The sequence below is a fragment of the Rana temporaria genome, chromosome 5, assembly GCF_905171775.1.
Source record: "Rana temporaria chromosome 5, aRanTem1.1, whole genome shotgun sequence".
Classification (NCBI taxonomy): Eukaryota; Metazoa; Chordata; class Amphibia; order Anura; family Ranidae; genus Rana; species Rana temporaria.
In genome coordinates this window covers 206,764,884-206,836,972 of record NC_053493.1, presented here as the reverse complement: position 1 = coordinate 206,836,972, position 72,089 = coordinate 206,764,884, and the positions used below count along the sequence as shown (strand labels likewise).

General features: G+C 42.9%; 1 protein-coding gene across 2 annotated transcripts; it reads left to right on the top strand.

Annotated features, from left to right (window-relative positions):
* Positions 1–16,021: 16,021 nt before the first annotated feature.
* On the top strand, positions 16,022–69,870 carry SLC39A6 (solute carrier family 39 member 6). Of its 2 annotated transcripts, none has more exons than XM_040353511.1 (9): positions 16,022–16,608; positions 28,230–28,425; positions 30,173–30,342; positions 49,335–49,523; positions 52,423–52,516; positions 59,255–59,629; positions 63,970–64,050; positions 67,950–68,140; positions 69,645–69,870. In XM_040353511.1, the coding sequence occupies exons 1-9, from the start codon at positions 16,120–16,122 to the stop codon at positions 69,795–69,797; spliced, it is 1,938 nt and encodes a 645-aa protein (XP_040209445.1). In that variant the 5' UTR covers positions 16,022–16,119; the 3' UTR covers positions 69,798–69,870. The 2 variants fall into 2 exon arrangements, with proteins under 2 accessions (XP_040209445.1, XP_040209444.1); XM_040353510.1 differs by having other exon boundaries at positions 52,417–52,516.
* Positions 69,871–72,089: the final 2,219 nt, after the last annotated feature.

Below are 72,089 nucleotides of genomic sequence, written 5' to 3'. Positions count from 1 at the left end.
TATAGGATCTCCAGTGTTATCCTGCTATACATGAGAGGGCTTATTCTCTGTAATATGGTGTTTATCACTTCCAGGATTTAAAATAACACACAAAAGGTAAGCAGATATTACGTCCTGGGTATTTAACATAATAAAATATACTCCAAGGCCCAGATTCTCAACCGAGGTACGACGGCGTATCTCCAGATACGCCTTTGTATCTCTGCGTTGAGCCGTCGTATCTATGCGACTGATTCTTAGAATCAGTTACGCATAGATATCCATTAGATCCGACAGGCGTAAGTCTCTTACGCCGTCGGATCTTAAGTGCATTTTTTTTTTTGACTGCTAGGTGGCGCTTCCGTCGAAATCCGTGTTGAGTATGCAAATTAGCTAGATACGCGAATTCCCGAACGTACGCGTGGCCGACGCAGTAAAGTTACAACGTTTACGTTAGGCTTTTCCCCGCGTAAAGTTGTCCCTGCTATATGAGGCGCAGCCAATGTTAAATATGGCCGTCGTTCCCGAGTCAAAATTTTAAAAAGTTACGTTGTTTGCGTAAGTCGTCCGTGAATGGGGCTGGACGTCATTTACGTTCAGGTCGAAACCAATGACGTCCTTGCGACGTCATTTGGAGCAATGCACACTGGGATATTTTACGGACGGCGCATGCGGGGGCGTAACGTAAATGAGATACGTTACGCCCGCACAATTTTGCGCGGCTGTACGAGAATCTGCCCCCAACAGTCCAACACTAATTTTTACCCTTCTCAACAGAATTATTTCTACCCCCTGGTGGAATTTATATATACAAAAAGTTTATCCCCAGGACATCTCTGTATACATACATGCAAATGACACCAGGTAACCCCATTTGGACTTAAATTTATATAGATACCTTTGGTCCAGTCTCATACATACATATATGTGTTACGTATTATGTATCTAATAAGCATTTGCGCCAATACGCATGGCTTATTAAGAAAATAAAGCTGTGTAGTGTAATTCCGTAAAAATTTGCTTTTATTTAAAACGAATATTGTACTTACAGAAGTAGATAAAAACATGCAGCGTAGAAAAACAAAGTGCCGGCCGTCAACTAGTGGAGCCCTTCCTCCTTAGCGTGGTGACGTCACTGCACGTCGTTCCAGACGCGTTTCGTCATTACTCAGACGTTTTCAATGGGATCCCATTGAAAACGTCAGACCACAAATTCCTCTCCATAAAACTTGAAATTTCTGAGGATCCATTGACAGATTAGGTGTATAACAACGCAACCTAGATCTTTTGTTGGCCCAAAATATAAATGAATGGCCCAGGATCCAAATCATTCTTCTATTACCTATAAGAGAAATTCAAGAGAAAGATCAGGTCTAACATAAATGTTAAATCGCTGCAAATCCCATCTTCCTATTCTTTTAATTATTACTGCATCAAGGCCCATTGTTCAGCTTCGGTTGCTGCACCAATCCTAAATGCGTGGGATGTGAAATTAAATGCTTGTAGCCTTAACTTCATCATGCATTTTTTGAGAACCATGTTAAATTGATAAGGGGTGACCCATCCAAATGAACCAAAAATTGGCCTTCACCGGATGGTCTAATTGCGAGGTACTCATTGACCGTTCTTAAAGGACAAATTTCAACTGCTCCACAACTATAAAGAGTAATCCATACACCCTTTCCTGATTTGTCTGTTTTGGAATGTGCAATGAATATATTAAGTCCTGCCCTGTGAACCAATATGTGATTGGTCAATAGGCCAGACACCAATTTTTTTGCTTCTGGGTAACAATTCCGATATTTTCATGGCGCCAAAAAATGCTAATACAAAAGCAATTTTAAATAATATCGACTCAAATCCAGAGAAGCATACCATTTTTGTAACTCTACAAATTTCCTTAAGCAATGAGACAGAGATGGACCTTCTAGTATCTGGGAGAGACTTCTTCTTTTTGTAACCTATCATGGCTTGTTTTATAGAAAGATGTACACTGAGGAAAACCTTGTAATTTAAAGAAAAATGACACTCCAGCCAGTATCTTAGCGATCTGGCTATAGGATAGCTCTGCCTGCATCAGTGTACATAAAAATATTTGAATGTTTGTTTCTGAAGGATAATCAAACTGCATCTCAAATTCCCTGGTGAATGTATTCCACCTCTTCCATGCAGACATGTATTTGGCCCATGTACTACTGTAAGCCACAAAATTCTTGATTGACTGCATCAGAATACCTAGATCAGGTTCCAAAGAAGCTGCCGGAATTGTTGTATCTGCAATCGAGATAATGCATTCGCAATTTGATTATCCTTACCTGGAACGTGTCTTGCTTTTACCCAGGTATTAAAAACGTAAACATAAAAATACCAGATGCCTAAGTAATTTAACTACCAGAAGGAATTTTGTTGATAGGCAATTTTACTGCATATATTACTCCTTTATTATCGGAATTAATTAAAATTCTTTTATTGGCAAATTTATCACCCCATATTTCCAATGCTACAACCAGCCGGAATAGCTTAAGTAGAACAGAACTATGCTCTTGGTGGCTTTTATTTGAATCCATCTTTCTGGCCATACACTACAGCACCAGTGATTACCCCATACTGCAGCAAAACCAAACGATCCTGCCACATCCGATATAATTATGATTCCATCTCTGATGGAAAAATTAATGGCCGTTATACAAGTCAATTTTTTTTATCCATACCAAGAGGTCCTCCTTAAGATCTGATGTTAATCTAATGTGTGAAAACATGGATTTAAGCCCTGACATAGCTATGTATAACCTTCTAGAGAATATCCTGCAAATCGGCATAACTCTTGTTGCAAATGCTAGCTTCCCTAATAAAGATTGAAGCTCTTTCAATAAAATCTTTTTTCTTCTTAACATCCAAGAAATGGTAGTTTTAATATCCTCAATTTAATTTAATGGCAGCTGCAATTCTAATAATTCTGTGTTTATTTTTATGCCTAGGAATTCAATGGATGTGGAGGGCAACACAGTTTTTTTAAAAAAAATTTGTTTAATTTACTAAACAATTCCAGCATAAATAGACAAATTGGGGATTGAGCAGGGCCAATAAATAGGAAATCATTCAAGTAGTGTAATGTACCCTTATGACCAGATTCAAATGATTCAAATGCAATCACCCATTGAATGGAAGATGCAAATTTCTCGAAATACGCACTTGAAATTGAACATCTCATTGGGAGGCACATGTCGTAGTAAAATTAGTCTTCGAAAACCATGCCAAGTGAATCGTAAGAGGCTGGGGTAATCAAAAGCGATCTAAATTATGCTTTAATATCCGCTTTCGCGAGCAGCGCAGACTTCCCAAATTTCCTGATATGGCAAACGGCTTCTTCAAATGTACAGTATGAGAAGGATGATAGCTCTTCATTTATCTCATCATTTAATGATGCACCTATCGGGAAGGATAAATGATGTATTAGGCAGAATTCGTTTTTTTGGGGACAATTCCTAATGGAGATACTAAATGGAGGGAAATTGGAGGGAAATTGAATGGTCCCGCTATTCTACCCTCTTTGATTTTTTTTTATCCAACTTTTCTTTAACAATGTGTGAAAATTGTAATACTGATTTTAAATTATTAACCAATTTGCATCCTATGCCTTTAAAAACTGGCAACGGAAAACCTCTGGAGAAACCTTCAGTTAGAAACTTGGCTGTCTCCTGGTCTGGATAAATTTCCAACCATTGCTGAATGTTTTGCAGGTTCACCGGTGTGCAAGCTTTTTGAATGATTATCTCTTTGCCCGTGTGTGTTGGTATTCTTTCTAAAAAATTTGAGCAATGGGTGGGGGCCGGAGAAGTTCGAGCACTCGTGCTTGTACTTGCATGATCTTGCATGATCCCCCCCATTTACACGGATTTTCAATAATTGCAAAGCAGTAACACATGGTAAAATCTCCTTTAGACAGGGACTGAAGAATTATTAATATTCATCTCAGCTGGGAAAGTATTAATGCTATTGGTGTTAATTGCTGAAATAGAAGTACTATTAGCATTAGAAACATTTCCACACCTATTCCCAGCTTCATTAACCCATACGCTATAGAAATTAACATTGTCATTAATCCTATCATTAAATCGGTTAACCACTTCAGCCCTGGACCATTTCGCTGGCAAAAGACCAGAGCATTTTTTTGCGATTCGGCACTGCGTCACTTTAACTGACAATTGCGCGGTCGTGCGACGTGGCTCCCAAACAAAATTTTTTTTACCTTTTGCTATAATAAATATCCCCCAAAAATATATAAAAAAAATATTTTTTTGCTCAGTTTAGGCCGATTCATATTTTTCTACATATTTAAAAAAATATATTTAAAAAAAATGATTACTGTGAAAATGACACTGGCAGTGAAGGGGGTTAACCACTAGGTGGCGCTGAAGGGGTTAAGTATGCCCTAGGGAGTGATTGTCACTGTTAGGGGGCAGGGCTACATGTGACACATCACTGATTGCTGTTCCCGATCACAGGCAACAGACAATCAGTGACAGTGTCACTAGGCAGAACGGGGAGATGTATGTTCACACTTGCCTCTCCCCATTCTGCAGCTCTGTGACCCGATCGCGGTCACGGAGCTCACTGCAGGGGCGAAATTTCAAAGCAACGACGTATATCTACAGGAGCCGTCGGGAACCGGTTAATAGAAATCATTATATTATTTAAAACCTGTGTCAACTCACCCTGACCACTAGATGCCGCTGCTGCTGCTCTCTTAAGCCTCCAGTGGTCACAGAAGGCATCACTTGTTCTTGTGTATGAGGTAATCTTGAATGACTGTCGCTCTGTGTGGAAACTGCTGTCGCCTCAGCCATCACAGTGGATGCTGATACCTGAGCCTGCCTTCCTCTGTTCCTGGGAGGCGATGGCGATAGTGTTCTCCTCTTCCTCTTCTCTCTAAGGCCGGTTCTTCTGGTCCCCGCACTAGAAGCCGCTTCTGGCGGCGCCATGTCTGGTTCCCTTAGGTCTGAGGGGGGGGGGGACGCTGTGGTGGGCAGCGCTGATTTTGCTGCCTGAGACACGGGCTGCGAGTGACAGGTCTGCCTCTTCTATGAATTAAGCCAGGTACCTCTACCGCTGCCGGTCCTTCTTCTACAGGCACCTGCTCCCGCCACACTTCTTCTTCTTCCCCCAACTCCAGGCATCTTCTCAGCCATTCTTCACCTCCTCTGTCCCCTGCTCGCTCCAGCACCTGGCGCATTAGGGTGATTCACAAGGACTCCTTGGAGACATGACACTGATATCCTAGGAACCCTTGCAAATCGCCTAGTGATATAATCGACTAGGCGGGGACCGGCAGACGTAAAGGTGAAAAAAAAGAAGGTATTTCAAAGCAGAAAAAAAAATGCCATTGGGAAAAGGATGAGCTAAGGGACTGCAATCATGGCCTGATTTGCCTGCATTGCATATAGAGGAGTACAGAGACCTAGGGATGACAATGCTATAGGTCTAAAATAAGTTTGGCGGAATCCTAGCTTGGCACACTTGAATTAAGAGTAGGTATTCCTCATCCTATGGCGACAACACTTTTCCTGCATAGATACAATACAGTGAGTGAATGATGTCACTCTAGGCCTGGAAGTGTGTTAATGACAGGTTGAAGGAAAAATAAGAAGAAAATAACCCAAGTAGCTAGATTCAGATAGACTGGCTTAATTTTGAGGCGGAGTATCGTATCGCATATACGCTACGCCGCCGTAAGTCAGAGATGCAAGTGCTGTATTTACAAAGCACTTGCCTCCTAAGTTACGGCGGCGTATCGTAAATGGGCCGGCCTAAGCGTGCCTAATTCAAATGAGGAACAGGGGGACGTGTTTTATGTAAATGACTCGTGACCCGACGTGATTGACGTTTTTAACGAACGTGAACGTAAATTATGTCCAGCCCCATTCACGGACGATTTACGCAAACGACGTAAAATGTTCAAAATGCGACGCGGGAACGACGGCCATACTTAACATTGGCTAGGCCAGCTATTTGTTCGACTAACTTTACTCCGGAAAAAGCCTTACGTAAACGACGTAAACGACGTAAAGAAATGCGCATATTATAAATGCATATTATATACGCCGAACTCAACGGAAGCGCCACCTAGCGGCCAGCGTAAATATGCACCCTAAGATACGACGGCGTAGGAGACTTACGCCGCTTGTATCTTAGTCTAATTTAAGTGTATCTGGTTTCCAGAATACGCTTAAATTTACGACGGCGTAGATTCAGAGTTACGACGGCGTATCTACTGATACGCTGGCGTAAACGTCTCTGAATCCAGCTAAAATTGTGTAACCAGCTCGTCTTATGCCACGTACACACATTTTTCATGACGAGAAAAATGCCATTTTTTAAATTGGTTGTGAAAAACAGTCGTGTGTATGCTCCAAAGCATTTTTCTCGACGAGAAAAATGGCAGAATTTTTTTTAGAACCTGCTTTTTTCTTGTAGTTTTTCACGTCGATCTTTTTCACGTTGTGAAGGCGGTCGTGTGTACGTGGCATTAGGCCTATTGGAGAGGGCGCTTTATGTGAACTTGAGGATACATACGGTACTTCACAAAGTATACGTGAAAGTAATGAACCTCATGAAAAAGCTGCTCAGTTACAATCGCAATGGATACAGACCAACCCTGCCACCAGCAGGACACGCTGAAAATGACGAGTTCATGACATTCATCGTATACAGTTAGCTCCAGAAATATCAATCTTTAACAATCAAAATGTCTAAAAAATCTATAGTCATCAATTTTTTTTAATGAAAATTTTGATGAGTATACATTTTTGGGAGATCTTGTTTTTTATGTGAGGTGTTATGCTTTCTAGTAAAGGGTCAGTTTATGATGTTCTGTAGTTGTATGCACTTGGTTCACTACAATGAATCATACATATATGGGTACTATACCTTTAGAGTTTTGATACATGGGTAGTCAATGTGTGTATATAGCCCCACCACTTTTCACCATAGTGCAACGACCCCAGAAGAGGAGGTTTGGGCTGCTCTGTGCAAAACCATTACTCAGAGCAGGTAAGTATGACATGTTTATTATTATATGTAGCATTACCCCCATTGGAGCTGCTGGATTTTTGGGCGGCGTGTTACCTCGTGGCTCCTCCAAATTCTCTATGGGTGAGTGATGCGTATGTGCATAAACAGAAGTAAAGGAATGTCCACGACAGGTGCTCTTTTGCTGTGCTCTTTATTACCCAGCCGGGAAAAAACAATAAAACTTGTGGTGAGGAAAGTAAAGTTGAAAGGAGGAAGGATAGCAGATTCAGGCGTAATGATAGGAAACAGTCCTGCTCCCAAACGTAACACTTCTCTGCGCCACTCCCGCCGGAGTGGGTTCCGTGTACCCGGACAGGCCTCTCTCACTGACCTGGCAGCCGGAGTAACCCACGGAAAATTATAGGAATAAGTCTCTGCCACAGACCCTCCTTGGTGAACTTGAACTTGGGAGAAAGTCTCTGCCACAGACCCCTCTCAAAGAGCCTCAGAAGATACCTCTGCCACAGGTCCCCTCTGGGTAGAATTCTTGGAGATATGCCTCCTTGGTTGAGTTACTTCTGGATCTCCTTCAACTTGTCGCCCAGGTACTGACTGGCAGGTGATCAGTCCCGCAGTGTCCGGCTACCTGTGATCCCCGGTGGTTTCATCCAAGCCCCAGTGCGACTCCGGGAACTTCGGCTCAAACCACCGATCATCCCCATCATCAGACAAAGAGTCCAAGTCCGTTGTGTCACACTCTTTTGCAGGCAGGCATACACGCCCTCTGGCAAGGGTATCAGCAGCGTTTTCCTTGCTCACAGGCAGGCCTCGACCACAGCCGTGGGAGGCTTGAGTGGGGCCCATCCTAGCAATAGTGAGACCACATTAGCTGGTGTTTTCTCCAGCATGACATCCGCTCCCACACTGGGCACACACACTTGGTCATCATCACCATCGCTTACCTCTGGCGATACGGTTGGGGTTACAGCCGATAGCAGGGTCAGCGTGGATGATACGGTCACCACCTCCGGATCAGCGACTACTGGAGTTGGGGAGGGTTCCGGCCATGGGGCCTCTTCCTCCGCAGTCACAGTCTCGGTGATCCAATCCACCTTATGCTCCCGGGGAGATTCATTCGGTGGTTCTACTTGGAACAGGTAGCTTCGGCACCTCTTACATCTAGCAAATGGCAGAAGACGGACGGACAGCTCCGAACAGCGGGGGCAGGACAGTCCGAGGGCCTCCACACTACCACTGGAATATAGGACAAACTTCCCCTGGGTCCGCATCCGGATCAGGGGGACTCCAGCAGCAGCAGACATAGCGTTGACTCCCGGCACAGACATCGGGAATCGCAGCTTCATAAATGGCGTTGACGGCACAGACATGGCTACACGACCCCCTCTAATGGGCGGGCAAGCACTCTGTCCTTTTGCGCCAAACTCACTCTGCATCTCACGCAGAGGTGGGTAACTCCTCCCACCTGAGTTCTTTTCTTCACACGTGGCAGGCGCACATGGCTTCGCCGAACGTGCGCCCAACTCTAATGGCGACATTAACTCCGTCCTCACCAGGCACATTTTAACACACAACAATTCCTTTAATCAATCGTAGATTAGCTTCTGTATTCGGATATTCTGAGGTAACAGCCATTCCCGGACGAGCCCCCACGTGTAGAATTACCCCCATTGGAGCTGCTGGATTTTTGGGCGGCGTGTTACCTTGTGTCTCCTCCTCCGAAATCTCTAGGGGTGAGTGATACGTATGTGCATAAACAGAGGTAAAGGAATGTCCATGACAGGTGCTCTTTTGCTGTGCTCTTTATTACCCAGCCGGGTAAAAACAATAAAACTTGTGGTGAGGAAAGTAAAGTTGAAAGGAGGAAGGATAGCAGATTCAGGCGTAATGATAGGAAACAATCCTGCTCCCAAACGTAACACTTCTCTGCGCCACTCCCGCCGGAGTGGGTTCAGTGTACCCGGACAGGCCTCTCTCACTGACCTGGCAGCCGGAGTATCACTCGGACAATTATAGGAATAAGTCTCTGCCACAGACCCTTCTTGGTGAACTTGAACTTGGGAGAAAGTCTCTGCCACACACCCCTCTCAAAGAGCCTCAGAAGATACTGAGGCTTATTCCTATAATTGTCCGAGTGATACTCAGGTCCCCTCTGGGTAGAATTCTTGGAGATATTGGTTGAGTCTTTGCCATGTACTGAAGTAAAGTGCCATGCAGTGACTGAAGAGACAGATCGTGTTGCCTGGCTGAATACTCACGGCCAGTGAGCGATAAGCAATAAATACCAGAAGAACCCTGGTGATCCCGGTAGCTTGCTCCACCATCTATTGCCCCTGCATTCAGGGCCATCTTAATAGCATCATGGGCCCTTGGGCAAAGTAATGCCCTGGGGCAACTACTAGCTTGCCCCAATTTACACACCTACTTTCAAGAAATAGTTGATAGAATTAAACATATATTCATTGGTACTTTCAATAAAATCGATTTTACAAAAGAAAAACATTCCACAAATTAAAGACTAGTCAACAAAAAGAGCACAGTACAGGGGAGAATGCAGAAGGGCACAGTACATGGGGGAGGGGGATAAGGGTCAGGAGGGCACAATACTGGGATCGGGAGGGCACATTATAGGTTCTAGGATGCTTCCCAGGACACGACAGTTTAGTAAAAAGCGTGATTGTCCCGGGACAGTTGGCAAGCATGATGTAATGCAATATTGTTGTGGGGGCCCCATGTACCTGGCCAGGAGTGCCCTTGCATTAAGATGGTCCTGCCTGCATTCACCCTCCTAAGGTTCTTATGGTCTAATCTTTTGCATAGTTAACCATTTGCTGCCAATTTATGTACCTGGTACGTCATTGGACTTCTTCAAGTGGTTGTACCGGGGTGATGCCTGCAGCGGCTCTCTTGTAAAAGCAATCGGAGTGGCTAACTAATTGCTTGATTGCTATTGCAAGCAGCGGAGGGGAACGTTCTCCCCACCAGGAGACCCTGAGCTATCAGCCGGCACATATGCCAGCTAGTCAGACACCCAAACAAAGTCAGGATCAGCTTTGATCGGGTCTCCAACATGGTAACTGGGAACCGGTGACATGACATCACTTCTGGTTTACTCGGATGTCAACGACACAATTTTTTCAAAATCAAAAGTATTCTAAAAAACACATATCTTGGTGTTTTGAATGCTTTTAAGGGCAGAGGAGAGATTTGAGGTCTTATAGACCCCAGATTCCTCCATGAAGAGGAAATGTCACATGCCTATTGCTGTCAGGATGTTTACATTTCTTTTGCGTCAGCAATAAAAGTGATTAAAAAAAGCAACAGTGTAAAGATAAAAAAAAAGTGAAAAATAAAAAAATAAAAATGAAAAGAACCCCTAGAATCCCTTTCTAGCACACAATGCGAAAGCACGCTCCGGTTCTACACGCATGCAAATAGCGATAGTCCCACATATGTGAGTTATCACCATGAACTCTAGATCATGAGCAGTAATTCTAGCACTAAACCTCCTCTGTAAATCTAAAGTGGTAATGCAGGTGCTGCATTTATTCCCCTGCTGATTTTGACCACATTTTCTGGTTTTGCCAGCGGATCCAGCGCTATTCGATGGAAGTCACTAACTGTATTGCGGATGTCCTAGTTGTACCTATTCCTGTGACTGCATCAGTGAGTCTACTTGGTCTAGTGGAGGTGGTGGTGCCTTCTATGGTCCACAGAATGTTACTTAATATCCTGCTTTTCTATGCCCGTAAGGCCGTTCTTTTGAATTGGAAAAAAACGGTGTGTAGTTGGAAGGGACTGGTGAACTCCATGATCCCATTTTATTTTAGTTGGTAGTATAGTTGGCTCTTGTTATCTTAGGACATGGTTATACTAAGTAATGGCCTTGCAAGGCCTAATTGTTTTGGCGGCAGTGGCGAAGAATGGCATCAGTAAGGCATGTCATTAGCTCCCACTGCTACCAATCAAATCCAGTGACAACAGAGTGGGGGGTGGGGCTGAATCCCGCTATCTGTGTCAATGGTCTCGGGAGTGAGCCCACACGAGTTCCCCCATGGAATGCGGCTCTCTGTGGGGGAAATGGACAGAGGGGAGGGGTCAGGAGCACCAGCGGGGCCAGGAGCACCGTTCAAGTGGATGAACAAACGCAAACCCAGGCCATCACTGCAGACCCGTTTTCGGTCCCAACTTCCTCCACTGGAATGATGCCACCTCCTGGGTCCAAAATTGGCCAAAATCACAGTTTTTCCCAAAACTACCCAAAATTGCCCAAAATCACACTTTTTGCACAAAATTACCCAAAATTGCCCAAAATCACACTTTTTGCCAAAAATTGCCCAAAATCGCTCAAAATCACACTTTTTGGACAAAATTACCCCAAAATTTCCAAAATCGCACTTTGCTATACCGCTCTGCGATCCACAGCTCTCCTTTTCATCTGTCATGATCTGGCTGCCGGGGGGGGGGGGCACAATGACTCTGCAATCGGGGGGGGCACAACTACTCTGCAATCGGGGGGGGCACAATAACTCTGCAATCGGGGGGCACAATGACTCTGCAATCGGGGGGGGGGGCACAATGACTCTGCAATCGGGGGGCCTCAATGACTCTGCAATCGTGGGGGCACAATGACTCTGCAATCGGGGGGGGGGCACAATGACTCCACACCTGTAATAGACAGAATACAGGTCCAATGCTGGGATGTGTTGTCTAGTACAGGCGTGGGGTCAGGAGGAAGCGGGGCTGTGTGAGCGAGCAGAGCGGATAAAATGTAAGTTCTAACACCGGGCTATACCGCTCTGTGATCCACAGCTCTCCTCTTCATCTGTCATGATCTGTCCGCCGGGGGGGCACAACGACTCTGCAATCAGGGGGGGCACAACGACACTGCAATCAGGGGGAACAATGACTCTGCAATCGGGGGGGCACAACGACTCTGCAATCGGGGGACACAACGACTCTGCAATTGGGGGGGGCACAACGACTCTGCAATCGGGGGGGCATAACAACTCTGAAATCGGGGGGGGCACAATGACTCTGCAATCGGGAGGGGGCACAATGACTCTGCAATTAAGGGGGGGCACAATGACTGCAATCGGGGGGCACAATGACTCTGCAATCGGGGGGCACAATGACTCCGCAATCGGGGGCACAATGACTCCGCAATCGGTGGGGGGGGCACAATGACTCCGCAATCGGGGGCACAGTGACTCTGCAATCGTGGGGGCACAATGACTCTGCAATCGTGGGGGCACAATGACTCTGCAATCGTGGGGGAACAATGACTCTGCAATCGGGGGGCACAATGACTCTGCAATTGGGGGGCACAATGACTGCACAAACGGGGGCACAATGACTCCGCAATGTGGGGCACAGTGAGGCTGCAATGTTAATATTTATTTCTGTAACTTAATTCTGCATAAAACATTTAAGTGTCATTTCATGAGATAATTTATGAGGGTGTGATTAGCGGCAGAATTAGGGGCGGAGAAGGGTAGAGGTTGGGTTGGGCAACTGGTGGCGAGTAACCCTTGAGGCCTGGCTAGTGGCTCAAGACTTGAAATTTTGAGCCCTGCCTTAATGTATTGAAAAATCTTGCTGCAGCTTCCCCCAGACCCCTCCCCCCTTTCCTTACCTGAACCCGATTGTTCCAGTGTCAAGGATGAGCCCAGCAGCTCCAGCAACTGTCTCGGGTTCCACTTGGATAGATTGATAGCAGCAGCAGCCATTTGCTCCCGCTGCTGTCAATCAAATACAGCGGGGTAGGGCTGAGTCCCCCTGTCTGTGTCAATGGACGCAGCAGCGGGACGCGGGAATATGTCCGCACGGGTGCATAGCTCCCAACTGTCCCTGAATTCGAGGGACTGTCCCTGATTTGGAGAAATGTCCCTCTGTCCCTCATTCCTCCTCATTTTGGACTGATCCATATAGTTGTATATAAAATGCACTTTTTATCTTTCAAAAAGTGTTTCCCAGTGTTAAACCTTTCATCCAATTTCTAAATTGCTGCATTTGTACATTTTAAAAGCCAATATAAAGGAATATTGGTGGTAAAAAAAAGCCCTTGTGGATTTAATTAACCTTTTTTTGGTTAATTCTCCTTTAAGGGGGTGCAACAGGGGGGGCGTGTCCTATGCCTACATATGTTTGATAGTAGGTGTCCCTCATTCCCATCTCAAAATGTTGGGAGGTATGCAGGTGGCCCCACAGAGAGACGTTTTCCATGGGGGCCTGAAAAGGAGGAGCAAGGAGCGTCAGTGGGGTACACCAGAAAAGGAGGATCAGGGACGCTCTGTGCAAAACCATTACACAGAGCAGGTAGGTAAAAAATGTTTGTCGGGTATTAATCATCCTGGCTGATTGTTAGAAGAGCCACTGATTCCTCTCTAACTGAATTGCTGCAATTTTCTCTTCTGTCACTAGGTGGCGCTTGCTGTTGGAATTAGATTGATAAGGGTGTAGCAAGGTCAGACTATGGATGGATGGGGTGTCTCAGCCAATTGTCAGGGGTTTCTTGGTCCCTTGGCCTGCTGGGAGAGCCTATTTATAAGGTGATTGGGTTCTGTGCCACCTGGATGGCATGTGTTATGTCGCCCCAGGCTGCTAAGCTGGAAGCCTGAGGCCTATCCCAGGGACACCTGGCTGCTAGGCTGCCTGAGGCCTATCCAGGAGCAAGAGAAAAGCAGTGTAGGGTTGGGACTGCAGGATTGGAGTCCAACCAAGTTGTGAAGGTTCAGCCGGATAGGGAACCAGTTGTGGTCAGAGGTGAAGCTCTCGTCACTAAGGTACCATCCACCTTGTTACTAGAGACTACAGTGAGTAAGCTGGAGCCAGTACCAGAGCAGTCTTCTCACCAGCTGAGGATGGTAAAGAAGGGGGAAAGCAAGTGCCAAGCCAGGTGCCAAGCCAGGGACCCAGCAGGACAGCAGGGGTGACGCTTGAGGAGCAGTGAGTATCAAGCCAGGGACCCAGCAGGATAATGGGGGTGACGCTAAAGGCACATCGAGTATCAAGCCAGGGACCCAGCAGGATAATGGGGTTGACGCTAAAGTAGGGTGACCAGACATCCCCAGTTTCAGGGGACAGTCCCCTGATTGAGGACACTGTCCCCGGACCAAGTCTGTCCCTGGTTTTATCCCCAGATTGGATTTAATAGGGGGCAGGGGCAATTTCAGAGACAATCAGTGCAGAATTAAAATAAAAAAAATTAGAATTACACCCCCCCGCTCCACCGTGCCTACTAGCATAGGGGGGTTGTATTTTTCCCATTACCTGTGCCCAGAGCTTTTTTTCTTAGAAAATAGGTGCAGGAACTCAACCACGATCCTGTTCAGATTTCAAAAACAGTAGACGGGTCTTAAAGGGGCATTAAATACCAGGATTGCATTACATAGAGAATTCAGGGGGTTACACACAGAGTGCAGAGCTGTCACTTGTAAACACAGAAACCGGACTTCTGTGTTTACAAGTGATTGTGGTGAGCAGGCACCAAAGGGTCTGAGCCAGAGGTGGTGGAACTCAGTTCCCCCTGAAAAAAAGCCCTGCCTGTGCCCCTTTCTGATGATCATGTGTTGGTCGGAGCGGAGGGAATATTTCTTCAGTTTCGGGCGCATGCCCATTCAGCTCCGCTCACATGTTCTTCTGCCTTGGCTCAAATTCTGGCCAGCCGCCTGCCTATCTCCTTGCCTTCCCTGGCGGAGTGATCTTCCTCCGCTCCCCATCCAGTAGTAGCCGGGGCCCAGAGAGTAAGACTTGAGAGGCTGTGAGGTGGGTGGCGACGGGCAGAGAGTTGCTGATTGTTGCCATTACTAGTAAAGAAAAAATATGTCCCCGGATTTCATTTAAAAAATCTGGTCACCTTACGCTAAAGGCGCATCGAGTATCAAGCTAGGGACCCAGCAGGATAATGGGGGTGACGCTAAAGGCGCATCGAGTAGAAAGCTAGGGACCCAGCTTCTGCTAATGTTGTGTTATGGTTAGCATTGCTTCTGAGCATGCGTGTTTGTACTTTGGATTTTTGTGTACACATGATCGGATAATCTGACATCACACATTTGTTGTCGGAAAATTTTAAAGCATGCTATCCAACATTTGTTGACGGAAAAAACGACAATTGTCCGATGGAGCATACAAACGGTCAGATTTTGCGACAACAGCCTGTCCTTACAATTTCTGTCGGGATAATCCGATCGTGTGTACAAGCCTTATGGATACAGCTTTAGATCGCGTTGACTGAATATAAAAGCCACTCATCAGCCCCGAGGGTGCAGGAAAAGTAGAGGAGCACATCATCACATGGATTTAAAAAAGCGGAGTTCCACCCAAAAGTGGAACTTCCGCTTAATCCACTCCTCACCCCCTTACATGCCACATTTGGCATGTAATTTTTTTGGGGGGGAGTGGGGGCTTCAGGAGGAGTGGCACTTCCTGTCCCACTTCCTCCTTCCGCCGAGGGGCTGCTAAGGTGAATAGTCATATCGCCTTTTGGCAGCCCCTCCCTGTAAGCGATCGCCTGGGACGCGTGACAGGTCCCAGGTGATCGCCTGTCCAATCGGATGGCGCAGCGCCGCTCGCACATGTGCAGTGGGTGCTGAAAGCTGTCACGGCCGGGCGCCCACACTTGGAATGAAGACGCCGGCTGGAGAGGGGGGGAAGAGGAGCGGAGCCCCAGCCGGCGCGTCGCTGAAACGTGGAGCAGGTGAGTGTATGTTTATAAAAAGCCTGCAGCTACACTTTTTGCAGCTGCTGACTTTTAATAAACATTAAAAATGACTGGAACAGCCCTTTAATGCAAGACGTGTCTTTGGATGACAGCTGCAGGCAGGAATGATGAGAAGCGTCCGCTATATCCGCAGATGATGGTGATCACCTATCTAAATAAAACGTATGATGCTCCCTCTACGTCTCCAGATCCCTCAACCAAAGCCTTCTGTCCAATCAGAACTCAGAGCGCCACGCCCACGTGGGCGGCACTGTACGGCAGGGCCGCGACAAGATTCGAGTCCCCGCCCCTATCCGGTGACAGAGCGTTGCCGGTGTGATGTCACAAAGTGTGTGGGCGTGTCCGGTGCCTCCAGAAGTGCGGATGAGAAGGGTCGCACGAGGGAGAGGATGCGGCCGCTTCTTATTGTGTGTATGGCCGCTGTGATGTGCCGGCCGGGTACCGGGACCGAAGCCGCCATTACCGTGACGTTACCTCCGCAGGGCGGGGTGACGGCGGTGAGCCCCTCAAGCCCGGTGTCTCCCGGGGTGGACTCGGTGCTGGCGCTCAGGGCACAGCGTCATAACCTGCTTCTTCTGTTCCAGAGATATGGAGAGAATAACCAGAGCCTCACCGTGTCCGGCTTCGTGCAACTACTCCGCAGTCTGGGGGAGGAGAGGAAGAAGAGCATCGCTATTCACAATCACCACCACCACCATCATCATCATCACCATCAGGATCCGCACCATCATCATCATAACCACCATCATCGTCACCACCATCACCCTCATCATCCTCCTAGCAGCCCCAGTCCATGTGAGCAGAGGAGGGAGAAGAGACATGTCACCTCTGGGGAGAGCCCAGCACAAACAAACCTCACCCTGGGAGCTGAAGTGGAGGTGATCACCCTGCTACTCTACTACCCTACTACTACAGGACATGTCTTGTTTATTTACATTGGTCTGTGAGTAGGAATATCTCATCTGATCTTCCACATCTTACACTGACTACCAACCACAGGTGATCACACTAGACACTGCTGCCATTCATAGCCTTTTTTTCAATGAAGGGCTTCTCCTATTGGACAAGGTGGAGATTATGACATCATCAGCCTCTCCTCTGCCATGTCAAATCAGAGGACACCTTGTGTTCATTGAAAAAATAAATACAAGCCTTCCATCGGGGTCCATTCACATGTCTCCAAAATCACACAATTTCCGGTGTGACTTTGCAGCGACTTTTGGTGCCATTTTTGATCTGATCTTACATTCTGTTGATCAAAGTCGCACCGCAGTAGTGCAGGCATCTTTTCATGCTGTGACTTTAAAGGAGAAGTATACCCAAAGCTGGTTTGGCTGTACTTCTCCTGTGAATCACAGAAGTGCAATTCGTTTTGCACTCCTAGGACCCGTTTTCAGTAGACTGCTCTCTGACATCACAGAAGTCGGTCCAGGCTCCACGTCGTCACGACAATGGAAGTTGGGATCCGCCAGATCCCTGGACCGACACCCGGCTCAGCCTCTCGGTGAGCCTGTGAGAGACTGAACCGGCCACTCCCGCCCCGTCCACAGCTTAGCAACGAGGGGGCAGAGCGGAGAACTGCTGAGTGACAATCTACAGCTCTCTTCTTAGAAGGGTTGCCACCTCATCCCATGGGTCTTCAAATAATGGCCCTCCAGTTGTTCAGGAACTACAATTCCCATCATGCATAGTCATGTCAGTGTGTTACAATGCCTCATGGGATGTGTACTTCTACAACAGCTGGAGGGCCGTAGTTTGAGGATCCCTGCTTTAAACCCTTTAAATGTGCATGAATTCTACAGGTTCTGAGTCTAATTTAATGCAGATAAAGCACCAAGTGAGTTTAAATACCATCTTATCAGCCACAAACCCTGTGTCATTAACCACTTAAGACCCGGACCTTTAGGCAGCTAAAGGACCCAGCCAGGTTTTGCGATTCAGCACTGCGTCGCTTTAACAGACAATTGCGCGGTCGTGCGACGTGGCTCCCAAACAAAATTGGCAACTTTTTTTTCCCCCCACAAATGGAGCTTTCTTTTGGTGGTATTTGATCATCTCTGCGGTTTTTATTTTTTGCGCTATAAACAAAAATAGAGCGACAATTTAGAAAAAAATTCAATATTTTTTACTTTTTTCTATAATAAATATCCCCCAAAAATATATAATTTTTTTTTTCCTCCGTTTAGGCCGATACGTATTCTACCTATTGCGATTTTTTTTTTATTTATTTTTTTTTTACCAAAAATAAGCATTTATCGGTTGGTTTGCGCAAAATTTATAGCCTTTACAAAATAGGGGATAGTTTTATTGCATTTTTTTTTTTTTTTTACTACTAATGGCGGCGATCAGTGATTTTTTTTCGTGACTGCGACATTATGGCGGACACTTCGGACAATTTTGACACATTTTTGGGACCATTGTCATTTTCACAGAAAAAAATGCATTGTTTACTGTGAAAATGACAGTTGCAGTTTGGGAGTTAACCACAGGGGGCGCTGAAGGGGTTATGTATGACCTAATATGTGTTTCTAATTGTAGGGGGGTGTGGCTGTAGGTGTGACGTCTTTGATTGTGTCCCCCTATAAAAGGGATCACACGATCGATGAAGCCGCCACAGTGAAGAACGGGGAAGCTGTGTTTACATACAGCTCTCCCCGTTCTTCAGCTCCGGGAACCAATCGCGGGACTCCAGCCGCGATCGGGTCCCGCGATCCCGGTCACGGAGATTCAGACCGCTTCAGACTGCGCCCGCGACCCACGGCTGGGTACTAGCACAGGACGTACCTGTACGTACATGTGCCCAGCCGTGTCATTCTGCCGACGTAAATGTGCAGGAGGCGGTTCTTAAGTGGTTAATATGTGTTTGGTTTTAAAGGGATGCGATAGCAACCCTACTGCTCAGGGAGCTGTCAGAAACGAGTGATCAGCGATGTTCGATCACTCGGTTCTCAGTGCAGAGGCGCTGGGGGAAGGATGCAGCATCGGACTGATGCTGCATCCACCTAGGTATTAATCTAAAAAAAAAAGCCCAAGCCCAGACTTCTCTTTTTAAGTTGTACTGATTTGAATGCGTGCCATTGAAAAGAATGAGGTGGGATTTGTCGCACGACTTTCATGTCTAAAGCCACATGACAAATCGCACAAGTGTGAATGGAGCCTGAATGGCGGCAGTGCTTGGTAAGAGATCACCTCTGCACAGTAGGGCAGCTGCTCTCTACAGGAGCAGGAAGATGGTGATAACTGCAATAACTGTCAGTTTCCTCAGTGGCCACCCTCGGGTATGAAATGGCATACTTGCGTTTGTCTAGCTGGACCAATGTAATTGTGAAGTACAGATCATAACTGGAGTTCAGATTTAATTGACAGTCACAAGATTAGTAGAAAAGTAGGAAAAATTACCTTTTTTTTGCCATCTGTCTTATTGGGGAGATTTCCCTCACTTCCTGTCCCGTAGCCAAAGCAGGAAGTGGGAGGCAATCCGTCCAAGTGAGGGAATCATTGGTTGTCATCAGAACTAGTATCCCCTTTAGAAGATTTCCCCTCCTATTCTTGTTCTGATGACAACAACATTTTGGGGTTTCCTTTCACCACATCTCAATCACTTGCTTTATACTGCCACCCATGTGAATGAGCTTGTACAGTTACATTAACAGGACAAGCTTTCAGTGTGTACCCTGCAGTACAGCTTGTCTTGTGCTCCTTTGTTTTAAGGTCTGAGCAGTACTACTTAGATCTTAAAATAAGGGGGTGCACCTCTAAAACTTTTCCCGGAAATTCTGAAAATTGTTTGTTAGAACTTTCTTTCCAGCAGGTCTGATTCAAATTTTAGGGTTTTTAGATAAAAATTGGTTAAAGTGGATGTAAACCCTCATATACCCAGTGAAGTGAACAGCCTCAGATGATACATGGAGATGAAACAAATCTCCCTACATAAGTTTTACATGTGTGTATATATGCTGTCCTCAAATAGATAGAGATATCTATCTCTCTTTAGAAAGTGCACATCATGTTATAGATTTTCTCTTCTTGTTCAGCACGGAGTGTGAAGTCTGGGCATACAGCCAAGACAGCTAATTGGAGGAAAGGCACACAACCCCCCCCCCCCCCCCACTCCACATTGGCAAAGGAACGAAGGAATGTGCTGTGAGAAGGCAAGCTTCTTCTAATCCATTTATAGGAGCCTCCCACAACACAAATTTCAGGCTGCTTTTATCTCCTGTATCAGAGAACTTGTCAGGCTGATAACAGAGCAGGAGAAAGCCACAGGACCTAGAGCTCTGGAGAGAGATAAGAAAACACCCCAGATATCTGCTCAAATTTCATGAATCGGGTTTACATCCACTTTGACTTGAGAGTGCAAAATCTGGTGCAGCTGTGCATAGAAACAAAATCCTCTTCCAGTTTTTATTGCCAAAGCTTAATGAACAAGCTGAAGGTAGAAACAAAAGGTAGAAGCTCAGTGGCTACCATGCACAGCTGCACCAGATGTTGCACTCTCCAGTTTTTGTAAATCAACCCCTGTGTGTATTTCAATGAAAGCAACATTCAGCCCTGGTTCACACTGATGCGGGAAAAATGCAAGATTCGCTGCGTTTCCCCCACATCGCACTGCTTGGCAATTGCACTGCGTCTACGCGTTCTTATGTGGGTGTCAACATTGGATTAATGACACCCCAAAGCAAAACGCAGTACGGTTGCTAGAATTTAGCTGCTGGGGGGGGGGGGGGGGAACTGCACCATTGGTGTGGCTGTGATGCAATTTTGAGCCATGGTTTATGGTTCAAATCACACCATGTAGAAATCGCAAATGATGTGCACAGGAATGTGGTGTGATTCCTGTGCAAATTACATGCGTTGTTTTCCATGCACCAGTGTAAACCTAGGCTCAGTTAGTTTTGTCCATTTTTGAGAAAAATTTCCATCCTGCTGTTTGCATGTACGGTAATCACTCGTGTAGTCTGTGTCCAGGGCCGATCATCACAGGTGAGCGGCTGCGATTAGCTGCGGGAGCTGTTATCCTCCCATTGCTTTTGATGAGGAAGTTGTCCACAGCTAATCGCCAGGAACGCCCTCTGGGTCTCGCATGTAATTGATAATGACCCTATTCACAGGTGTGACCGGGACCTTACCCTAACCTTTTTTGTTCTGGTGAAAACCGTAACATTTTGAATTTTTCATCACTTGCTGTCTCAGTGATAGTTGGAATCAGGACAACTGGGATGTAAATCTAAACAAAAATGGCTATACATACACTTTAACCGCTTAAGGACCGCCTCATGCCGATATACGTCGGCAGAGTGGCATGGCTGGGCATAAGCACGTACAGGTACGTTGCCCTTTAAGAGCCCAGCCGTGGCTCGTGCAATCGGGTCACAGAGCTGAAGAACGGGGAGCGGTAAGTGTAAACAAACCTCTCCGGGTGCTTCCTAGTGAGCCTGTCGCTGATCGTCTGTTCCCTGTCATAGGGAATGACGATCAGTGACGTCGCGCCCCTCTACAGTAAGAAACGCACATTAGGTCACACTTAACCCCTTTAGCGCCCCCTACAGGTTAACCCCTTCACTGCCAGTGCCATTTGTCATTTTCATAGTAACCAGTGCATTTTTATAGCACTTATCGCTGTAAAAATTACAATGGTCCCAAAAATGTGTCAAGTGTTCGCCATAATGTCGCAGTCACGATAAAAATCGCTGATCGCCGCCATTACTAGTAAATTATTAATAAAAATGCCATAAAACTATACCCTATTTTGTAGACGCTATAACTTTTGCACAAACTGATAAACGCTTATTGCGTGTTTTTTTTTTTTTTTTTACCAAAAATATGTAGAATAGTACGTATCGGCCTAAACTGAGGAAAAAAATATTTTTTTTTATATATTTTTTTGGGGATATTTATTATAGTAAAAAATTATTTTTTTTTTTTTCAAAATTGACGCTCTATTTTTGTTTATAGCGCAAAAAATAAAAACCGCAGAGGTGATCAAATACCACCAAAAGAAAGCTCTATTTGTGGGAAAAAAAGGACGCCAATTTTGTTTGGGAGCCACGTCGTACGACCACACATTTGGGAGTTAAAGCGACACAGTGCCGAATCGCAAAAAGGGGCCTGATCCTTTAGCTGCAAAATGGGCCTGGCATCTTGTTTTTTTTTTTGGGGTTTGTCCTCATAATTGAGGTATGTAAGTGGCTGGTCTATTGCAGCTTTTTTTCAACCAGGGTGCCTTGAGATTTGTTCAGGGGTGTCTCGGCAAAATGCCTAAATAATTTATACAAGGCAGCGGGTGGATGAAGCCTGCCTTTTTAATTGCACAAAGCTACAGTTTATCATTGTGCACCATTACAACCTTCTAGCTGCTGACCTACTAAACGATCAATGACCTCATCCGTTAAGGAGGAGGTCAGTCGCCTATATAGCTTACTTATTTGACCTTCCCCTGCCTCTCTCCTTCAGTTTAGGGGTCACATTAGCTGAATGATGGAGAATAACTGGGGAAGAGATACATTGGAATACTAGTCGGTACCAACTCGCATCCGTAACGTTGGGTGTTCTGTGTGTGGATGTTGCTGCATTATGTAATTATATTAGAATCGTTTTTACATTTTAGGATGGGGTGCCTCAAGACGATTTTTATTAATGGCATCCACTTGGAAGTTTAATGTTATATAACAGAGGGCACTATAATAGGAAATGACTGATTTTGAGAGCAAAAGGGGGGAGGATCATGGTGTGGACAGAGCTGACAGGCAAGGAGGGGAGGGGGAGGAGGATGCAGGGCTGTGGATGACAGAGGCACATAAACTGACCATGGTGTCGGGTCTTGGTAGCCATCATTAACCGGTTTACATAGTGAAGGGCAGAAACTGGCAGGATCAGACAGTTTTTTTATGATAGAGGTTGCCAAATTACGCAACGCAAGCGCTCTCAGTCAAATCCTGTGAGGAGGGAATGGGGGGACAGGGCCGTGTCGCACTGTGTGTCTATGGGCCCACACAGCCTGCCTCAGAAGCAGGGCTGTGGAGTCGGTAGATAAATGTTCCGACTCCTCAGTTTTATGTACTTCCGACTCCGACTCCTCTGTATTAATATGCGAATGTATTTTATACATTCCTTGAGGGAAAGAAACGCAACCTGCCACAGGACTACTGGCTGGGAAGCCAACAGTCTACTGTATTGCACAGTTTAAGCAAAAAACAAACACAATGAAAACAATCAAGTGGCTGGATAGTAGCAGCAGGCATAAACATCAGGAACAGGATCTTTACCAGTTCAAAAATACAAACCACATTATTTGGTTGTTTTAGAACAAAAACAAAGCTTATCTATAATGAACCAAAAACAAAATCTGTAAAACCTAGAAATGGTTTATAATAATCTTGAAATGTAGTTCTAGGCTTAGCAAATGCAAATCAATTCAATGTAGAGTTCTAAGGAAGAGAATTGCCTCTTTCATAGAGGCTCTTAAGTCAGACTTTATTATTTTTAGGGCTGAAAATAATCTTTCGACACTGACTTGGGTGGGTGGCATTGCAGTAACTATTCTGGCCACATCACTAACGATCTCTGGATAAACAAGGATGGCTTCTTCAACAGTAAGTTTTGATGAGCGATCATACTTCAACTTCTTTTAGTGCTTTATAAAACTCCTGTTGGAATTTTTTTATTTGGACACTTACTGGTTCTCTAACATGCGTTCCCTGTAAAAGCAGAACACAACACTATGGAAAGTATAAGTATTGCAGCTCCTAATTGTGCGTTGCGTGCCATATAGTGAAGCACATGAAAAGCATGCTTCTTCACGGTCACTTAACGTGTTCGTTTTGCGGTTACGTGAGGCACTGCATGCATTGGTCTTTATTCTTACAGTAGAGAAGTCATTAATTATAACTTTTTGTGAATCGGGACATTTAAACGTGCTTTTTTTTTTTTTTTTTATTCCAATCTAAATTTAGTAGGAGTCGGAGTCGGTGCATTGTTTGCCGACTCCGACTCCAGGTACCCAAAATTTCCCCCGACTCCGACTCCGACTCCGACTCCACAGCCCTGCTCAGAAGTGCTCCTCACGTGTGCCACTATAGCTTCCTATGGTGACACATGAAGAAGAGGTGGATCAGAGAACGCTGGCAGTGGACCCCAGAAGAGGAGAATCGGGGACGCTCTGCTTACTGTACAGTACAGGTAAGTATAGCATCTTTATTATTTTAGATAAAAAAAAAAAAAAGTGAGCCTTTACAACTACACTAGGCTTCATGTACACGGGACGTTTTTACAACCTCTCCTGAACGATTTAACTTGACAGATAGTAACCCACGTTTATAACATAATTTTTGCCGTGTTTGCATTTTAGAAGCGTTAAAAAAACAAGACATTTTTTTTTTCAATACCCAAAAATGAAAAACGTCCGTAAACAAAACGTGGCTAAACACGAGTTACCGTACATGTCCTGATAAGATAACAGAGGAGAGTTCAGGGGCAGTTGAAAAAAAACACCCAACTGCTCCTAAATGTTCGTTTACCAGTAGCAGTGTACATGACTCTTAACCACTTCCATACAGGGCATTTTCACCCCCTTCCTGCCCAGACCAATTTTTTAGTTTTCAGCGCTGTCACACTTTGAATTACAATTGTACGGTCGTGCGACGTGGCTCCTAAACAAAATTGACGCCCTTTTTTTTCCCACAAATAGAGCTTTCTTTTGGTGGTATTTGATCACCTCGGCGGTTTTTGTTTTTTGCGCTATAAACAAGAAGAGCGACAATTTTGAAAAAAACACTATCTTTTTTACTTTTTGATTTAATAAATATCATAATTTTTTTTTAAAGAAAACAATTTTTTTCCTCAGTTTAGACCGATACGTATTCTTCTACATATTTTTGGTAAAAAAAATCATAATAAGCGTATTTGATCGGTTTGCGCAAAAGTTCTAGCATCTACAAAATAGAGAATATAATTATGGCATTCCCCTAGCCGCCCGGGAATGCAAGGACGTCATATGACGTCCACTCTGGGGGAGGGTTCCCGCCGGCGTCATTTTTACAATGACTCGGTAGGGAAAGTGTTAAAGAGGAACTTCACTGCCCTACAAGCTTAGTTTGCCTCTGCCGCTTATGATTGGCTGTCTGCTTGGATAGCTTCCAGGCGGGATAGCTTGGGCAAGTTCGGACTCATGTCCAAACATGCCTGTGTTAATCCCTGCCCAGGAGACTGCAGGAGAAGGAACATATCATTGTCACCTTGACAAGAATGGTGGTTGGGGGGTGGCTGGCCCAGATAAAAACAAGGAAAGTGGTTTATATTGCAAAGAAGGGGAGGAGTAAAGAAAGTTACTTAGTAGAGTGAAAGCCCGCTTTAAATTGTTACAATACTGAAGCAATGGTTGAAACCTCTGTTGGTTACTTTTAGGGCTGATAAGGCAGTACAGCCAACCCTCCTGCACTGGGTCTTGGCACCTGCTGAGCAAGAGGGCTTATTGCAGACACCAATCCTCTTCTGCCAACTTCTCCTCTTCTTCCTCTGGCTGCACTGCAGAGGATTGGTTCAAGCACATGTGTGGCTTCCATCTGTACTTCTCCTTTCTCTCATGCTGACAGCTTCTGCAGGCACACAGATCAATGTTTTAAAATAGAAAGTGGCGGAAGGGGCATGTAAATGTAATTTTCTGGCCTCTTCCTTTTCCAGTCAGGTAGGCTGTATAGGGCCCTGTGATTTCTAACAGAAGCCCTGGGTACTTTTACAGCTTGTCATACACTATGCAATCTGATTGTACCACACACTTGAACGTTTCAATTTTTACTAAATCAGACAGGCCCCTTTACTACATAGCTGATGAGAAATTTAAAGATTATACAATCGCCTTATATAGTGTATTGTCTTCTTTAGTGCCGGTTCACACAGGGGTAACCCGACTTACAGCACGACTTGGAGCAACCTACAACGCGACTTAAAGTTGCCTCCAGGACAGGCGACTTTGGCTGTGGCCAATCACAGAATAATTGGCTCTGTGGGAGGGGTTTGCCTGAGTAAACTATTTTCTTTTCCTGTAAAGTTGCTTCAGTTAAAGCGGAGGTTCACCCTAAAAATCATCTATATACCATTAGATCCAGCATACTGCTGACATCTACAGTATGCTGGTATTTTTTTTTTTTCCGCTGTAGTTACCGTCTTAGTTCTTTTCATCCGGCTCCGAGTTCTCACTTCCGCAGGGAGTAGGCGTTCCTATAAAGAGGGATAGATGATTGACGTGCGGGTAAGGTACGTCACGCGTTCCGAAAATAGACGAACTGGGACTCTGCATTATACGGCGCCTGCGCAGTCAGCTTTACGTGGCAGGCGCAGGCGCCGTATAATGCAGAGTCCCAGATCGTCTATTTTCGGAACACGTGACGTGCCTTACCCGCACGTCCGTCATCTACGCATCTTAATAGGAATGCCTACTCCCCGGGGCAGTGAGAACCCGGAAGCCGGGTGAAAAGAACTATAAGAAGGTATGTAGCGCAGAAAAAAAAAAAAAATACCAGCATACTGTAGATGTCAGCAGTATGCTGGATGTAACGGTATATTATTGTTTTAGGGTGAACCTCCACTTTAAGACACTGATCCGACTTTGGAGGCAACTTCCATTGAAATCAATGGGTACAAGTCGGATCCCAAGTCGCGATAGTGTGATTAAAGTCTTGTTTTTTGTTATTTTTTTTTTTTTATACTTGCCTGCTCTGTGTAGTTTTGCACAGTGCAGCCCAGATCCTCCCTTTTTCAGGTCCCTCGCCAGCGCTCCTGGCCCATCCCTCCTGCTGTCACAGCAAGCAACTTGCTATAGGGGCATCAGAGCCAAACCGCTACTATGTGTGTCCATTCAGACATGGAGCTGTGACTTGGCCCCGCCCCCTCTCTCCTCATTGGCTCACTGCAACATCGTTGGGTCAAGATGGGGCTCAGGTAAGTATTAGGGGGGCTGCTGCACACAGGTTTTTTATCTTCATGCATAAGGCTGGGTTCACACTACTTTCATCCTACTTTGCTCTGTGTTCAATGTTTCCCTATGAGAGCGTCTTGTAGCGTCCTACACAAGTCGGTCCGACTTTGAAAATGCTCCCTGTACTACTTTTGGTCCTACATTGATCCTACTTCAGGCCCATTGAATATCATTGAAGTCGGACCAAAGTAGTATCCTGTTCAAGAAAGTAGGATGGATGTAGGACCAATGTAGGATAAATGTAGGACCAATGTAGCAGAGCAAAGTAGGATGAAAGTAGTGTAGTAGTGTGAACCCAGCCTTAGGATAAAATGAACCTTCTGCTTTTAGAACCACTTTAAGGATTTATTTCCTGTTGGGATTTCGCTACAAGGACACACATGTGAAATCTACTTGCTCCCTGGAGTACATTGGAATTGTACTAAAATCTCCTCCTGGGACACCTAGTGCATGCCTGCAGTTGTATTGAGGCATAGATGCTTCTCTAAAATGATCATTGCACGTGCTTTCAGAGTGAATTCTGATTTTGCTGACTACATAAACCTCTCACATCATTTTGGAGGTTTTCTGCTCGGTCAGCTACATTCCCTAGTCACCATGGGGACTTGGCTTCTTGAATTAGTCTGCCTTTGATGTGTGTTCTGTGAACTTTTTTTTTTTTTCTTATTTACTTTTTTGTCGCCTTTTTAAAGCAGAGTATATATGTATGTATGTATGTATGTATGTATGTATGCATAAAGATAATTTTTCTTCACCTTTCAATCTATATGAATTAGAAATATTTGGGCCAGATTCACAAAAGAGATACGACGGCATATCTCCTGATACGCCGTTGTATCTCTGTTTCTAATTATGCGACTGATTCATAGAATCGGTTACGCATAGCTAGCCCTAAGATCCGACAGGTGTAATTGTTTTACACTGTCGGATCTTAGGATGCAATACCGCGGCCGCCGCTGGGTGGAGTTCGCATCGTATTCCGGCGTCGGGTATGCAAATTAGCAGTTACGGCGGATCCACAACGGATTTTCGCGTTCGCTACGTCGTCCGTAGTCAAGTTTCCCGTCGCAATTTTAGTCGTTATTTGACCTGCCCTAACTTTACACAGCAATCGTATTGCTGTCTAAAGTATGGTCGTCGTTCCCGCGTCAAAATTAAAAAATTTACGTCGTTTGCGGAATACGGAAATACGCTACGCGTGTCTCCGTTCGAAAAAATGACGTCACTTCGCGCAAAACATGGCTTGAGTTACGAAACAGAGCATGCGCAGTAGGTCCGCCGCAGGAGCACGCCTAATTTAAATGGCACACGCCCATTTAAATTATGCGGGCTTACGCCGGAGTAGTTTTCATCGCAAGTGCTTTGTGAATCGGGCACTTGCGATGAAAACTTGCGGCGGTGTAACGTATCTACGATACATTACGCCGCCGCACTTCTACCTGAATCTGGCCCCTCTGTTCCAGTCCCCAAATGATCTATTTAAATTGACTTTGAATTGAATGTAATATTTATCTTATATTCTTGTAGTGTTTAAATGCCTCACGTCTGCTGACTTTGCATGGAATGGACACGCAGATGCTTCTTGATGTAGATGAGTTTCGATTTATCTGCCCAGCTATTATTAATCAAATCGACAGAAAGTCCTGCTTAATTAATGCGCCAGAGGAAGCTCCTGAAGAAGCTTTGGCTGGAAGCAACCAAGGTGTATATTCTGTGAAAGTAGGTAAGTAGCTGGAGTATATCGCAAAGATACGTAACATTAAAGATTTTTTGTTTCAGCAAGAAAATGGTAAGAAAAAAAGGCCATGGTGAACAGCTTGCGAAGAACTCCTGGAATGGATACACTTTTTGCAAATGTGCTGGCTTAAAGAGTCCAAAGAGGCATATGCCACCTCTTGGACTTATCTCTTTAAGACCGCTTTCACACTTGGGCGTTTTTCAGGCGCTTTAGCGTTCAAAAAAGCGCCTGAAAGAAGCTGCATCTGCAATCCCAATGTGAAACCCTGAGTGCTTTCACACTAAAGCGCCTAAAAAACGCTCCCCAGTGTGAAAGGGGTCTTGGCGTAAAAAAAAAAAAGTGCCTGAAATAAGCTGCATTTGCAATCCCAATGTGAAAGCCAGAGTTTTTCACACTGAGACGCTGCGCTGCCAGGGCATCAAAAAAAGTCCTGCAAGCAGCATCTTTTACCAGCGTTTTTCAGGCGCTGGCAGTGTGAAAGGGCTCTGAAAACACTTTGGCTTTCACATTGAGCATTGGGATTGCAGATGAGGCTTCTTTCAGGCGCTTTACAGGCTTTTGTTTAACGCCCCAGTGTGAAAGGGGTCTAAAGGAGTTGTAAAGGCAGAAGTTTTTTTTAAATTTTTTATCTTAATGCATTAAGATGAAAAGCCTTTTGTGTGTAGCAGCCACCACAGCACCCCCTAATACTTACTTGAGCCCCATCTCTCTCCAGCGATATCCACAAGTCCCTTGGCCATCTGGAACTCTCCTCCTGATTGGCTTAGATGCAGCAGTGGCGCTATTGGCTTCCATTGCTGTCAATCAATCAGAGGAGAGAGAGAGGGGATGAGGCCAAATGGCAGCTTCCTATCTGAGTGAACACAGAGCTGCAGCTTGGCTCGGGTACCCCCATAGCAAACTGCTTGCTGTGGGGGCGCTCGACAGGTGGGAGGGGCCAGAAGCAGCAAAGAGGGACACGAGAAGAGGAGGATCCAGGCTGCTCTGTGCAAATCCACTGCACATAGGAGGCAAGTATAACGTGTTTATTTAAAAAATAAATAAAACAATCACATTTAATATACAATTCACATTTTTGTTGAGCACTGGGGTACAGCTATTGCAACACTCCTGGTGCTCTGACAACAGATTTAGTTCTGCTTCACAGCAGCCACTCTGCCTTCCCCTCCCCTCTGCGGTCCATTTATATAGCATACTTTGTATGTTCTGAATGGTTTTACATAATACAAAGTGCTCTGTGACTGGATGGGAAGAGAGGAGGGGCAGGCAAAGCGGCTGCAAAGGACTCTGCATCTGAAAGTTTGGAGACCTTGAGGCTACTTTCACACTGCAGCGGCGATTTGCCGGCAGTTCAGCACGCTGCCCATTGATTTCAGCGCTGCAAAGATGCGGCTTGCAGGACTTTTTTTTTTTTACCGTCCTGCCAGCGCCGAGTTGCCCATTTTGAATCCCCTTTTATCTGCATAGTTTGCATTTTCTCCTGTGCTGGTTTCCTTCCCAGCTTAATTGTCTCCTGTCCCAATTGACTGTGTGCATGTGTGTGAGATGTGAATGTACAGTATGTAAAGCACTGCATACACTTTGGCACTGTATAACGTAATAAATATATTGTGTGAAACATGTTAAGCTGCAGTAATTGGTAATTTTAATACTTGAATGTGTGATATTTGTCTCAAGGTGAGTGTGTATTTTTGGACCTGCTAATCTTCTATTTATTTTTATTTTTCTACAGCATGGGTTGGTGGCTTTATATCAATTACTGTTATAAGTGTGTTGTCATTGCTGGGTATCATTCTGGTTCCTCTGATGAATAAAGTGTTCTTCAAATTTCTGCTAAGTTTCCTGGTGGCGCTGGCAGTGGGCACTTTAAGCGGGGATGCTTTTTTACATCTACTTCCACATGTAAGTAATTTAAACCTTTTAGCAAATCATGTTTTGTGGCCAAATGACTATATTTACTACAAGTAGTATACTGTACAGGCTTTGGGTTTCTTTAGGGCTTGTTCACACTACCACTGCAAGAAAGCGTTACGATTTCCTGTGTGGGTCGAGGCACTAGAAGGTTGAGAACCACTGATCTAGAGTCTACTTGTTCAAATTTTGTATTTAGCAATAGAGGGTTTAGCAGATGTGAGGACTGGTAAAAAAAGCAGTAGCTCTTGGGAATGATGCAGCTACTTTTTGACCACGATTAACCCCTTTACTTCCACCAACATATGTCATGCTTCTGTGGTGGGGGAGTTTTTACACACTGCAGTGGGTGTAAATCTGGAAAGCCTACTGGTAGCTGGAAGCAATCCTGCCATGTTTCCCAGGCTTTCTGTGCCCATCAGTGGACCCGAGACCAGCATTAAAGGTGCTGCTAGGTAGAGGGCATTGACACTTGGACGCAATATATAAAATATGACTTTCAGGTCCGGGCGTCATTTTGCCCTGCCAGTATCTGCACTAGATTAGTTTCATTGAAGGACAGATGTCTCGTCAAGGAGAAAAAAAAAAAAAAAAAAATATATATATATATATATATATTATATTATATTATATTTATTTTTTAACCCCCAAGCACTTAATATCCCCCTCCCCACATGCTTGCACGCACAAATTTATATGCATGTGTTTGGGGGGGCCTACACATGAAAAGATTAATTACAGTACACGTTCCAGTCACTGTGCACACTGGAGTGAGAGCAATTCTAGGTCCTTATTTACGGTTCACCCGATCTGCAGGGGCTTTTAAGGCATCACCTATAGAAAATATAGGGTACCGAAGTGGTATTGAAGTTTATTGCCAATCTCACGGGACACGCAATTTGAAAGCTTGACATGTGGGGTATCTAACTCGGCACAACCTCATCTTTTAGACCCCTTTCACACTGGGGCGGTTTTCAGGCGATTATGTTTTTTTTTATGTTCTTTCCACTTTGCAGAAATGCAGGGAAATTTTTTTTAAAGGTGTTGTTTTTTTTTTTTTAAATAACATGTCATACTTGCCTCCACTGTGCAGTTCATTTTTGCACAGAGTGGCCCCGATCCTCGTCTTCTGGGGTCCCTCGGCGGCTGTCTCAGTCCTACCCGCAATTAGTCACCACAGTTATGCGAGAGCTCGCATGGTGGTCACTAATTGCGGGCAGGCTCCCGTGATACATGGCTATGGCCGCTCGCTGTATCACTCGGCCCCGCGGCAACATCAGATGTTGTTTCACCTTAATGCATAGATTTTTTTCCTTTACAACTCCTTTAACATGGTTTCCTATGGAACATGTTCACATCAATGCTTTTTTGTGCCTCTGCGTTTTTGGAAAGGGTCAGACTTTTTTTTTTTTCTGCAAAAAGCAGCATTTTGTGTGTAATAGAATTCAATGGACCCGCATCCAAAACGCAAGTACCGTGTTTTTGTAGAGATTTGCGGTTTGCGTTTTTTTTTTTTTTTTTTTTAACCTGTTTATAGCTGGTTGTTAAAGGAAATGTAAAAAAAATAAAAATTGACGGCTAAAAATAAATAAATAAAAATTATAAAAAAAAAAACGCAAATCACGGTAAAATCACATGTCGAAAAACGCAGCAAGCACCGCAAAAATGCTCAAAAGCAATATGCATAGGTGTGAATCAAGCCTTGGTGCTAGAAATAGCCTCTGCAAAGCGCCTGATACCATCTTGCATTCATTCCAGTGTGTCTTTTCACACTGGGCGGCGGTGTGCTTCCAAAAAGTCCTGCAAGCAGCATCTTTGGGGCGGTTTTGGAGCGCTGTATTTAGCACTCCCTAAACACCCTGCATATTTGGAATGAATGGGCAGGGCTTTCCAAGTGATTTTGAAGTTGCCACAAATTATTATATATTTTTTTTTTTTTTACCAGAAATGGCGTAATATTGTGTTTTGTACCTTTTTTTTAAACAGTTTGCACTAATATATAGGAATAAAAACAATTCAACAATTTTTTTTTTTTTTTTTATTCTCTAGGCTTTCTGTGCTTTCAGGAAATATAGAATGGGGGTTTTACATAATCACAAAATCTTTAGACCTCAAATGATTTATTTGTTTAGGCAAGTGTCTAAAAAAAAAAAAAATGCAAAAGGGGGTTAAAGAGCAAATCTTGGCAAGAGGTGAAAGCAATCAATGAGCCAATGACATAATGTAAATATTGCAGCTTTGCTAAAATCCAGTCTCTGGATTGTTTGTAATCCTCCCAAATTGCACAGATCTATCTCTCGGTCTGTACGAGTTACATTCCTCAGTAGTATACTGTACATTGTATTCTACAGATATGCTTTTGTTTTGATGTAAAAATTGTAAATTTAAAACACGCAAACAAGTAACAATCATTCATAAAACACCACAATTATTTGGAAGACACTTCTTCTTCTATTTTCATTTGTTAGGCTGTTTTCACACTGATGCGTTTTTTACCTTTTTTAAAAAGGTTATCAAAACATTTACCTTTAAATTCTATCCTCTGCACTGCGGATTTAGTGCGTTTTGAAAAGTCATTCATGCTGCATCTTTGGTATGCTTTTCACAACCGCACCAATAGCACAACTCCATATTGAAATGAATAGAAAAAGCACCACGGTTGTGTGTTTGGCTTGTTTGAATCACGTGTCCGTGTTTCACAGATGCCTGCTGAGCGTCAGGCATTCAGAAAAGCATCCAAACGTGTATGCTTTTTAATGCTTATGCTTTTATTTTAAAAAAAGTACTCTTAAGGCCCGAACACACGATCGGATTGTGTGATGGCAGGATGTTGTCGGAACATTCGACCGTTTTGTACGCTCCATCGAAAAATTGTCAGATTTTCTGCCAACAAACGTTGACTAGCATGCTTTAAAATTTTCCGACAACAAATGTGTGTTGTTGGATTATGCGATTGTGTGTGTACCCAAGTCCTTCGGACAAAACTCCAAAGCAATGCTAACCATAACACAACATTAGCAGAAGTTGCCTAAAGGGTGGCGCTAAAGAGCTCAAACCACGTTGTTTTGTGTTTGGCTGACAATTCTTTGCCGTTTGTATGCAAGACAAGTTCCTGGCCAATGCCCTTTGGACAAAAGTCACACGCTTTGTCCGTGGAAAATCTGATTGTGTGTGTACCAGGCCTAACCGTTCATTTTGGTATTTAAAGTGATACTAAAGTCTTGTTTGTAGTGGGTGTGTTTTTTAAACCTGCTTTGTGCAGTGGTTTTGCACAGAGAAGCCTGGATCCTGTTCTTGGGTCCCTCTTCAGTGCTCCTGGCCCCTCCCTCCTGCTGAGTGTCCCCAGAGCAGGCAGCTTGGCCCTGCCCCCTCTCTCCCCTCATTGGCTGAGTGACTTTGACAGCAGCGGGAGCCAATGGTGCCCGCTGCTGTCCCAGTCAGTGAGATGGGAGAGTCTCAAACAGTCAAGTCTCTCGTGCAACATTGCTGGATAGAGATGGGCTCAGGTAAGTATTAGGGGCTGCTGCACACGGGTGTGTGTGTGTGTGTGTGTGTGTGGTGTGTTTTTTTTTTTTTTTTTTTTTTAAACCTCTTTTAATGTCTGAATATGCCTGGGAGGTAATTTTTTCATCGTTGTGACTTGATCATTGTCACAAGAATGTTACTGTCCTATAGTACAATCATTCTCTTGTGTCTCCTGGGCTGTAATGCATGTTGGTTACTTGGTCATAGGTATACTCAGTGTTGGTTTGTGCTTATCTTATGTAGTCATGTTTTGTCATTGCTAGGTCTTGGGTTTAAATATAGGTTCTAAAATGTAGTGTGTTTAATGGCCTTTAAAAAAAAAACGAGAACATTTATGGGTTCTACTCTAAAGGGGGAAAAAAAAGGATGTGCTGAAATGGGGGAGGGGGGGGGGAGTTATCTGGGATGGTGGGAGAATAGGTTTCTTTAATAGGGATGCACTATGATGGGGCTGGAGAGGGATGCATTGAATGGCATGCGTTTACCAGATAACAATGTGCTGTGATAAAGTAGGAGAGCTGGTCAGGAAGGGCTGGCTACGCTATAAAATGAGGTTCTAGGCTCGTTGGAGAGGGATGAGCTGTGTTGGGAGAGTGAGTTGGATGGTGATGAAGGGGGGGGGGGGGGGTTACCTGGGAGGGATGAGAAAACCAATTTTTACATTTTTATATATTACATTTTTGGTTATGATCACTTTCCGACTGCCCAGATTTACTGCTCTGCGCAGGATCACACACACGTGTGTGTGTGTGTGTGTGTGTGTGTGTGTGTGTGTGTGATCCTGCACATCTGGGTATTGGCAGTGAGTACCCCCCCTGCTGGCAGCTCGCTCCTGCTGTGATTTTACAGACCCAATGTCCGCCGGCACTCGCTGATTGGTAGGCAGACTGCCATTCTGTCAGTGTACCGATGTAAACAAGTCAGATATGTCCGTACAGAAGGCATGGATCCTGTGTTCCTGTAAAGCAGAAAAACCCATCCATGTCTTCCACTAGTAAAAGCACCTCCCCCCACTACACTGAAGCATTCGTTGGGCAGTTAACCCTTTTCTCGCTTCTGATGTTGAGCCCTACCCTGCCAGTGTCAATAGTACAGTGACAGTTTACATTTTTAGCACTGATCACTAATGTCACTGGTCTCCAAACTGCCAGGTGTCCGATTTGTCTGCCGCAATATTACAGTCCTGCCATGAGGCTCAGTTCACACCTAGGTTTATGGGGGCGACAATTACGATAAAATTACGCACAAATAGAATCGCGGGACGCCAATCGCCCAAAAGAAGTCCTGCGATTCTGTTTGCATGTTTTTACTGCGAATGTCGCCCGAATCGCAGGAAATTTGTGCCCCGATTGGAGTGCTATTGAAATTGCCGGGCAACGCACTGGAAATGCACGGGTGTCCCACAATTTGACTTTTGCGATTCTGCACGTGATTCGGAACATGGAGATGTGAATGGAGCCGGATCACCGCCATTACTGGTAAATCCAAATATCCCATAGTTTGTGGATGCTATACCTTTTGCGGAAACCAATCAATATACGCGTATTGGGATTTTAAAATGTGTGTGTGTGTATGTATATGTATATGTATATGTATGTGTGTGTATATATATATATATATATATATATATATATATATATATATATATATATATATATATATATATATATATATATATATATAAAAACTGTGATCGAATGCCACCAATAGAAATCTCTGGGGGGGGGGGGGGGACATTATTTTATTTGAGTAGTGTCACACAATTGACAATTAAAGTAACGCAGTCCCTAGTCAAGAAGGGGTGTAAATCTTCCAGAGGCCAAGTATAACTAAGTAAGTAACTATAGCTTTCCAGTCAGAGTCAGGTATGATGCCGCATTCCTGTTTCCACAACCAGTTTTCAATAGGTGTGGATCCAAAATATTGGTTTTATTAAATTTGCAGTAAAACTGTTTTCCAGTGCTCAAATTCCTCTAACTGGTTTCACAGGATTCCATACAAGAACACCAACATATGAGCAACACTGTAAAACGTCCATATTTCCATTGTGATTCGGCAAAATGAGCTTGGAAAACATTGTCAATGCTCCTTGAGGGCAGTTTTGCAAATTGTGCGCAAGAAAAATGTCGGCTAAACTACAATCTGTTTCTGAACGTATGTAGTCCTTCTGTCTTCTGTAATGGCTTGACTTTTTATAGTTTTATTTTTAATTATTTTCCAAATTTTTAAAGGCAAGATTTTAGGGAGATCATATTAAACTAATATCTGATCAGTCATGCTGCTGCTTCTTTTTTTTATTACCCAAACAAGAGGGAGCAATTTTCTTTGCTGCATATTTGTAGCAATCGCATCGAACGCAAGCTTTTCTCTCTATTCAGAGTACTTTTTCAAAGACGTGCACATTGAAAAAAAAAATATCTGCTTGCATAGGGTCCCCTTGACCTAGCACTTTTATGATACTCTGGTATAATTTTAAAACCAAAGTGAAGTGTAATTTTTGGTTTTCAAATGCCTCTGAACATCTGTCCTGAACACTTCTATTTTTTTTTTTTGCGTTCTGAAAAATGCTTCTAAACTCCAACTGCCTAGAAACTACTATACAGGACCCTGTGTACATGTACTGATAAGATAACAGAGGAGAGTTCAGGGGCAGCTGAAAAAAACATGCCCAACTGCTTTTAACCACTTCCCGACCCCCGCATGTACATATACGTCCACAATATGGCACGTACAGGCACATGGGCGTACACGTACGTCCTCGCCTATTAGCGGGTGGGGGGTCCGATCGGGACCCCCCCCGCTACATGCGGGGGTCGGGTCCGCTCGGGGAGCGATCCGGGACCACGGCGCGGCTATTTGTTTATAGCCGCTCCGTCGCGATCGCTCCCCGGAGCTGAAGAACGAGGAGAGCCGTGTGTAAACACGGCTTCCCCGTCCTTCACTATGGCGGCGCATCGATCGCGTCATTCCCTTTATAGGGAAGACACGATCGATGACGTCATTCCTACAGCCACACCCCCAAACAGTTGTAAACACATACTAGGTGCACCCTAACTCCTACAGCGCCACCTGTGGTTAACTCCCAAACTGCAACTGTCATTTTCACAATAAAGAATGCAATTTAAATGCATTTTTTGCTGTGAAAATGACATTGGTCCCAAAAATGTGTCAAAATTGTCCGAAGTGTCCGCCATAATGTCGCAGTCACGAAAAAAATTGCTGATCGCCGCCATTAGTAGTAAAAAAAAAATAAAAAATAAAAATGCAATAAAACTATCCCCTATTTTGTAAACACTATAAATTTTGCGCAAACCAATCGATAAACGCTTATTGCGATTTTTTTTTTACTAAAAATAGGTAGAAGAATACGTATCGGCCTAAACTGAGGAAAAAAAATGTTTTTATATATGTTTTTGGGGGATATTTATTACAGCAAAAAGTAAAAAATATTGCTTTTTTTTCAAAATTGTCGCTCTATTTTTGTTTATAGCGCAAAAACTAAAAACCGCAGATGTGATCAAATACCACCAAAAGAAAGCTCTATTTGTGGGGAAAAAAGGACGCCAATTTTGTTTGGGAGCCACGTCGCACGACCGCGCAATTGTCTGTTAAAGCGACGCAGTCCCGAACTGTAAAAACACCTTGGGTCTTTAGGCTGCATATTGGTCCGGGGCTTAAGTGGTTAAATGTCCTTATGTACATGGGATGTTTTTACAGCCTCTCCTGAACGATTTAACTTGACAGATAGTAACCCACGTTTAGTTTTTTACATTTTTATTAATTGATAAAAATCTTGCATACTTTGCAAGTCATTCATAAAATACAAAGCATTCTCAAAATACACACAAAATACATATAGGTACATAAATGTATCCGTCCTCTAACATACACTTAAAAATGTATCTATACCGCAGAATGTACTCTTAATTCTCCTGGACCATCTAGCTAATAAATAAGAGAAAAGATAAGAGAAACATGGGGGCTGATTGTTTATCAGCGCAGCCCCCCCCCCCCTCGGATGCCAACACTGGACCACCAGGGAGTGCCCCCTGGTGCTCAATAGAGCAAAAAAAAAAATTCACACAATCAATGCCCACAAATGGGCACTGGCTGAAATGATGCCATCAGTGCCACCCAGTGTCCATTAGTGCCCATCTATGCCCAGTGCCCATCTGTGCCACCCATAAGTACCCATCTGTGCCACCCATCAGTGCGGCCTGTGAGTGCCCATCAGTGCGGCCTATGAGTGCCCATCAGTGCAGCATACCAGTGCCGCCTATCGGTGCCCATAATTGAAGAAAACTTACTTATTTACAAAAAAAAATAAACAAAATAATAAAAATCGCAGAGGTGATCAAATACCACCAAAAGAAAGCTCTATTTGTGGGAACAAAATGATAAAAATTTCATTTGGGTACAGTGTAGCATGACCGCGCAATTGTCATTCAAATTGTGACAGTGCTGAAAGCTGAAAATTGGTTTGGGCAGGAAGGTGCGTAAGTGCCTGGTATGGAAGTGGTTAAACTCAACTGCCTAGAAAAGACTATAATGACCCTGTGTACATGTACTGATAAGATAACATAGAGAGTTCAGGAGCAGTTGAAAAAATGCCCAACTGCTCCTAAACGTCCGTTTACCAGCAGCAGTGTACATGACGCCTTAATAAATGAACAAATATATAGGGAAAAGTAGATTCTGACCTGAGGACACTGTTACTTGGTATTTGACACATTACAGAAACTTTTTGGCTTAGTGGGAATGATTCTCAATCTGTGTGGTGTGGCACCCTGATGTGCTACATGAGATTTGCAGGTGTGCCGTCGGAGTTTTGAAAAATATAAAAAATTGCTAGTGTTTTGAAACTTTGAACATATCAAAAAAATAAACTCAATATCACAAAAGTAACATGTATAAAAACACAATCTGTCATTCATTGATTCCTTTCATAATGCGTGACTTGTGCGAGATCTCGGGAGAACTCGATCACTCTAATTATATTATAGACTTTAATGCTTATAAATAGTTTGTTCATTGTTTAGTGATGGAAGTCTGGAACACTGAAAGAAACTGTTAAATGAAAAGGAAGCAAGTAAGTACAAAGGGGTTTATTTACTAAAGGCAAATCCACTTTGTGCAGTGGCTGCAGATCTGAAGGGGACATGCAAGGAAAATAAACAGCATTTTAGCTTGCACATGATTGGATGATAAAATCAGCAGAGCTTCCCCTCATTTCAGATCTTCCCCAAAGATCTAAAGCGACTGCTCTTGTACTGCAAAGTGGATTTGGGCTTGACTCGCACTAATTCGTTTCTTGATGCTCTTTGCAGAAATGCAGGGCATTTTTTAACACCGGTTCCTATGGAACATGTTCACATCAATGCATTTTTGTTCCTCTGCGTTTTTGTAAAGGGTTGAGGACTTTTTCCTTACAAACGTCAGCGTTTTGAATGTAATAGACTTTAGCTGACAGCTGATGACTCATCCATTGCTAAGGAAAGGACGCATGTGTCATGTACAATGTTTTTTCTTTTTTTTTTTTATCTGCCGGCTTAAAAAATTCATGAAAAAAAATGCATGGGGTCGTCCCCCCAGTCCATACCAGGCCCATTCGGACTGGTATGGATTTGGAGGGGAAATCGCCATGCCAAATTTAAGGGGGTGGGCTCTCCTGTGATGCCATCGGATGGCCACGCCCCATTGCTGCATAAGAGATGTCAGAGTGGGGGATGTCGTAACGGAGGAAGAAAGCATCAGGACAAGTGCAGACTTTTTTGTGTTTAGCGGGTAACCAACAGCGTGGGAGAAGATGGAGCTAATTTATTTATTTTTTGTTTGTTTTTTAATAAAGGACTTGTCAAAAGCTGTGTGTGTTTTTTGTGGGTAGGGGTACGATGTACCCGATACCCATTCACGTGAGGGGGGTACATTTTTGGCATGGGGGTGCCCTGTCCAAATCCATACCAGTCTTCTTTCTTCTCCTCCCTCCTCGGGACATCACCTGTTCATGCAAACATGATCAGCTTCTAGAAGGGTTGAGACGTCTCATGTTCCTTGCTGAAATACCACATTGGGTAAACCTTGTTGCGTATGGGGACTGCAAAAGCACATTGCTAAATGGGGGAGTCGGGCCAGAGCCCTGATGGCAATTTCACTTTTTTTAAGCGAGCACATCACTGGCGCACTACCTCTGATGCAGGTTAGGGGCATACAACGTATGAACAAAACCTTTCTGCTATAGCAGGTATATACATTGTTTCTTGAACACAACTGTTGTGCACTTAAAGTGATTATAAAGTATTTTTTTTTTTTTTGTGTTTGTTTTTTAATAACCTGTCATGCTTGCCTGCTCTGAGCAATGGTTTTTGTACTGAGCAGCTCCAATCCTCCTCTTCTCAGGACCCTCACAGGTGCTCTCAGCTCCTCCCCCTTCTCCGTCTGCCACCATAGAAAGCCACTTCCTATGGTGGCACATGTGCAGGTTTGATCCTGAACAAAGCTGTGTTTCTATTGACACTGGATGTAACCACTTCCATACCGGGCCATTGTCATGACGTTCGCAGGAACAATCCAGGCGGGCGTCATAACATCCTGGGGACCGCAGTGTGGCGATCGGGGATGAGGCGTGTCCCTTGGGACACAGCCTATCCCAGATAAGTGTAAAGAGCCAATAAAAATCGGCTCTTTACAACATGACCGGCTGTGTCCAATCACAGCTGGTCACATGCATTGTCGCACTGACACAGCCCATCCTCGATCGCGGTAAAGAGCCAAGGAAATTGACTCTACCACGTGACCAGCTGTGTCCAATCACAGCCGCTCACAGAATGTCAACAAACCGCGGTAATGAGCTGTTACTGGTCTCTCCTCCTCACACTCTGATCGTGTGTAAGGGGGAGATTGCAGTAATGGTTTGTTACTGCCTACAGTATACACCAAACACACGGATTGCCCCTCCCCCCCAATAAAGAGGACCTGTCACCACCCATCAAAGCAGCTGTCGCCAGCCCATCAGAGTTGCCAGAGTACCTGTCACCAGCCCATGCCTCATAGTATATACATCGAGGTGTTCGCTTTCCAAAATTGAGCCATTATGTGGCCAGGCTGTATAAAAGTCTCACATGTGGTTTCGCAATACTCTGGGGGAGTAGCTGAATGTATTTTGGGGTGTAATTGAAAGTATGCATATGCTGTGTGTGAGAAATAACTTTAAAATGTTGTGTATTATTCAGAAAAAAGAAAATTATAATAATTCTCAAGAATTGTGGGGAGAAAAATAACAACTTCAAAAAACTCACTATGCTTCTTACTAAATGAGGGGAAAAAAACGTACTAAACAATAAATTTATACAAAATAAATTAAATTGAACAAAAGAAACTGCGCCAATATTGATGGCATTTACAATAGTCCTCAGATGACAAGAGGATTGTATGTAAAAGATTAATATCCTCCAGAGCATACACCAATAGTTTATAAGTAGATCGGCTCAAAAACATTCCATAAACCAGAATATATTGATCCATAAGCAATGGCTAGAAATATCACAACAGTGAGTCCACAAATAAATGAAGTGCCCACCCGTAGCTTGCCAGTGTGTTTGCTCCGCCAGCCCCCCTGCTATTTCCAGCACTTGAGTTCTAAGGCATGCTCAAGTCAATCTGTATTGAAAGTCTGCTACCTGGTATTACCATTTCCTGGATGTCAAAGGCCGCTGCTGGTTTATAGCTTAATGCCTATTTGTGTTTGCCATTTGGTAAGCGGCCAATTTTATACGGTGGTGGGCACTTCATTTATTTGTGGACTCACTGTGGTTCTATTTCTAGCCATTGCTTATGGATTGGCCCAAATTTTTGAAAAAAAAATTACTTGTTTGCAAAATTTTATTATAGAAACTAAAAAAAGGTTTTCTGAATTTTCGCTTATGTTGCAAAAAAAAACAGCTTGCGACCCGGTCCGAAGCTTCGTGACCGCGGACCCAATCGCCGCCGGTGTCCCACGATCGGGTCACAGGAGCTGAAGAACAGGGAGAGGTGAGTGTAACCACACCTTCCCCATTCTTCTCTGTGGCAGTGTCACTGATCGTCTGTTCCCTGTTATAGGGAACGACGATCAGTGACTTCACACCTACAGCCACGCCCCCCTACAGTAAGAAACACACATGAGGTCACACTTGACCCATGCAGCGCCGCCTAGTGGTAACCCTATCACTGCCATTGTCATTTTCACAGTATCAGTGCATTTTTATAGCACTTTTCGCTGTGAAAATGACAATGGTCCCAAAAATGTGTCAAGTGTCCGATATGTCCGCCATAATGTCGCAGTCACGAAAAAAATCGCTGATCGCCACCAATCAACAAACACTTATTGCGTTTTTTTTTTAACCAAAAATATGTAGAAGAATACGTATTGGCTTAAAACTGAGGAAAAATGTTTTTTTTATATATATTTTTTTTGGGGTTATTTTATTATAGTAAAAAATATTATTATTATTATTTTTATAATTGTCGCTCTATTTTTGTTTATAGCGCAAAAAATAAAAACAGCTGAGGGTGATCAAATACCACCAAAAGAAAGCTCTATTTGTGGGGAAAAAACTATTTTGTTTGGGAGCTACGTCGCACGACCGCGCAATTGTCAGTTAAAGCGACGCAGTGCCGAATCACAAAAAGAGGCCAGGTCCTTAACCTGCATAATGGTCTGGGTCTTAACCAGTTAAAAGCAGCAGGGTCTAATGGTGAGAGAGTAGCGCAGCTGCTCTTGGGCACAGTGCTAGATCGAGGTCGGGTTCAGGTAAGTATTTGGGGCTGACAAGTAAATCGTTTTTTTACCTTAATGGAGAGAATGCATTGGTTAAAAAAACCTTCAGCCTTTACAACCACTTTTAACCTTGAAAAACAGGCTTATCATACATGCACAAGGACCATGGACGGCACATAATGATTACCCTTCTTTATTTTTCCTTTTTTTTTATTTTTTTTTTATTGAGAACAAATGTGGTTGTTTACAGTGCATAAAAGTATTGTTCGATAACAATGAGTAAAATAACCAGAAGGAATTTTTGCTGCCAAAGAAAATACAACCAAGAAGCCTAAAATAGAAATTCGAGAAAATAGGAAAAAAGAGAAGGGGGAGGGATTTATCATTTAAAATCGCTGTAAGCTTTTTTTTTTTTTTTTTTTTTTTTTTTTTCATACTTTTTACGATTTGTCTGTTTCGTATTGGAAAAATATCAGAAATAGTCGATGGATTATTCTGATCCAAGCGCTCAATGGAAAGATGAAAGACTGTTTAACGCAGTAAAAAAGCAGCTATTATAACAATGTATTATTAAACGATATTAACAAGACACTAACAGCGCTGAAATGAGCCTTTAAATTGGCTTATGAGTCAATCGCCCATATACTGCAAATATTACTTGAATAAATGAACTTTGGACTATGTATATAACGGTGGATGCCCCAAATCAGTAATTTACAAGGATTGCTTCTCCTCAAAGTCCCATTAATAATAGTCCATACACTTCCTCAGATACCGATTCTCTCAATCTTATTGGAAGAAATCTCAAGATGTAGGCACTGATCTGCTTGAATGCTGATAGGATCTCTCTGTGATATCCCCCTTAAGATGTTGTACTCGCCAGAATGTAGTAAGTTTAAAGCATTGGATACAACCACTTGCAGTGATGACACATCGGCTCTCCTCCTCTGGTGTATGGTGATGATGATCTGTATGCTATGAGGTGTGTAGCTTGGCAGACATGCAGGGAAGCAAAAGAAAACAATTAAAAGTAAAATAGGCTTGTCATATGGGCTGCTGCCTCTGCTCACTCAGAAATATGGCTTCAAGGTTTTGGCTCAAAATTCCCTTCGTAAGTCCCGGGTAGAAGCGAAGCTGCCTCACAAGCTGAATCGTCGTGTAGCAACGCCCTGACGCGTTTCGTGATAGGTCCACGTCTTCAGAGGGCTGTTTCGTAGGTGAGAATAAATAGGTTAGTAAGATATGTTCCCTCTTCTTGGTACCCTTTTTTCGGTTTAAATAAAAGTTCCTCTCAGGGGCTGTTTTTCAGATTTAGATGCAGGATCGTATTGACCATGGTATGAATCCATATACATAACCCTTTGACTTTGGGGCATGTCTACCATATACAGTAAGTTTCATGTCTCCTAGCTTTGAGCATCCCCGACAACGTGGGGGGGGGGGGGCAGGCGAAGATTCTGGCTGGGCTGAAGATTACCTTTTATTGCCTCATGCACACTGGACATTTTTGGACATTTTTACAGCTGCTGTTTTTGGCTTCAGATGTTTTTTTTTTCTACAGTCAAACTCTCCAGCATGTTATCCTATGTGTCCATGCACACATAGGCAGTTATCAACATTTTTTGGTTGGGGCATTTTCTGTCTGGAAAACCCCAGAACTAGAATTTTGAGAGGAGTATTTCAGCTGTACAAACTGAAAAGCGCTAGGCTGCCACTGCTGACCTGAAAATGCTAGTTGCCTGGCTGCCATAATAAGCTAGTTGTGCATTAGATTTAAAAATAATTAAAATATATATAATTTCTATGCATTAATACTTGTACTTACCCGAGTCCCATCTTAATGTGCCTCGGCCATCTGGGACTCTCCCTTCTGATTGGCTGAGACACAGCAGCGGCGCCATTGGCTTCCACTGCTGTCAAAGTCAGCTAGCCAATGAGAGGGCGGGGCCAAACCCTGGCTGAACACACACAAGCTATGGCTCGACTCGGGTGCCACCATATCAAGCTGCTTGCTGTGGGGGCACTTGACAGTAGGGAGGGGCCAGGAGTATTAACATTCAAGGCCAGTTTAACCCATGCCTGCACAGACACACTGTGTTCCTGGGCAAGTTACATGCTGTACTGTGCCCCTTCAATTTAAATGAGCTGAAATTGCACTGCACCAGAAGTTGTGCATGCGCTAATTTTAGAAACTCGCTGTACCCAGATTGCATGGTATTTTTGCATCATTTGATCCGGTGCTGACAAACGCACTGCCTTTGCAACCTGTGTTTTTTGGGGTGTCTGCTTATTGACACCCGCTGCAGATCGAAAATAGACTGTTTTGAATGCAGTGTGAATCGCACAGAAACGCACTGTGCAATTCCTGTGTGGGTGTAGTGTAAGCTGGCCCCCTTGATTAAATCTAGGAGGTAGATGAGTATATATTGCCAACCCGATTCCTCACTTCAGAGCTCTCCTGTTCTTGACACTATGAACTGCTTATAATGTGTGCCTTTAAACAAAATGTGTTTAAAGCAGACAGGCCTGGATTTAGTTTCATTCACATTGACCTGTGTCAGGATTTTCTTAAAGCGGGAGTTCACCCGAAAAACAATTTTTAACATTAGATTGAGGCTCATTTTGTCAAGGGGAATCGGGTGTTTTTTTTTTAAATCGAAGCAGTACTTACCGTTTTAGAGAGATCTTCTCCGCCGCTTCCGGGTATGGTCTTCGGGACTGGGCGTTCCTATTTGATTGACAGGCTTCTGACGGTCGCATACATCACGTCACGAGTAGCCGAAAGAAGCCGAACTTTCGGAAAATCGTGACGCGATGTATGCGACCGTCGGAAGCCTGTCGGAAGCCTGTCAATCAAATAGGAATGCCCATACCCGGAAGTGGCGGAGAAGATCGTTCTCTAAAACGGTTAGTACTGCTTCGATTTAAAAAAAAAAAAAACACCCGATTCCCCTTGACAAAATGAGCCTCAATCTAATGTTAAAAATTAAGTTTTGGGTGAACCTCCACTTTATCTTCTTGAACCCCTCTGTCATGGTGAATAAGGGATTTTACTTGCAGATGGCTGGAAAACCAGCCATTTTATTTGTTCAAGATGGTTGAAAACATTTTTTGAGTCTTTCAAATGGCAACGTAGGGTAAATACAAATGGTTATAAGTCTTTGTGCCAACAATATGAGAGAGATGGTGTTTGAATTCTGCTAAAATGTAGGTAACTGGTGTATTTAGGGGTATTTACTCTTAAAATACTTTATTGCTCGTGACCATCATACACCACCTTTCAGTACCGTATTTATCGGCGTATAACACACTTTTTTTCCCTCTGAAAACAGAGGGTAAACCGTGCCTGCGTGTTATACGCCGATATCATGTTTTACCAACAGGTAGCGGGGATCGGGCGGTCCTCTCCAGGAGCTACCCATTGGGGGGCTGTCAGGCCGGCCGTCCCACCTCCCCTGGCCCTGGAACAGCGCTTCCTGCATAGTCTGAATTTGAGGGAAAAAGTCACTTACCAACCCCTTGTACACCGCTCCTCCTGTGTAAGTGTCATTGGAAAACAAAGCTTGTAAATATCTCTATAGCTCCGTTTTTTTTTTTTTTCTGGCTGCTCTCCTCTTTTTCCGAGTGTAGCTTTAATTGGAGGAGGAGAGTAGTCACATGACCATCTGTGTGGCATCAGAGGAGATAAGTCGTGACCAGGTCAGTTAAAAAAAACGGAGCTATTGAGGTATATGGAAGCTTTGTTTTGCAATAGGAGGAGCAGTGTGGAAGGGGCTGACAGTGATTTATTTATTTTTACTTAACTGTAGAGAATGCTTTCAGCACTGTCCCAGGAGACTCGGGGTCTCCTGGGAGTGCTGGGGGTCTGTATACTGGGGAGGGGGGTCTGTTTAATGGATGGGGGCTGTATACTGGGGAGGGGGGCTGTATAATGAATAGGGGGGGGTGTATAATAGATGGGAGGGCTGTGTACTAGGGAAGTGGGCTGTGTACTGTAAAGGGGGGCTGTAAAAAAAATAGTTTTTCCTTAAAGTCCCCTCCTAAAATTGCGGTGCGTGTTATACGCCGATTTAAATACGGTAATTTCCTTTCTTCATATTCTAAAACGTGGGTCCAACCTTTAATTTCTTCTTCATCTAGGTTTCAGTATCTGACTTTTGACCCTCCTTTTTTGATACTTAAAGGGGTTGTAAAGGTTCGTCTTTTATTTTCTAAATAGGTTCCTTTAAGCTATTGCATTGTTGGTTCACTAACCTTTTCTTTTGATTTCCCTTCTAAATGTTTTTTTTCTTTGTTTGAATTTCTCACTTCCTGTTTCTCCTCAGTAAGCTTTCCACCATCATCCGAGCGGTGGAAAGTCATTTAGAACAGCTTACTGAACATTTTACTGAGGAGGAACAGGAAGTGAGAAATTCAGACAAAAAAAAAAAAACAGACAAAAAAAAACATTTAGAAGGCAAATCGAAGGAAAAGGTAAGTGAACCAACAATAGATTAGCTTAAAGGAACCTATTTTAGAAAATAAAAAATGAACCTTTTCAACCCCTTTAATTTTGTCTATTACAACAACCCCTCCCTTCTTGTCTGCTAGTTTGATAACAATTATACCATCTTTCCTAAATGTTACTAAACCCAGAACCTGCATTTACTATATCTGGTCGTACACAGAACATGGAAATGCAATTATTTTAATAAATATAAACTGCAAAATGCCTTTTCTCATCAGCAGTTAGCAGTGTCTAGCTTGTAGAGTTTTTCATTCTGCATGATTGTCCTGTAAAACTGCAGGACCCCTGACCCTCTGTCTGGACAATGCTGATTGGCTCTGTGCTGATCACATGCACTCTCCCAAGAAAAAAAACTACTTACTAGCAATACACACCAAACTGAGCATGTGCAGAGTGCCCTTAAGGCTCTGTTTTTATCAGGAGATGGTTTGGAGACTGTTGAAAAATGGGAGGAAGACCGGCTCTAATCCTTTTTGCACAATGCAGAGGGATTGGCCCCATAGGTTCCACAGTGAGTATACCTAGTATACTTTTACTGCATATACAGACTGATTTTACTGTTGTGAGTTTAGTTACACTTTTTACATTTTCCAGGGCTAACTATTTTTAATTTTATTTTTTTTGGGCCAAATTCTACTTTTTCAGTCCGTCTAATTCTCCCAAAACGTCTTTTTAAGGGCTCGTTCACACCTGATTTGGTCTCTGATGAGCAATCTGCAGCACATGCGCAGCTGGCAGGCATCCAAGAGGCGATACTGAATACATATGTGTTTTTTTAACAGAAATACTGTGCCGCAAACTTGGCGCTTGACTTGTAGTTTCTGTGTGGCCCCATTCACTTGGGCAGCACTGCTGCCACATGTGATGGGGATAATTTTTGCCACACTACAGGGAAAAGTATTGTGACTGTGGCATGTGTATAGACCATTCCAGCTACCTATGCAGCTTCGAGGGGCAGGTTGAGGGCCCCGCGCAGCTGCAAGTGTAAGCTAAGCCTTGAAGGTATTTTAGACTTTCAAATAAGTAAACTTCCCTTCCTTTGTTTGACTATTGGAGTTGTACAATATTTTTGTTATGTTTGTCTTTTTAGAAATGTCATTATTTTATCCTTTTGCCTTTTAATGCCAGACCATTATTTCATTCACATTAACATAATAGATTTTATATTTTATTTTTTTACAGTCCTGAGGACCATTTTAACCTTTTTTAGAAAGTACCAGTTTCAGTATATGTTCCATTATCTTGGCATTTTTTTTAAAGTACTGGCTTTTTTTTCCTGAACATTCTATTTGAAAAGTAATGTTTTTTCTAGTATGCTAAGTGATTTTTCAAAACCTTTTACCGATAATGCACTTTTCTAGTCATATTCTGCACTAAAGGGTTGAATGAGAACACTGTTTTATCAGTTCACTCTGTACAGAGATAAGCTTCCCAACACTGCTTGTCAAGATCAGCCAAGAATGTGTTTGCCTATTACAAATATTCAGCATTTTTATGTTTTTTTTATGAGTAAACCTTCATTTATGGGTAAAGTCAACTGTGATCCCTTTTGGTAAAACCTTACAATTGGAATATGACTTTATAGGTGCCAGAAATGATCAACAGCCATATAACCGGTAAAATATCACCTATAATATAAAAATATCAAATCTCTATAGTACCCACTCCTTCGGAGGTAGTGCTACGTATAATTTTTTTATGGTTCATGTGAAAAACAATTGCACAGAGATGGTGAAAATACAAAATTGGGATGTTTAAAGAGCCCTTTACACATAATCTTCTACATATTTTGCCATCCTGACTTCATCAGGAAGTATGTGTGAAGGATACTCCTTTTTTTTTTATTTTTTTATAAAGGTACAAAAATAAATTTCATGTAAGATATCAAAATCATGACAACATATGTGAGGTAAATAAGGAAACACAGGTATAGGACAAAGCTATTGAACCCACAAGAAATATACATTTTCTGTGTATTTTTTACCATCTCAGGTCATATGAACTGTTATAACATTTTGTGACATAACTGTTATATAGTTGTTAATTTCCGGTCCCATTCCAACTATCGGTACTGGTTTTTCCTATTTCATAAGGTGTGAAGGTGTTATTGATCTATCCCCACATATCCTATATAATATTTTAGTGTAAAGGCATGTGTATACATTTTAATTTTTTCTTTTTGTCTTTTTTTCCAAGTCTCATGCAAAACATTACCATAGTCATGGTGGAAATGTGAATGAAAGTCATGCAGATGAAAAGGCTGAGGAGAGTGCTCTTTTGGATGCTACATTTAAGGGCCTGACTGCACTTGGGGGTCTCTATTTCATGTTTTTGGTAGAGCATTTGATTACCTTGATCAAGCAGTATAAAGACAAGAAACAAAAGGTATTGTGGCGGTCCTTTTTTAAGAGATAATTTGGTGAATGTTTTTAATTATGGGGGGACTTTAGCCTGTTGATGTATTAGCTTTCCAAACTTTGTATAATGTTTTGTGGGTTAAACTCTGAACTCCAGGAGTTTAAAGTAATATTAAAGGTGTGTGTGTGTGTGTGTGTGTGTCGGGGTTCTTTGTTTTAAAATAACAAACATGTTCTACTTGCCTGCTCTGTGCAGTGGTTTAGCACAGAGAAGCCCAGATCCTCCTCTTCTCGGGTCCCTCGCCAGAGCTCCTGGCCCCTCCCTCCTGCCGAGTGCCCCCACAGCAAGCGGCTTGCTACAAGGTCACCCGAGCCCAGATGCTGCTGTGTCACCCAGTTTCCCTCTCCTCATTGGCTTGTGGACTTTGACAGCAGCAAGAGCCAATGGCGCCCACTGGTGTTTCTCAGCCAATCAGGAGGGAGAGTCCCAGACAGCCAAGGCTTTTGTGCAACATCACTGGATCAAGATGGGGCCTGAGGAGGGGGGCTGCTGCATACTAAAGGTTTTATCTTCATGCATTAAAGCGGTGGTTCACCCTCAGTAACAACCTTGTTGTAGGATTAAATTAAGCATAGTAGCGCGAGCTACAGTATGCCTTTTTTTTTTTGCCCCGTACTCACTGTGTTATCCTATAGAGAAGATTCCGACTCCCCGCGTGGAATGGGCGTTCCTATCCAGAGGGAAGATGATTGACGGCCGGCTATGGCACGTCACGCTCCCCGAAGATAGCCGGAGTAGGTCTCGGCTCTTCCCAGGGCTATATGGACAGACATCGGAGCTGACTGCGCAGGTGCCGTGAAGAGCAAACGCCTATTTCGGCTATTTCCGCGAAGCGTGACGCACCATAGCCGGCCGTCAATCACGAGCCCTCTGAATAGGAACGCCCATTCCCCGGAAACTTTACTACTCGATTACAGAGTGAGTACGGCGCTAAAAAAAAATATAAAGGCATACTGTAGCAGCTAGCTCACGCTACTATGCTGAATCAAATGCTAGAAAAAAAATATGTTTTAGGGAGAACCCCCGCTTTAAGATGATAAAAAAAAACTTCTGCCTTTAGAACCACTTGAAATGTGTAAAATGTTCTGTATTACTAGGGGTTAAGCTCAGTGAGTTGCTTGCCACTTGAAAGACTTTATCACTTTGATTTACAAATTTTTCTATTCTTATTTTTATTTTTCTGAGCACCAGGAGTGCAGTTTTTACTATACCTCTGGCGCTGCAATGCTGAGCCTTCTAGTCTCGGCTCCAGCAGCTGCAGAGGCACGTGTAGAAAGAAAGCTAATCCAGCCCCCCGAAATTATGTAGTCCGATAGGTAATAGAATGTATATGAAACCCCTGATATGGGTATGTGGTAGTCCAAAGATAGTCTCTGATCCTGTATGGCAAGATGTAAAGGCAGAGGAGGGAAGCTTGGGACCGCTGGCGGCTGCAATCTTCAGGGTTGTTACTGGCTCTGTGTGATTCAATGGGAGAAAGGAAGGATGCGCCAGCTAAGTGCAGTATCCTGGTTGGATGCTTTATTCATAACAATCCTAAGATTAAAAGGATAAATGCTCATCTGGTGCTGAGTATGTAGATTTAGATTCCTCATATATGGGATATATGAGGAATCTACATCTACATACTCTGCACCAGATGAGCATTTTTTTTTTTTTTATCTTGTGAGTGAGTTATTAATCCATTTTTATTAAAGCATCTAACTGGGATACAGCATTAGTTGGCACTGCCTTCCTTTTGTTCCTTTCTCCCGCAGAGTCCAATGCAGCCGCTTTGTTGGCCCGCCCCTCTTCCTGCCAATCAGAGTACTTTGTATTATATGAACTCATTCACAAAATGCAAAGGTTTCTGTGAATGGACAGCAGTAGGGCGGGCAGAGAGGTGTGTGTGTGTGTGTGGTGTTTTTTTTTTTTTGCCTGTCCGAGCCCTAGGAGTCTAGTGATGGCTGTACTCCCTGAGCTCTTTAAGGCTGTCGGATGAAAATAAAGAGTAGTCCAGGCGTTGGCCTACTCCTTGTTGGACATCACTCCATAGTATGTCTTTACACTTTACAAAGTGGCTGAATTTCTGGAGTTCAGCCTTAAGTAAATTGCAAAAAGAAAATGCATTTTATCATGTGCGCAAAAGGTGAAAAACTTGGCAGCAAAAAGGTTAATGTGATTGGCAGCTCACTGACCTGTGGGAAGGCTCAAAAAGTTGAAGAAATGGAGCCAATCTTGACTTGGGGAACATGTGGACTGTGAGAGGGTAACAATATAATGACTGCACAGTGCAAAAGATGTGCTGATAGCATTTGTAATCTAAAGATCAGAAATGGTCACTAAGACCAGAAGGAATGCATAGCATATCCCAGGTTTTTATTAACTATGCTCCAATTAGCTGACTCCTCCGTGTCTCCAAGTGTATTTGCAAAAGTGTGCTTTCACATTAGTGGTTCATCTTGGGTGAACCTAAATGGCTATAAATAAAATGTTACAGCCACCATGTCCCTTTTTTGTAAGACCTTTTACTTGTAGAATACTGACCTTTCCCAGTACCTTCAGCATTTAAATTGAGCTTCAGTCGCTAGAACTGGACTCCCTGAAGTCTGCTGGAAAACAAACACATATGGGAGTATCAATTTGTTATCCTTCATGGCTCACGCTGGTTTCTTCCTCTGACTTGACATCACTCTCTTGGTGAGAGCTGTGGGGGACCCAGAAGATTGGCACCCCAGTGTCCCAGCAGACTTTAGGGGACCAGTTCTAATGGGCAGAGTGTGTGTGTGTGTGTGTGTGTGTGTGTGTGTGTGTGTGTGTAGGGTTGCTTTAATTGGTTGATGTTTTGTGAGATACATTTCAATTTGTTTTATTCTTCAAGAATCAGAAGAAAACTGAAAATGATGAGGACTTTGAAGTTAAAAAGCAACTGTCAAATCATTCTCATATTGAAGATAAAGAGACTTCAGAGGCAGATTTCCGTATGTATATTCTTCATACACATAGTTGTGCTCAGCCTATTGCATTAGGATGTACACTCCTAAGTTTAAACAGATATGTGTGTGTACAGTATATCGCAAAAGTGAGTACTCCCTCACATTTTTGAAAATTTTATTGTATCTTTTCATGTGACGAAACTGAAGAAATTACACTTTGCTACAATGTAAAGTAGTGAGTGTACAGTGTAAATTTGCTTTCCCCTCAAAATAACTCAACGCACAGCCATTAAAGGGGTCGTAAAGGTGTTTTTTTTTTTTTTTTTTTTTTTTTTTTCTAAATAGGTTCCTTTTTAAGTTAGTGCATTGTTTTTTTTTTTTTTTTTTTTTTAAATCAGAAAAGTTTTTATTTTGAAAAAAGCAAAACAAAATACAAGACATGTACAGAGCAGTTAAAGCGGGAGTTCACCCATTTGTAAAAAAAATTTTTTTATCCCCTTAGCTTCCTGCTCGTTCGGTCTAGGGGAATCGGCTATTTGTATTAAAATATGAGCAGTACTTACCCGTTTTCGAGATGCATCTTCTTCCGTCGCTTCCGGGTATGGGTCTTCGGGAGCGGGCGTTCCTTCTTGAGTGACAGCCTTCCGAGAGGCTTCCGACGGTCGCATCCGTCGCGTCACTCGTAGCCGAAAGAAGCTGAACGTCGGTGCGGCTCTATACTGCGCCTGCGCACCGACGTTCGGCTTCTTTCGGAAAATCGTGACGCGATGGATGCGACCGTCGGAAGCCTCTCGGAAGACTGTCACTCAAGAAGGAACGCCCATTCCCGAAGCCCATACCCGGAAGCGACGGAGAGGATGCATCTCGTAAACGGGTAAGTACTGCACATATTTAAAAATAAATGGCCGATTCCCCTAGTAAAAACGAGCAGGAATCTAAGGGGGAAAAGTGCCCTCTAAGGGTGAACCCCCGCTTTAACTGACCCAAAAGAAAAAGGGCCACACAGGGTACATAGTCAGTTGTACATAAAACCAAGGAGCAATATATAAACTCAATAATAGTACTGAAGCAATCACCGTGTACAGCTGCTACTTCACCCCTCGGTACATCCGTTAGGAGAGGAATAGAGATAAAAAACAAAAAAAGAACAAAAAACGGGGAGAAAAAAAAAACAGCCCAGCCTGTCGACACAGATACATCGTTTATCAAGCCACCCGTCCCATTAACCTCATGACCAGTAGTTTTGAGAGACAATCCCATCCTAACGGTCCACCCGACCAGGTCATCATCCCAGTAACAACCTATCAAGGACCAGTTGTGGAGGAGCCACCTCCGGGGATCCCAGCCAACACTGCCATATGTTATCACATTTTCGTGATGCTTTCCTATGGGAGTATGTATTCTTTTCCCTTAACCTCCTGGATCCATTGCCGGCTTATCGGAACCCGGGTAGACAACCAATATCTTGCTATAAGCTTTCTTGCCAGATAGAGTAGTCTAAGCAGAGCAGTGTAAACAGGAGGCAAGTATAAGTCCTCATATATACCCCCCAGCAAGCACACCAGCGGACTCACAGGTAACTGGACCTGATAAGTAGAGTTAATGATCTTGATCACTGCGTTCCAGTACCTCACCAGCTTGGGGCACCTCCACAGCATATGGATAAGGTCTCCCAGGTGAGCCTGACATTTGGGACATATGGGTGTGTCACGCCTACCCCAGTGGTGTAATTGTACCGGAGTCCTGTAAACTCTGTGTAGAATAAACAAATGCGACAACCTTTGAGCTGCCGACACTGAGACCAAAGGACCTGCACGCAGTACTTGCTCCCATTGTTCTCCATCTATGGGCCCAATGTCCCTCTCCCATTTCTCTCTGCAGGGCAGTACATCAGGTGCTTGTATGGGTGCCAGTAATTGTAAGTAGGACCTGGAAATGAAGCCCTTTTTTCCGTTTCATCGAAGACTGAGCCCAGAAAGTGAGAGTTCTCTAGGCGCAGAGTTGAGCAATGTCCCTGGGACCTAATTGCATGCACCAACCTAATATATTGATATTGGGACCCACCCAATAAAGGGAATTCCTCCTTCAGCCTTTCAAAAGATTTTAGGACCGCCCCATCAAGGATTTGACTCAAATATTTAATGCCCGCAGCCTCCCACCTAGAGCAATCCTGGAGTTCGGTATAAAACCTGTTCCGCCAAATGGGTGTACTAGGCAGGAAACCCGTGATCCCCATTCTCCTTTTAACATTACTCCACAGTTTTTTAAAAAGACAGACCGTAGGGCATGTCTCGGGGGGGAACCAGGGAAACCCAATCTCCATGTGAGTACGAAGTGGTTGGGTCAATGAGCAAGGCCTTAGAGGGGTCTGCCACCTCTGACTGGTTCCACCCTGTAAAATGCTGTAATTGGGCTGCATAGAAATACGTCTGAGCATGGGGAACTGCCATTCCCCCCTGATCCTTAGGGTATTGCAGAGTGATAAGTTTTATCCTGGCAAGTTAGTGCATTGTTGGTTCATTTACCTTTTTTTTCCTTCGATTATTTTTTTTTTTTTTCCCCCTTCTAAATGTTTTTTTTTGTCTGAATTTCTCACTTCCTGTTCCTCAGTAAGTTGTTCTTGTTGACTAACCCCCAGCCAGAACAGCTCGCATCCCTCAACTTTAACTCCTATTGCATGATGGAGTTCTATTCCAAAAACGTGACTACACTAATGTACGACAATCAGCTAGACACCAAACATGTCTAATTTAATTTACAAGGTCTGGAAGGCCCATAAGCTACATTAGAACTCCTAAAAAAAATATATACTTTTCTGCTTGGAATAATCATCACAATTCTCACGGTATATCATCATCCTTTACATTATACAAAAAAAAGTAACTTTTACAGTTTTATTTTTTAGTTCATAGTGTATTTTTTCACAAAAAATTGTGTTTGAAAGACTGGTGTGCAAATGCCGTGCGATTTATAAAATATTGCAACAACTGCCATTTTATTCTATAAATTTTGCGCAAACCAATCGATAAACTCAAAAATGGGTAGAATACGTATCGGCCTAAACTGTGGGGATATTTATTATAGCAAAAAGTAAAAAATATTGAATTTTTTTTTTTTTTTTTCAAAATTGTCGCTCTATTTTTGTTTATAGCGCAAAAAATAAAAACCGCAGAGGTGATCAAATGCCACAAAAAGAAAGCTATATTTGTGGGAAAAAAACGCCAATTTTGTTTGGGAGCCACGTCGCACGACCGCAATTGTCAGTTAAAGCGACGTAGTGCCGAATCGCAATAAGGGGCAAGGTCCTTAACCTGCATATTGGTCTGGGTCTTAACTGGTTAATAAAGTCACAATTTATTCAAAAAACAGACTATGGAATAGACGTGGTACCGCCATCTAGTGGTTGAAAACTGGTAATACAGAAAATCTAAATATTTTAAGATCAAACTAACTAAAAATAGCTAAAAGGGGGAGCGTAGTATAGGGATCAACTGTTATTGATAAAGGCATTAACATCCCGGTCTATAAGAGTTTAAACAAAAAATCCACCAAGTCTCCATCTTTGAGATCATCCTCCTAGTATGGCTACCTCTCCAGTGGGAACAAATTTGTCTATAGCCATAAAAGATGTACCCTTTTAAGCTTTTATCGTGGCACAGAGTATAGTGTTTTGATAAACTGATTCACAAAACCTTTACGAATATTTGCCAAGTGCTCCTTGAGTCTAGTTTCAAGCTTACGAATAGTGCGACCCACTTAATGTAGGCCGCAAGGGCACGTCAACATATAAACCACATTTTTGGTCGAACAAGTGATAAATGATAGCACTTGAGCCTTTTTCTAACATTTGTCGCTTACAAGTTATATCAGTATTTTTTGCTAGAAAATTACTTGGAACCCCCAAACATTTTATTTATATAATCGCACTGTATTTTGCGCAGCAGTCTTTCAAACGCAATTTTTCAGGAAAAAATACACTTTAAAAAAAAAAAAAATGCCAGTTAGCCCAATTTTTTTTGTATAAACAAATTTGATCACTTTTATTGCTGTCACAAGGAATGTAAACATCCCTTGTGACAGTAATGGGTGGTGACACGTACTCTTTATGTACTTGCACAAAACGGCGATTCTGAATACTGTTTTTTTTTTTTTTTTTTTTTAACGGCACCATTGGCAGTCGAGTAAGCCGGACGTGACGACGTGACGTTGCTTGCATGTTTACATGAAGGAAACTGGAGCGAAGCCATTTCTGGCTTCCTTCCAGTCTCACTCTAGCCAGCGGAAGTGCCAGATCGTGGCTTGGGTATCCCAGTGGGACGGGAGTCCCAGGAAGAGTGGCGGGGGGGGGCTCCCGCTCCTACGGGATAACAGCTGAGGGGCTTTTTGGTTGTTATTCTTGAAGAGCCGCCCGCTCTTAAAAGAAAAAAAAATCAGGATGCTGCATGCATCATCTCGGTAAAACCCCTTTAACCACTTAAGCCCCAGACCAATATGCTGCCTAACGACCCAAGGGGTTTTTACAGTTCGGGACTGCGTCGCTTTAACAGACAATTGCGCGGTCGTGCGACGTGGCTCCCAAACAAAATTGGTGTCCTTTTTTCCCCACAAACAAATAAAGCTTTATTTTGGTGGTATTTGATCACCTCTGCGGTTTTTATTTTTTGCACTATAAACAAAAATAGTGCGACAATTTTGAAAAAAATTCAATATTTTTTACTTTTTGCTATAATAAATATCCCCCAAAAACATATATAACATTTTTTTTCCCCTCAGTTTAGGCCGATACGTATTCTTCTACCTATTTTTGGTAAAAAAAAATCGCAATAATCGTTTATCGGTTGGTTTGCGCAAAATTTATAGCGTTTACAAAATAGAGGATAGATTTATTGCATTTTTATTTTTTTTTACTAATGGTGGCGATCAGCGATTTTTTTTTTTTCGTGACTGCGACATTATGGCGGACACTTAGGACAATTTTGACACATTTTTGGGACCATTGTCATTTTCACAGCAAAAAATGCATTTAAATTGCATTCTTTATTGTGAAAATGACAGTTGCAGTTTGGGGGTTAACCACAGGGGGCGCTGTAACATTTAGGGTTCAGTTTGTGTGTGTTTACAACTGTAGGGGGGTGTGGCTGTAGGACTGACATCGATCGAGTCTCCCTAATAAAAGGGATCACTCGATCGATGCGCCGCCATAGTGAAGCACGGGGAAGCCGTGTTTACATACGGCTCTCCCCGTTCTTCAGCTCCGGGGAGCGATCGCGACGGGGCGGCAATAAACGAATAGCCGCACCGTCGTCCCGGATCGCTCCCCGAGGCTTAAGGACCGCCGCATGTATTGGGGGGGGGGGGGGGTCCCGATCGGACCCACGTCAACCAGAGGACGTATAGGTACGTGCATGTGCCTGTCCCTGCCATTCTGCTGACGTATATTTACATGAGGCGGTCCTTAAGTGGTTAAAGGGTCACTAAAGGAAACATTTTTTTTTTTAGCTAAATAGATTCCTTTACCTTACTGCAGTCCTGGTTTCATGTCCTCATTGTTCGTTTTTGCTCTGATGTTGCTGTAATCCTTCTCTGTTCTGAACAGTCTGTTTCCTGATGAAAAAAGTCATGGGAGCTTTCTCTCTGTGGCACTAATCAAGGAGGTGTGATTACTGTGTGTCTAAAACCCCTTAGCACCAATCAGTTTCGTTTTACAAACCATCACTGCCCTGTATTGGCTCTTTGTCTCTGTTCATCACAGAAGCATGTAACCGCATGCAAAAACGAAACTGAAACTGTAGGTACATTATATGATTGATTTTTATCTATTTTTAATCATTTTTAAAAGGAATCAGTTAACTATGTCTCTATACCCTGTAACCAGTCATTTCAGCAAAAAAAATGTTTTCCTTTACAACTCCTTTAAGCCGAGGCTGCATATGTGCATACGGTCGGCGGGAAGAGGTTAAACCTAAAAACTAAATTTGGATATATTGAATCTTTCCAGTCTTTTAGATGTGATGGCAGCATTTTGGTTTTCTGTTTGTATTTTTACACACTTCTGTCCTAGTGTGGCTATGCTTACTCACTCCAATGTATCTATGAAGGGAGCCAAGGTTGCTACCCAGGCTGGGCTCCAAACATGTCTTCATCTCCATTACATGGCGTTGGGGGCAATTGGTAGTTTACAGAAGGAAGATAACATTGTTTGTGCTTTTTCTTGTATTTGCTGAAACTGTTCTTGGCCTAAAAATTATAAACCAATGCAGTCATCACATTAGTTTACTCAAGCACCGGAAGGATTTACCCCCTTTAATAAGGCCATTTTTTGCAATGCAACACTGCGTTATTTTAACTGACAATTGCGCGGTTGTGCGACGCTGTACCCAAACAAATTTGATGTCCTTTTTTTTTTTTCCCCACACAAATAGAGCTTTAAATGTTGCAAAAAATAAAATGCCCAGTGGTGATGCACCAAAAAAGCTGTATTTGTGTGAAAAAAAAAAAAAAAAATATGCAGGTGACTGTACAATTGCCAGTTAAAGTAGCGCAGTTCCGAATGGCAAAAATGGCCTGGTCATAAAGGGGTAAAATCTTCTGGAGCTGAACTGGTTAAAGGAAGTAAAAAAAAAATACAAGTTTTTCAATTTTTATAAATGTTTTGTTTTTTATGTTTTAATACTTTAACCAAGAGACACTGCAGATAACCTAAAATGTTGATCACGAGTCATTATGCTTAAAATACGGTTTGTGTTTAAAAATAATTTTTGGTACTTTTTGCCTTTTATCAAGATACGGATAATGAAGGCTACGTAGATGGTCAAGCACAAGATGTATCTCAACAGCCAACTGCTCCAGAGGAAGAAGAGGAGATAATGATTGCTCAGTCTCATGATGAAACTAGTTACAGGGAGTACGTCTCCAGAGGATGTGAAAACAAATGTCATTCTCACTTTCATGACACACTTGGACAGTCTGATGACCTTATACATCATCACCATGACTACCACCATATCTTACATCATCATCATCACCAAAATCACCATCCACATAGCCATTCTCAGCGCTACTCCCGGGAGGAGCTTAAAGATGCTGGCATTGCCACCTTGGCCTGGATGGTAATAATGGGTGATGGACTGCACAACTTCAGTGATGGTTTAGCTATTGGTAAGATATTAAACAACTCTACAAAACACTATTTGCATTTTTATGGACCATCTACTACTACTACTGTAATTTAGTAAAACAATTATTTTAGTGGGAATGCTGGTTATGGGGTATCTATGCTTCTAACAGTCATACTTATGAAGAGATGCAAAAAGATTTTGTTTATGTTTGTGTCCCCATTGGGGAAATAACACTTGAAAGCCGTCATGTGAATAAATGTTCTGCTGATCACTGTTGGATGTTAGATTTCCATTCACTTTCTGTGCAAGTGACAAGAGTGAAGAAGGTAGAAAGTAAAAAGCTCTCCAATGGGATAACCACAAACAAAACCTGACTGAGGTTCTAATGCTTCTAACCCACACTGGAAAAAAGGTTTTGTCTGTTCCATATAACATCACGGTTTGCACAACTTCTTCTTATCCTGATGTTTTTGTTTAGGGGGGCATGGGTTAACTTACATATTTGCAGCTTCAGAAACGGACATCAAACCGTTTTTATTCATTTTACTTTGATTTATATAGAATACAGAAACGGAATACCTGCAGTTACTGAAATGATTGTGGTAGACTTTTATTTATCGTTGCCTAATTTTAATCTTTTCATTTGTTTTTATGCAACCTGGCCATATACATATTGGGTCTAACTAATATAAAATACTTAATTACACTTGAAGACTCCATAAGGCTCCGCTCGCATGCGTTCTGGAAATATGCGCAGAAAAATTTAATGGTACCACAATTGTGGGAGTTAAATCGACAAGCAAATAATGCTCAAACCAGAATGCAGCAAAATGCTCCATTAATTTACATCGCTGCGCTTGTCACACGTAAGACAGGCCATTGATTTCAATGGACTGCCCTATGCATGTTGTGCGAAAAACAAGTGTGCGTTTCCATTGCGCTAGGTTTGAATGGGGTCTTCTTTTAAAAAAAAAAAAAAAAAATATGTTGTTAGAAGAAAAAAAGAGCAACATTGTACATGTGTGAATGTGGTCTTATTGACAATCGAGCTGCACAATGAATCGTTATCGCAGTTTTATTTTTTTATTTTTTTCGTTGCGATCTTGACAAAGGGTTTCCCATCTTCCTGATCTTTGGTATGCAGAGAGTTTTCTCTCAATTTGTATTTTACATCAAAGGAATAGACTTCTGTATGTAAATTAGGGGCACTAAGGCCCCTTTCACACTGGGGCGGATGGTGCGCTGACGGTATAGCGATGCTATACCATCGGAATTGCCGTGGGATTGCAGCGGTATTCGGCCTCTAGCAGTGCGGTTTTAACCCCCGCTAGTGGCAAAAAAAGGGTTAATACCGCCCACCGGCGCATTGCCGGCTGTATAGCCACGGCTAGCAGGACTGCTAGCGCACCGCCTCCGTGTGAAAGCCCTCGGGCTTTCACACTGAGACTGCAGGGCAGGAGTTTTTCAGGTGGTATTTTAGGTGCTATTTTTAGCGCTAAACCGAAAACTGAAAAACTCCTCGGTGTGAAAGGGGCCTTAAACACTAAACCCTTTTTCTGACAGTTGTTAAAATCTATTTTTTTTTTTTTTTTTTGCTGGAAAATTACTTGGAACCCCCAAACATTAATTTTTTTACTTTTTTTGATTTATAATATTTTTTATATATATATATATATATATATATATATATTAGGGATGCACCGAAATGGAAATTTCAGAACCGAAACGAAACCGAAATAAAAAAAAAATTCAGTCCGAAACCGAAACCGAAACCGAAAATGAATTTTCTTTGTTTTCCCCCTATTTCAATTTTTTGGCGGCAATCGATGTGGCAATAATAATTGATGGTTACAGTGGCTGCGTTTGATGGGCACAGTGGCGACGTGTGTTGGCAGTGGCATAGTGGCTGCGTGTGATGGCACAGTGGCTGCGTTTGATGGGCACAGTGGCGACGTGTGTTGGCAGTGGCATAGTGGCTGCGTGTGATGGCACAGTGGCTGCGTTTGATGGGCACAGTGGTGGCAATTGATGGGGCAAACTGGCAGTGGCAATAATAGATGGTTACAGTGGCTGTGTTTGATGGCACAGTGGCTACGTTTGATGGGCACATGGCGACGTGTGTTGGCACAGTGGCTGCATGTGATGGCACAGTGGCTGCATGTGATGGCACAGTGGCTGCGTTTGATGGGCACAGTGGTGACGTGTGTTGGCAGTGGCATAGTGGCTGCATGTGATGGCACAGTGGCTGCGTTTGATGGGCACAGTGGTGACGTGTGTTGGCAGTGGCATAGTGGCTGCGTGTGATGGCACAGTGGCTGCGTTTGATGGGCACAGTGGTGACGTGTGATGGCACAGTGGTTGTATGTGATGGCACAGTGAGGCTGCAATTAATGTTTTTTTTGGTAGTCAGATAAGGCAAGCATGGCTCAATAACACACAAACGTTAAACGTTTGTATGTTATTGAGCCATGCTTGCCTTATCTGACTACCAAAAAAAATATCAATTGCAGCCTCACTGTGTTACTGTGAAAAAAATGGCACCTCAGTTCCTCAGTTAGTTAACGGTTAAAGGTTTTTTGCTGCTTACTTTTAGTACACTGCTAGGTTCCTCCTAGGCATGCAGTGTGATTACAGGCTCACAGGCTCCGACACAGCTCCCTGCGCGCTCTGAGTCCTCCCTCGCCTCCGGCCGTGACGTCACGCGGCTCACGCTGCTGGACTATACCAAGAGAGTCCAAAGAGTAGGGGGGAGTCCAAAAATCAGGAAATAGGAGCTAGGAGGACTCCGGTGGAGCGCGATCGGCAGTCGGCACACAATTTGTACAGTGCCACTGCCGCTGCTCGCGCTATGTACAGGTCTGGCGGCCAGAGTGTGTGTCTGGCGGTCTGCGTGTACATAAGAACCCCCCCTCTTGTAAACGAAATGGTACAACCCAAAACTTTATTATCGGCAATTTTTACTGTGTTTCGGCAGGGACCCAAAAATGCTATTTTCGGCCGATATGTATCGGCCGCCGATAATCGGTGCATCCCTAATATATATATATATATATATATATATATATATATATATATATATATATATATATAAATTATTTTTTTAATGGTTGTTGCAATATTTTATGTCACACTATTTGCACAAAGATTTTACTTTATTTTTAAGCAAATAAAATCGCGATTCTCATTTTGCCCAGAATTGTGCAGCTCTAATTGACAGCATTTAGCACCTTAAGCAATTTTGGCACTTACTTTCCAGGCATTGGCATGTTATACATAGTTATATTGGTATAATACCGTACCTGTCCAATGGCCCTGGAAGCTGTAAATCACTGAAGTAGACACCACTACTCCAGTGACCTTCCCTTGCTTCCAGATCTCCTGCTGATCAGCTGGGCTGACGCATTGTGAACACAGGTTAGCTGCTCAGCACAGGGAGCCATTGGGAGAATGGTTTGTATTTTCTGAATGCAAACAAAGGGTCCTCTGTTCGGGCGAGGTAGAGAGAGTCCAGCCTCTTGGACTTGTCCAATTAAAGAATGCTTTGCATTAATTCAGAAGATGCAAAGCATTCTTGAATATTGCCCATGTAACTTTTCAAATACGCAGCAGCTGAAAAAAGTGTAGATGCAAAAGTGTCCCATAGGAAGCCGTGTAAATTAACTGTAGTGTGTTTCTTCAAAAAGCACCAAAAACCAGAGGTGCGATCCAGGCCTAAGACGTTTAGTAACATAATGATGGGGTTTAAAAAAAAAAAATGGCCATTTTATAGTACAAAAGGGCAAATAATCGCTACTGTAAGGGAGTTCACTTTTTTTTTACTGTGGAATAGTGAAAGTAATATTTACAGTAGTGATTATTCTCTTTGTACTATAAAGGGCTAATTTTTTTTTATTTATTTTTTTAACCCTATTTTTCTTATTTTTTTTTATAGAACATAAATAAAAAGAGGGTGCTTTTTTCCTTCAAATAAATATTGGTTATTGTACATTACTGTGGAGTTAACACTTTTTTTTTTCACAGCTGAACTGTTAATCCAAAAGGTCTAAACTCATTTTTTTATTTATTAAATATGATTACTAAAGCAAAATCCAAAACTCAGTCCTGCTGGGGATTGTGTTTATGTAAAGGCATCCCCGACCAGATTATTTGGCGTACTGGTGAGAAGTATAGTAGCCCAGAGAATCCTGGCTTTCTATTTACTGAAGTCTGCTCACTGGAAGTTGCTTGCTTATTGGTTATTGTTTACTGCATTTTGCTCCTGATTGGAGTTTGCTTCTTATGAATGCTCTTTCATATTTAAGCTTGTTGATTTGTTAATGTATTTACTTTTTATTCTTTGCATACATAATGTGTTCTACTAATGGTTGCTTTAAATTACAGGAGCAGCATTTACTGAAGGCTTATCCAGTGGATTAAGTACATCTGTAGCTGTTTTTTGTCATGAACTACCACATGAATTAGGTAAGGTTAAACTACATGGCTGTAGCTGATCAGTCTTGCATTTGTCCATGACGCTTAGATATGTCTGCCACACATCATGGGCCGGATTCAGATACGTTACGCGGGCCGGACAGATACGCCAATGTATCTCCGATACGTTACGCCGCTCTAACTTTGGGCGCGAGTTCTTTATTCACAAAGAACTTGCGCCCTTAGTTAGAGGGGCGTAGCGTATGTGTTGCAGCGTAAGGCAGCGTAATTCAAATGGGGATGTAGGGGGCGTGTTTTATTAAAATTTCCCCTGACCCTGCGTTTTTTACGTTTTACTTGAACGGCGCATGCGCCGTCCGTAAAATCTCCCAGTGTGCATTGCTCTAAATGACGTCGCAAGGACGTCATTGCTTTCTACGTGAACATAAATTACGTCCATCCGTATTCGCGAACGACTTGCGCAAACGATGTAAACATTTTTAAAACTCGGCGCGGGAACGACGGCCATACTTAACATTAGCTACCCCTCAGGGGCAGGGGTAACTATACGCCGGAAAAAGCCGGACGCAAACAATGTAAAAAAAAAGCGACGGGTGGTCGTTCGTTTCTGAATCGGCGTAACTCCTCATTTGCATATTCGTCGCGTAAAAATACGGAAGCGCCACCTAGCGGCCGGCCTGGAATTGCAGCCTAAGATCCGACTGTGTAAGTCACTTACACCTGGTGGATCTTGGGGAGATCTATGCGTAACTGATTCTCTGAATCTGGCGCATAGATACGACCGTCGGAACTCAGAGATACGACGGCGTATCAGGAGATACGCCGTCGTATCTCTTTCTGAATCCGGCCCCATATGTTTTTTTTATTTTAAAATCAGGTACTTGCCAGTCCATAGAATCCACTGCTGGCTTTCTGCAGCTATCTTTTTCAACCACTGTGGGCCACCACCAGTGCTGCCTATTTGGAATCGGGAGCAAGCCTCTTCATGAATTCCAGCCAGGTCCCCACTGTGCATAAGCAGAATTGTGCAGTGTTGTGAGTCTAGTCCAACAGCCTCCTGGGACACAATGGGGGTTATTTACAAAAGGCAAATCCACTTTGCACTTAAATTTTGCACTTGTAAGTGCATTCAATGTAAATCTGAGGGGTAGATCTGAAATGAGGGGAAGCTCTGCTGATTTTTATTCTCCAAACATGTGCAAGCTAAAATGCTGTTTATTTCCTTTGCATGTCCCCCTCGGATCCACAGCGACTGCACTTCTAAGTGCACTTTCAGTGCGAAACATGTCAGCTCTTTTTTCCTAATCCACTTCTTGTTTGACTGCATGAATTTTGGCTGTTTTTTCCATTTGAATTTTTGTTGCTTTTTCATGTTTTGAATAAAGACATTGTTTTTTGAGGAGTGCAGCGATCCAGGATTTTTCATCTCATGGTAATTGAGCACAGCCAGCACCCTCTTGGTTTGTTGGGACGGAAGCAATAGGGATTGATTGTTTTTAGAGCGGTATACTTTTCTTTACTTTGCACTTGTAGTGCAAAGTGGATTTGCCTTCAGTAAATAGCCCCAATGTGTTCTAGAAGGCTGCGGGTGGGTAGGAAGAATGTCATTCTCCCCCAGGCAAGAAATAAGGAGGGAAAACAAAATGCTACTCCTCAAAGTGGGGGGGGGGGGCCCATTCACACATGAGCGATTTGTGACATGAAACTTGAAGCTCCGAAATGCTCAGGGGAAAAGAAAAATCAGTGCATCTCTATGGCGATGGTTTACATCTCCACTCCAGAATGCCTGAAGCTCAAAAGTTTTAGAGCGACTTTTGTAGTGTGAATCATGCAGATTGGTGTGCTTTTTGAAGCATCTTTTTTTTTCTCTCCAAAGAAATGCATTAAAACATGGAAATCACGTGTTTTGTGCATTTTGATGCATGTTTTTTTTTTTTTTTTTATCTCATGTACAGTTATCTCCCCACCAGCAAATCAACAAAAATCCATTTGGTCAGAAATGCTAAGGAAGATGGAGGAGATGGTGGGCTTGACTTGCTAAAATTGGAGATTGCAAAATCTGATACACCTGTGCATGGTAGTTAATCGGCTTCTAATTCAGCTGGTTCCACTTTGACAAAACAAACCTGGAAGCTGATTAATTTCTATGCAGAGTTGCATCAGATTTAGCACTCTCTAATTTTAGTAAATCAACCCCAGGGTCTCATTTTGATACTGAGACCTTTATCAAGATGGTGAGGGAGCTCTCCTTTCTCTATGATCCTCAGGACTCCCATTACAAGTCCCAAGCGAACAAGATTTCGTGGTATGTTATATATTATAGGTTTTCAGTGATATGTACATGTTTATGAATACATGTAAAAGGTGCAAACATATGTTCAGGGAATTGGATTTGTTTTACCCTCTTCATGAAGGGGTTAAATAAATTCAACAATACAACAAGGAAAAAAACAGCTGAGACTGTCAGTCACATGGTGTGTGCTGGAGGTCTCTCCCCTGTCACCTTTATACCTCTTGGTGTCATGAAAAATTGTCAGAAGATTCTCGGGCAGATAGCAGAGGCTCTGGATTGAGACCATACACACTAAAGAGGGATATGACTTTGTTCATATTTCATGTCAGAGGTTTACAGACACTTTAAGTCATTTGTGAGTATGGGGTGCTAATGTGATAAGATAAAGAGCTCCAACAAGCATGTAAGCACTATTTTTTTCCTCAGAGCCAGAACGGGGATCGGTCGATGTAAACAGACAGATTCCTGTTCTGACAGGGGAGTAGAGAGAAATCTGCTGTTCCTAGTGATCACCCCTTCCTTGCCAGTGACATTTATACAGTGACTATTAGCTCTGATCGCTGTTTAGATGTCAATGGTCCCCAAAAAGTTTCAAGTGTCCGATCTGTCCGCTGCAATCCTGCTAAAAATCGCTGACCACCTCCATTACTAGTAAAAAACAAAATTTAAAAAAATGCCATAAATATATCTCCCTATTTTGTCGATACTATAACTTTTTTGCAAACCAATCAAGAATACGATTTTTTTTTTTTTTTTTTTAATTTTTTTGTTTATAGCGCAAAAAATAAAAACTGCAGAGGTAGTAAAATACCACCAAAAGAAAGCTCTATTTGTGTGTGTGTGTGTGTGTGTGGGGGGGGTGCCAATTTTGTTTGGGTACAGCGTTGCGCAACCAGGCAATTGTCAGTTAAAGCAGCGCATTTCAAAAAATGGCATGGCCGTTAAGGGGGTAAATCTTTCCGGTCTTTAAGTGGTTAAAAGGGCCCAGGCCAGACCTGAAACATTGACTGTTGTATGATGATGCTAACCTTATAAATATTTCCTTGATACAATGGAGAAAACCTGGCTTCTGTTAAATGGTTGGTAAATTCTCTGTTCATGACTTTCTTTGAATTGACTACAGTTCTGGGTTTATGTAGTAATATGAAAACGGAAGGCCTGTGGGTAGCGATAGCCTGCGGCATCTTATTTGATGCTCAGCTTTTGGCTCATTAGTGGCCACACAAGTGGAAGCTGTTAGGATCACATAGTGTATCCCATTTCAGGATGATGGGTTGATTTTAACGAATAGTGATGACTATTTCCCAAATATACTCATTTGGCCGGTGTGCTCTCTGTGCTTGCATTCCACTGTTTCTATTTATTAACATACAAGGTCTGTCCTCAGAAAATATTTCACTTTTTTAATGATTCCTGGAACACCACATAATTACACTATTCCAATATATGAATGCCCAGGAGTAGTAAGTATGACTCCTGTGCTTTTTGTAGTATATAAGCTTTTAAGCTTATTTGAACTTTTTAAGCCTGGATAGTCCGCTGTTCAGAAACTATAAAGAATGTTGATCTGTAATTTCTCTTATGTGTGCTTTTATGGTTTAGTGACCATGTTTCTTCACTTTTTTTTTTTTCCTAGGGGATTTTGCAGTCCTCCTGAAAGCTGGAATGACTGTAAAACAAGCAGTGTTATACAATGTCTTGTCTGCTATGCTTGCGTACCTGGGTATGATCACTGGGATTCTGATAGGCCATTATGCAGAGAACGTTTCAATGTGGATCTTTGCTCTTACAGCAGGACTATTTATGTATGTGGCTTTTGTTGATATGGTAAGTGCATATTTTTAATATTAAGTTTACTGGAATTTACAAACCTTGGTATGTAGGGGTATTGGCCTGATTGAATGTAGCTATGGACTTTTTCCCCTTCTCCCACAGCTCTGCTGAAGAACAAAATAATAGATATTCTAAACCAGAATCTAGAGTGCAGCAAAAAACAGAATAAGATCAACTGGTAAATTTAACTCCTGCAATATTCGGCTCCCGGCGCCTCTTGTTCATGCTACCTTCCTTAACCCCTTCCCCCCCCCCCCCCCCCCCGATATAACACATATATGCGGCCTCACTGTACTGGGCGTTTTACTGTGGGGCCGCATATATGCGCATCTGTCTTTGTGCTGGGGTCTCGCCGGAGAGCCTGGCGTCCCATACTAACAATCGGGGCCCTGAACTCCCCATTCCGGGTCACCTGATTGTTGTAGTAGTCTCTGACTACCACAGTGATCAATCACTGTGAAGCTCTCTCTCGTTCTCATTCTCTCTTGTTCTCCTTAGAAAAGAAAAGATACCCAGTGTAAAGTCTCTTGTTTTTGTTTTCCCATAAAAATAACAAACATGTTATACTTGCTCTGTTGCAGTGTATTTGCACAGAGCAGCCTGGATCCTCCTTCTTGGGTCACTCGTCTGTGATCATGGCCCCTCCCTCCCTGTTCAGTGCCCCCACTGCAAGTAGCTTGCAATAGGGGCACCCAAGCAGAGCCCTGGCCCTGCCCCCTCTCTCACCTGATTGGCTAGCTGACTTTGACAGCAGCGACGGCCAGTGGCAGAGAGGGACCTCAGGTAAGTATTAGGGGGAGTTGCTGTACACAGAAGGTTTTTTATCTTGATGCATAGAATGCATTAAGTTAAAAAAAACTTCCACTTTGATGTTTGATCTAGGTCAGTGCCAGGGTTAGTGTTTGAGTCAAGTAATGGTCAGGGGCAGGATATTATTTTTTTTTAATTTTATTTTTTTAATTGGTGTCAGTGTGTTTTTTAGGTAGGACAAAAAACAAACAATATGTGCACTATAGTTTCTGGGCTGCACTACGGGTACAAATAACCTGATATCACTGTCGTCGTCAGAAGCTGGAGACTTGTAGAATATCTGTGCGCAGGTGGGGGTTAGGTGTGCGGGCGCAGCTATTTCCCCCCCCCCCCCCCCCCCCCCATGTGTGCAGACGTGTTGCAAATCTGCCAGTTCTCCAAGAGTAGTGCCACCTCTTAAGTAGAAAACAATGCCTCCTGTGATTTGATGTCAAAGTCCCAGGAGTCAACGGGTGTTTATCATTATTTTTTTTAATTTTTTTATTATAATATACCGGATTTTATTTATAGCAATATTTTTTACTAGTATATTGTAACATTGTCTGGATGACTATATATTGCATACTTTAGCTGAATTTCTATACAGCATATGTAATATTCTAGTCTTGTGTTGTGACAGGACACATAAAGATGATCCTTGTTTCTCTGACCAGTGTACTGAAACATAATCCTTGTTTATGGTTTGCAGGTACCTGAGATGTTGCACAATGATGCAAGCGACCATGGCTGCAGTCGTTGGGGATATTTTCTCTTGCAGAATGCGGGAATTCTTTTAGGATTTTTCATCATGTTGGTTATTTCTGTATTTGAACCTAGAATTTTTTTCAATGTTAACCTATAACTATATAGGTTGCCTGTGGTCATCAAATTCACACAGCAAACAAAGTTGTTTTTGTTTTCTTTTTTTTTTTTTATGCAGTAAGCATATCTATTTTTATACCAATTGTAAAAAAAAGCTACGCTTAGTGACTTCAGAGAAGATGCAGTAAGACTGCAAAAGTCATTAGCAGTTTGTGCCAAACTCATCTTTTTTTTTTTTTTTTTTTTTACATATTTAATAGATGCAGTCTAAATAGAAAATGTTTATATGTTCATATTCACCATTGGCAAATCTAGTTTTTGAAGCTTTTGTTAATGTGTTATATATCTATATTATGTTATTCATTTCTCTCAATTTTTAGCACTTCTCTGTGTCTGTTTCGGAGCTATAATATATATAGCTGTGGGTGGTCTCATGCATGTGCAAAGATCACTTAATATGTGACTTTCTGTGCAGCCCCTAAGGTATTGTCAATGACCACCTAGACTTACAAGAATTGGGTAGGATGATGGTGAGCGGTCATTCAACCCAGAAAAGGACTAGTGCTTGATGGCTGGAACAGGCAATACTTGTTTCTTTTTAACAAAGCAGGTTTTATTGTAAGGGTGGAACAAATCTTTAAGTCTCTCTTTTTCACTAGCAATTATGATAATCAATGACTCCCCCCCCTTGCTGACACACACACTAATTAAATAATTGGAGTGTGTCAGCAACAACTGCAAAACAGTTTGGGAGTGTCATTGATTATCATAATTGCTAGTGAAAAAGATTTAAAGATTTGTTCCACCCTTGCAATAAAACCTGGTTTGTTAGACCCCTCTCACACTGAACCGCCCATAGCGTCGGCGGTAAAACTCCGCTATTTTTACTGCCGAGGCTATGGGCGGATTTGCCGCTAGCAGGGCGCTTTTACCCCCCGCTAGCAGCAGAGAAAGGGTTCAGCGCATTGCAGGCGGTACAGCCGCGATGTCCCATTGATTTCAATGGGCAGCAGCGATAAACACACCGTTCCAAAGATGCGGCTAGCAGGACTTTTTTTACCGTCCTGCTAGCGCAACACTCCAGTGTGACAGCCCTCGGGCTGTCACACTGGAGACAAAGGAGTACTAGTCCTTTTCTGTGTTGAATGACCGCTCACCATCATCCAACTCACTTCTTGTAAGTCTAGGTGTTCATGGACATACACCTTAGGGGCTGCACAGAAAGTCACATATTAAGTGCTCGCTGTTTATGCATGTATCAAGACCACCAACAGCTGCTGTAGGACATGAAGCAACACTGGTATCGTCATATAACCGCTCAAAAGACAGCTGGACTTAAGGCATGTATGTTATGAGTTTTGTTGATGTATGGGGCAGCAGTAGAGGTGGAATTTGGCTTTAAAGTGTAACTACTTCCTAACTAAGTTGCTATTCTGTGCCAGGGCAGCAAAGTTAGCTTTGTAAATGGTACGTATCTCCTGTTTTGTTTAGCTATTCTTATACAGTGTGTACATTTTTTTTCTATGCCAAAACCATAATGTTAAAACTTTAATGGTTTGCATACAAGAAACTGCAGCAGCCATGTAATATTGTGCTTCTTTGAACAATTTCTAGTTAACTGTAGATGATTGGCAACTGAACCCCATGCCATTAGGTAGCATATGAACATTTTCAGGGTACAGGGGATATTTTGAAAGCCTATCTAGGCTAGTTATGCAAATAAGGTAAAACATTCTATTTATAAAGTTTAATATGTTACTTCCCTGTTTTGCAGCTCTAAATTTTGTCACAAAACAGTTAAGAAAGAAAGTTTGAGTATTATGCATGATTTTAATGCATACAATCATCGAGTCGTGATGTAAAGTCCGACATTACTCATGATGAACTCCTTTTTATTTTGTTTAAGAGCAAGTCTGGACAAACTTTAAAATTCATTGTTAGTGGGTATCAGATTGAGCATACAGTACATTAGTCATTTGCATGCTAATGGTGCTCCAACGGTGAAATGTTGTGGAGTTCGATGTTAAGTGAGCTCCGTTACCAGATTCCTTCAGTGACTGAAGATTTTGGTGGGAGGCACATGATTACACGCGGATAGCATGCATATTAATAGGCCTGTATTAAGATTTTTATTTGTGGCATAACTTTGTAATCTTCTCTCGATGGCTGGTGCATCTGTTAAAACAAAAAAACTATATGTTGCATATTAGTGTTATAATAATCATAATCTGTTTCATTAAGAGCACTATAAATGCTGTGTGTTGCCACACTTATGTGTACACCATTAAGTCAAGTTAGTGTGGTGGGATAGTTTTAAAGCAGTATTAAACCC

Bases quoted from the DNA above. Each gene is read 5' to 3' on its own strand.
- SLC39A6 (XM_040353510.1), top strand. From the start codon at position 16,120: ATGCGGCCGCTTCTTATTGTGTGTATGGCCGCTGTGATGTGCCGGCCG. The intron at 52,517-59,254 runs GTATGTATATTC...CCTTTTATCAAG, and splicing joins GACTTCAGAGGCAGATTTCC to ATACGGATAATGAAGGCTAC. The intron at 59,630-63,969 runs GTAAGATATTAA...TTTAAATTACAG, and splicing joins CAGTGATGGTTTAGCTATTG to GAGCAGCATTTACTGAAGGC.